The 72,089-nt window shown below is 43.3% G+C and overlaps 1 protein-coding gene across 1 annotated transcript; it reads left to right on the top strand.

Annotated features, from left to right (window-relative positions):
* Window positions 1-28,282: 28,282 nt before the first annotated feature.
* On the top strand, window positions 28,283-51,641 carry LOC308335360 (histone deacetylase 11-like; the record flags this gene model as incomplete). Its single annotated transcript, XM_080792379.1, has 7 exons — window positions 28,283-28,293; window positions 28,454-28,544; window positions 42,216-42,258; window positions 45,917-45,993; window positions 46,742-46,804; window positions 50,299-50,535; window positions 51,330-51,641. 7 exons carry the CDS (start codon window positions 28,283-28,285, stop codon window positions 51,576-51,578), a joined length of 771 nt encoding a protein of 256 aa, XP_080648505.1. The 3' UTR covers window positions 51,579-51,641.
* Between the last annotated feature and the right edge of the window lie 20,448 nt (window positions 51,642-72,089).

The raw sequence follows: 72,089 nt of genomic DNA, 5'->3' as shown, positions 1-72,089 counted from the left end.
GCGATTGTCAAATTGTCCAGATATTCGTCTTTTTTGCGATTCAAACTGTCATTAAACACTAAAAAAAAATCGCACATGGTTGTAATAAATACTAAAAAATTCTCCATAAAAAGATCTTTAAATAAACTTTGAGATCTGCTCTTTCTTGGACTTGTTATAAACAAAAGGGCACAGGGTTAATTATCATAGCCGATTTTTACATGTCTTCACTCTAACAATTTTAGCTCCCCAACCAAACGACGCACAGTAATGAAACCTGTATTATAAATTAACCAGACTTCCGTGGCTTTGCAATGGAACCACTTTTGCCGCGATTGGTGCCTCCAGGACCGAACGGCAGCCTATACAATTTAAAAACTAAAATTTTCAATATTGTAAACAATGGCGGATCGATTCTACAAAATGGCCGCTCGACACTCTAAGCATGCTGGGTAATGGCTTAAATAAACTAAATCAATTATTTTCACCCACTTCCACACATCGTACAGACAAAAGAATAATATATCTGTGATGGGATTTCAACCCACTATCAGCTCGGCACATAAAATCGACCCCCCCAAAAAAAATGTATAACCGTTACTCTGGGGGCTATTACCATAATAGGGGTTAGGACCCAAAAAATACATTATTTGTGAGAAAATACTATATGCTATTTCAAGCGAATGCTTTGCACAGTTTGAGTATCACTTCTTAACAGTCAATTCATTTAATTCAAGTACGTCCGTTGTTAAAATTGTTCATTGTTGTTCTGTTCTTTAAAGTACACCTAAGCTTTGTACTTTAAAGTATCAGTCTTAACATTCAATTGTTCAGTTAATTAAAGTACACATCCGTTGTTAAAATTGTTCATTGTTGTTCATTTCTGTTCTTTAAAGTACACCTAAGCTTTGTACTTTAAAGTATCAGTCTTAACATTCAATTGTTCAGTTAAATAAATATAAGCAAACAATAAAGTAAAATCACTCGACAATAATCTCACTTAACAAAACAAAATATATAATAAAACAGAGCAAATACAATAAACCAAAACACATCTAAAATTCCACCGGCTCACACATACGGCTGGGCATTGTCTTTTAACTGTGGGTTCCGTTTTCAATGTCCCATAGGCTGGTTGCTGCTCACTGTTCAGGCTGATCTCATCTACTCACCTCACTAGGTTCATTGTCACTGACATGGGGCAGCTGAGTAGGTTATTAACAGTGCGGCCTCTTACTACATAAGCTGTGAGTGGATATGCCTTCCCTTTGTAGGCTACAGTGGTCTGAAACTTCCCTAGACATTTTAATTCTCCTCCTGGGCTATCCAGTGGAATGTCTGGTGGCTCTAGGACACTCTCTGGGGTGTATGTGCAATATGTCTCCTCACTGACTACACTCACATCAGCCCCTGTGTCTATCTTGAACACTATTGGCTTCTTATCCAAAAGTAGCTCAACTGACCACTGTTCACTCTCCTTGCTTACTTTGCTTACTTTCGTCACAGCACCAAGAAAGTAAGATGGTGGCTCAGGCTGCTCTGCCTGCTCAGTAACCTCACTCACTTGCTTCTTAGCCCTACAGACTGTAGCCCAATGTCCAGCTTTTTTACAGATATGACAGGTGGATTGTTTAGCAGGGCAGTTTTCGTTTTTAGCATGTTGTGTTTTTCCACATTTAAAACATTTCCTTTCATTTCACCATTTTCTGTCTCCTGGCCCACTCTGTGGTTTAGACCTTGGGTACCTGTTGCTCTGCCTCTGCTGGCCGTGGTGAGTAACACAGCTCCCTGCATGTCGACGTGTGCAGCGACCTCTTCAGCCTGTCTGACCGTCTGTACAGTGTGCGCCAATGTCAGATCTTGCATCAATTGCAGCTTACATGAGACGTCTTTGTCCAGTATCCCGACGACGATCCGGTCCCGGATATTCTCGTCCCGGCTTGCACCGAAGTCACAATGTTCCGCCATGTCATACACAGCCCTTATGAAGGTCTCTGCCTTCTCTCCCGGCTTCTCAACACGCTGGTGAAAACATGTGCGTTCATGTATGACATATGTCCTCGGAACGAAGTACTCCCCACCATGATGGCATAATCATCTTTATATGCATCTTGAGCAAAAACGAAAGACCGGAATACATTTTCTGCCTCGCTTCCCATGGCGTAAATTAGGCAACTCACTTGTACGGCTCCATCGTCTTTGTTTAGTTTCGTAGCGATTCTGTACCTCTCGAACCGCTGTTTGTATTCGGTCCATTCAGCCGGCTTATCGAAGGCAAAGTTCACTGGTGGTGGACATTTAGACATCGTGAGTTCGTCTTCTCTCCTCCGTTACTTCTGACACCATGTAAAAGATGGACGGAGTCCTCTTTAAGCAATATGAACGTTTATTAGAAGACAAGGTTGGTGTGATACAAGCTCTGGTGTTTACGTCTCTCTGTCTCAGTATAGCTGTGCAAGGACGGACATCCTGTCTGGTTCGCGCCTGTCCTATATACCGTAGTACTGCGCAGGTACCATTGTGTAGTCACAATGTTACCGTATATGACAGCTGTGATATTGGTTTTGCAGCACAATTCATGTGGCTCACTCCGTCTGTGCGTTTGGTCAGACATACAGAACTGGTTGTGTTCTTGCTTTGAACTGTGACCTGAGAGGAGAGCGTCTCTTTGGGGAGATTATGCACATGTTTCCAAATAGTGAAAAGGAAGAGGTATTCATTTTTATTCAAATTTTAACTGTGAAATACTTTGATGATCATCTGTATTCTTATGTGGTGGAGCGGAATGCTGAGTATGAAATGATCAAAATAAAGGACATAGCAGACATCAGACCACTAGATTTACTGTCATCTTACAGTGGAGACCAACTCTATGTTAATCCAAGATACAAATTGATTGCCTAAATGTGCATTAAGTGCTTTACCTTTCAGATATGGAATAGAATATGAATAGAGGCGGCTAGAAAATGGTGCTGCCTGTAAGTGGCTGTGTCCACAGGGAATGTCTATTTGACCTGCCAGTGCCATTCTGCCATTCATTCTCTATGGTTAGAAAAATAATAACATTCCCTGTGGACACGTGGCCTTATGGTCCTGCATATTTATGATGGTGTGTCCTGATGCCCTATGCAGTGATCATTTGCAGGCACATTGTTTACTTCCCTCTGAATCCTTTTTTATTTTAATTTTAGATTTATTTTATTTTCCATTTTTTGTTACTATAGTTATTTAAATCGTGCTAGAGACTTTTACTGTGTTCAATGTCTGCCAAAAAAGTTTGCACTATGTCCGAGTTTGTTAAGAGTGTCAAATGTCAAATGTTTACTTTTATAAATATTGCACTTTTCTAAACCATTGTGTATTTAAATAGTTTGTTCAAAACTTAAACGTCTTAAAAGAGTTTGCACTGAGAGTTTGCACTGACTGTATTACCGTGTGAAATAAATATTACCGGTACCTGAATTTCAAGCATTTATTTCTTTTTCTTTTTGTGAGCATTTCAATTGCATGAAATAACAGTTTTGTATATAATTATTTATATATCGCAGCTGTGTAAAATTGCAAAAAATAACAGCCCTGTGTTATCTTTGTGTAAAGGTAACACAATCGGTGTGTTTACACATTTAACACACAACATGTGTAACATAACAGACCTGTGTTGTCTTTGTGTAGAAGTAACACAATCGGTGTGTTTACACATTTAACACACATGTGTTAAATCTGCCAACACAAAAGCATGTGTCAAAACAACACATCGCGTGTTGTCCTTACCTAGACACACAGATGTGTTAAGAAATAACACATCTGGCCAGGGAGGGAGGGGAGGTTTCCAGGAGCTCCCCTGTCGGGGGAGTGGGGGGGGGGGTTGGGGAGGTAGGGCTGTGCTCCCTCTTCTGGGGAGCCGGGAGGGAGGGGAGGTTTCCTGGAGCTCCCGGGGGGTTGGGGAGGTGGGGCTGTGCTCCCCTGTTGGGGAAGTGGGTGAGAGAGGGGAATTTGGCCGGGACTCCCCGGTCTCGGAAGCGGGGAGGGGGAGGATGCGGTCCTCCTCGGAAGTGAGGGGGGAGGATAACCTCAGCAGCCTCACGAAAGCCCTGCCCGACCGCAGCCTCAAATATGGTGAAGGCTTCTTCTCCGGAGATATGAAGGGGATCTTTTTCTTCGGAGAGAACTTCTCCAGAAGGGCGTTCTTAATTTTCTGATGGGCCCTCCTCCTGGAGTCGTTCTTTATCCTTTCCTAGTCAGCAAAAAGGAACAAACTGTTAACAAATGTGTAAATACTTGCACCCTGACTTCTGGTATTTAAGTGGTGGGAATGGGGCCAACCTAGAGGTTAGCGAGGTCAGAAGAAAGGCCTACATCCTCCCAAGATGGATGAACGACATTATTGCAATCCGGGGACCCTAGGTCTTTGTATACCTGCAGTGTGAAGAGATTGTGAAGAGATTTTACCTACCTTTGTTGTTGGGACAAGTTTCGGCCTTTTTCGCAACACCAGGGCCGTCGTCGCCTAAAGGAAGCAGGAAGAAAACTCAGTTAGTGTTGGGAATGTAGGTTTATAACACTTCACACAGTTGCTTTACTATTTATTTAACTTACAGATGTTGAGGGCTGGTTGTCAGGGGGTGTGGCCACCGCAACAGTCACCGCCTAAAGGAAGCAGGAAGAAAACTCCATTAGTGTTGGGAATGTAGGTTTATAACACTTCACACAGTTGCTTTACTATTTATTTAACTTACAGATGTTGAGGGCTGGTCAACAGGGGGTGTGGCCACCGCAACAGTCACCGCCTAAAGGTAGCAGGAAGAAAACTCCGTTAGTGTTGGGAATGTAGGTTTATAACACTTCACACAGTTGCCTCTACTATTTATTTAACTTACAGATGTTGAGGGCTGGGTTGGAGTGAGCTGGTGATCCCTCCTTGGGAGGAATTAAATCAAAGCATAAAGAGTTTAGTGGCTGGGATAGTTGAGAGGGAACTACAAGTTGCACTTGATTCAATCTTACCTTCCCCAGAGCTCTCCTCGTCAGAGTTCTGCTCCCTGAGGGGGGGAGTGGCGCCGCACTCCTCATCCGAAAAGAAAAGAGAGAAAGGATAGCAGCTCCTACCAGACTTCTCCTTGCTCACGTCCCACTCTGAGAAGGTAAGGTAAGGTAATTTTATTTATAGAGCGCCTTTCGAAAAAAATATTTGCAGTACAAATTAGTTTTTAAGAGCTTCTTAAAGTTCTCGGGTTAGGGTTAAGTTGCACTTGATACTTACCTTCTCCAGAGCTACAACTGCTAATGGACAGTACTCCTGGTGAGGAAGCCTCCACTTCACCCTCTCTCTCTGGCGTTCTCCAGGTTGTCCTCCGGGGGGGGAAGTGGGCCTCTAGGAGGGCAGCCAGGGGCTTACCCGAAAGCCTTTTCCCATGAACAGAGGCTCTGGTCATTGGGCGTTTGTGAGAGGTCTGAAAGAGGGAGTGAACCCACCAGAATAATGGTGTCAAGTAAGGTTGTTAAGACATTGTATGTACCATTACTTTATTGCTTCAGTTCATTCGACTACCTCCTCTCAACTTTGGGCACTCTTACACCATTACTTTTTTTCATTTGGCAAGATAAATTGTGTAATGTACACAATGTAGAGTTTAAAATACCGGTAGAGGCGAGTCATCCTCTGAGGACGAACAGACGATCGGGTCCTCGGCGGGTCTCTTCCTCTTCCGATCGGTCCCATTCCCCTCCTGGGGGTCCTCTTCCTCCTCCCCTTCGGGGATCTCCCACCCCTGCTCCTTCTGCCCCCAACAGAAAACTAAATTAGTTGCCATCTTCAATTAGTTGTAATATAACAAGTTATCAATTTTCACTAGCTGGCAAAGCACCAAGTTCAGTATTTTGACCACCTTCTTTAAAATTTGGGAACTTACACAAAATGATACAATCGGTTGCAATATCCTTCTCTGTAAACAATTGTACCAAAAGTCTGTACCTCTCTTTCTTGGAGTTTGGTGAGCTGCTTCCTCATCAAGTTGTTGACTCTGCGCAGGGTCTTGTTCTCCTGCCGGAGGAGAATGCAGGCGCGCTGGCGGCAGGTTGTTGGGGCATTTGGTTGGGGCAGGGACAGCTCACCCTCTTCGAAAAGCACATCCAGGTCGGTGACCATTCTTTCCTGACCGGATGATCTAAGGTCTTTCAGTTGCCCCATGGCCATTTTGTACCTGAGGGGCCGAAGGACCTTTATCATTTCGGACTCAGTACGCACTATGTCCTTGTGCCTGTTCTTCAGATGGTGCTTTGGATTGAGTATTTCTATACTGCAACCTGTCTTGGTGAACAGGCGACATCTAACAGATTTCCCCTCCACGGGGGTCCTGTCAGTGCCGAGGGAGCAGAGTATGCGCTGCTCACGAGTTCCTCCTTTAAGGTGGTGCATTTCTTTGAGATGTTTGTCCACATTCAGAATGGTCAGGTGGCACACGGGGCACCAATTCTCACTGCCTTCCGGGATGTAGTACGCCATTTTTAAGAGCTTCTTAAAGTTCTCGGGTTAGGGTTAAGTTGCACTTGATACTTACCTTCTCCAGAGCTACAACTGCTAATGGACAGTACTCCTGGTGAGGAAGCCTCCACTTCACCCTCTCTCTCTGGCGTTCTCCAGGTTGTCCTCCGGGGGGAAGTGGGCCTCTAGGAGGGCAGCCAGGGGCTTACCCGAAAGCCTTTTCCCATGAACAGAGGCTCTGGTCATTGGGCGTTTGTGAGAGGTCTGAAAGAGGGAGTGAACCCACCAGAATAATGGTGTCAAGTAAGGTTGTTAAGACATTGTATGTACCATTACTTTATTGCTTCAGTTCATTCGACTACCTCCTCTCAACTTCGGGCACTCTTACACCATTACTTTTTTTCATTTGGCAAGATAAATTGTGTAATGTACACAATGTAGAGTTTAAAATACCGGTAGAGGCGAGTCATCCTCTGAGGACGAACAGACGATCGGGTCCTCGGCGGGTCTCTTCCTCTTCCGATCGGTCCCATTCCCCTCCTGGGGGTCCTCTTCCTCCTCCCCTTCGGGGATCTCCCACCCCTGCTCCTTCTGCCCCCAACAGAAAACTAAATTAGTTGCCATCTTCAATTAGTTGTAATATAACAAGTTATCAATTTTCACTAGCTGGCAAAGCACCAAGTTCAGTATTTTGACCACCTTCTTTAAAATTTGGGAACTTACACAAAATGATACAATTGGTTGCAATATCCTTCTCTGTAAACAATTGTACCAAAAGTCTGTACCTCTCTTTCTTGGAGTTTGGTGAGCTGCTTCCTCATCAAGTTGTTGACTCTGCGCAGGGTCTTGTTCTCCTGCCGGAGGAGAATGCAGGCGCGCTGGCGGCAGGTTGTTGGGGCATTTGGTTGGGGCAGGGACAGCTCACCCTCTTCGAAATGCACATCCAGGTCGGTGACCATTCTTTCCTGACCGGATGATCTAAGGTCTTTCAGTTGCCCCATGGCCATTTTGTACCTGAGGGGCCGAAGGACCTTTATCATTTCGGACTCAGTACGCACTATGTCCTTGTGCCTGTTCTTCAGATGGTGCTTTGGATTGAGTATTTCTATACTGCAACCTGTCTTGGTGAACAGGGGACATCTAACAGATTTCCCCTCCACGGGGGTCCTGTCAGTGCCGAGGGAGCAGAGTATGCGCTGCTCACGGGATCCTCCTTTAAGGTGGTGCATTTCTTTGAGATGTTTGTCCACATTCAGAATGGTCAGGTGGCACACGGGGCACCATCTCTCACTGCCTTCCGGGATGTAGTACGCCATTTCAGTCAACTAAAAATACAAACATATATATCAGAATTAGCCATACATTTTCAATAGCTAAAGCATAACATGATGCTAACACCAAAATGGGTTCCCGTTCAGAATGGGTTAAACTGTAAGAAATTCAATCCCTTGCTACAAACAGTACACGTAAAGGGTTTTTCCCCTGTGTGAATCATCATGTGTAATTTTAGACTACCCCTTTGATTAAAGCCACTGTCACATACAGTACAAACAAATGGCGTTTCCCCTGAATTAATCATTGTGTGCTTCTTCAGATTTCCCTTATGATTAAACATTTTGCCACAATCTGCACAACTAAAATATGTCTTACTGGCGTGACTCATTGTGGAGTTACTTTGTTTTGGTTATTTGAGGTCATGGAGCAGCTTGTTGCTCAAAGACAAACTATTTCCTCCCGTGTGTTGTGTATTGTGTGATTTCAGCCGGTTTAAACCTGACTGGTCATCCCTGGTCTCACCCCACTCATCACTGTCTTCAGTGATGTCAGATTCAGAACAGCATGAAGACAGGAGCTGGTCATCACTAGTTGGTTGTGATGTTCCACAGTCCTCTACACCAGCTTGTGTTTCAATGTGTTTAGATGAGGTGCTGGCTACAGGTTCTGCTGGTATGTTTTCATCATCTTCATATTTCACTGACAGTAATGTCTCTGTTGATCCACCATCCTCCTCTGATCTTTGAAGTAACTCATCATGTTCCTCTTTAATCTGTAGAGACTCTGGTTGCTCCTGGACCAGACTGGAGGAACTCTCCTCTTGCTCCTCTTTAATCTGTAGAGACTCTGGTTCCTCTTTGATCACACTGGAGGTTCTCTCCTCCTGTTCATATTTAATCTGTGGAGACTCTGGTTCCTCTTTGACCAGACTGGATGTTCTCTCCTCTTGCTCCTCTTTAATCTGTGGAGACTCTGGTTCCTCTTTGACCAGACTGGATGTTCTCTCCTCTTGCTCCTCTTTAATCTGTGGAGACTCTGGTTCCTCTTTGACCAGACTGGAGGTTCTCTCCTCTTGCTCCTCTTTAATCTGTGGAGACTCTGGTTCCTCTTTGACCAGACTGGAGGTTCTCTCCTCTTGCTCCTCTTTAATCTGTGGAGACTCTGGTTCCTCTTTGACCAGACTGGATGTTCTCTCCTGCTGCTGCTCAGTAAATACCTCCTCTTTACACACCAGGAGGTATCTGGAGTCTAGACAGAAGATACAGAATAGAAACACATTATTATTACATGAAACTGCTGCTGTTATTTCCGTATCTGTCCCAATGTTGTTTTGATTCCAGTGTGAAGTGTCACAAAAGGATTGTTTCTTACCTCAATAATTTCTAAAACAAGCGTCTCCATGTTCCTCAAATATAATTTACCTTCTGCCCCCAACAGAAAACTAAATTAGTTGCCATCTTCCATTAGTTGTAATATAACAAGTTATCAATTTTCACTAGCTGGCAAAGCACCAAGTTCAGTATTTTGACCACCTTCTTTAAAATTTGGGAACTTACACAAAATGATACAATTGGTTGCAATATCCTTCTCTGTAAACAATTGTACCAAGCTGGTGTGGAGGGCTCCTGGGAGGGCTGGAGAGCTGGTGGGGAGGGCTTTCTGGCTGGCTGGCGAGCTGGTGGGGAGGGCTGGTGAGCTGGCAATACGTTATCATCTGACGAACTCAGTGGAGATGGCAGTGGCTCCCTCTTGTCCACCCACACTGGGAGAAATCAATTAAAGTATAAAGAGTTCAGTGGCTGGGATAGGTGAGAGGGAACTACAAGTTGTACTTGATTCAATCTTACCTTCCCCCGAGCTTGCGCCGCTCGACACGCTTATGATGTCGTCTTCCACCACCGTGTCCACATCTTTACCCAAATGGGTCCTTTTGAGCGCTAGAAAGGCACTGCGGGGTTTCCCTGTCAGCCCCTGTCCAAACCTCTGGTCCTGGGTTTGGGGGCGTTTGCAGGGGGGCTGAAAGAGGGAGGGAACACACCAGTATTTAGCTAGCAGTATTCCATTTGCCCCCAAAATACAAATACATAGTCATACACACTTTCAGTTCAATCTTTCAACGTTGACCACCTCTTTCAACTATGAGCACAAAAAAAGTAAGTGTTTTAGCCATTGCTTCAGCTTCAGTCCATTTCATCACTTTCCTTCAGCTTTGGGATCAATTACACCTTGATTTAGTTTCAGTACATTTCCATACTGGGGCAATCCAGGGGAGAATAGGCAAGATTCACAATAAAATAAGAGGCTCAGAGTCAGATTCAGCTTGTAACTTAAAGTGTCTCTTAATAAAATAATCCAGGACCTTGATCCTTCGGACATGGGACTTACAGCTTGTACAGTTGGATTTGATGGTTTGGGGTGATGGAGTGTCCTCGCTTTCCTCGTAAACAATGTCCGTTACCATGTTGGCCCCTTTGGTACGAAGTTTGCCAAGCTCCTGCATGGCCACCTTGTACCGCAAAGGCCTCAGGCATATCTTCATCTGGTGCTCTGTTAGGTCTTTGTGACACTGCTTTAAATGATGCTTCGGGTTGGAAATCACCGACCTGCAGCCGCTTTTCCTGAAGACCGGACAACAGTAGTTCCCCCCATCAATTTTTATCCTGTCTCTGCCCAGTCTGCAAAGTATCTTCTGTTCTGTGGTATCCTTTACTGTATTGTGCATTTTGAGAAGATGCCTGTCCACATTGTTGACATTCTTCCGGCACACCGGACAAAAGTTCTCCACATTCTCAGCCATGTCTGTCGAGGAATGGATCACAAAATTAAGCATTTGATACAGACATAGCAAGTAAGCATTGCTTCAGTTACAGCACCTCTTTCAACTATGGGCACAATTACACTATTGGTTCAGTTCCAGTGCATTTCACCACCTTTCAACTATGGGATCAATTACACCATTGGTTCAGTTTCATTGCATTTCATCAACCTTTCCAGTTTGCCTATAGGGCAAAGAGGGGGACAGAGGATGCCTTGGCAAACACAGAAATCAAATGCTTACTTTACGCAGATGACCTGCTGCTGCTGTCCCCAACCAAGGAAGGACTACAGCAGCAACTTGATCTCCTACACAAATTCTCCCAGACATGGGCCCTGACCGTGAACCTAACCAAGACTAAAATCATGATATTTCAAAAAAGGCCCAGCCGCCAAAACAACCAATTTTTCCTAAATACAATCCCACTAGAACAAACTAAAAACTATACCTACCTTGGCCTAAACATCAGCAGCACAGGGAACTACAACCAAGCTGTAAAGGACCTGAGAGACAAGGCAAGAAGGGCATTCTATGCCATCAAAAGAAACATCAAAATAGACATCCCAATTAAAACCTGGCTTAAAATACTGGACTGGTGATAGAACCAATTTCCCTCTATGGTTGCGAGATCTGGGGACCATTAGCAAACCATGACCTGGAAAAATGGGATAAACACCAAACCGAGACCCTACACACAGAATTCTGCAAATCCATTCTCCGTACCCATTGAAAAACACCAAATAATGCATGCAGGGCAGAATTAGGACGATACCCACTCATAATCAAGCCGAGCTACACTTCCTAACCATCTGTCCATTATACCAAGACATCAGAGACACATACTTCCCACAGATTACAACCACACACGGAGATTTTGAAAACATGACCAATGACAAAAAACTCCCATATCTGCTGGGCGAAGTACATCAATGTGCAAACACAGCAGCAAGATTTGTGAGTTGCTGTGATAGGAGAAGGATATCAAATGGAACACAACCACCCTAAAGACTAATCATTGCGTATATTCCTGCACTATACCTGCATCAAGTGATCTTGGTACACAGAAGTTGATCTATTGAAGATTCTGACCTTCAAAGTACATAATTTTTGTTCTGATTGTATTGCTGTATCGTTGTATTGTTCTTTCTGCTTTGGCAATGTAAACGTATGTTTTCTCATGCCAATAAAGCCCTTTGAATTGAATTGAATTGGATGCTGTGGCATGCCTCCTTCATTCCCTTCTCCAACATCTGGACTCATCTTCGGACAATTTTGACAATATTCTTTTCGTTGATTTCAGTTCTGCTTTCAACACTATTCAACGCCATCACATGATCAAGAAACTGCACCTCCTCAATATCCCTCCACTCCTCATACACTGGACTCACAGTTTCCTGAGTAACATACCACAAGCAGTTAAAGTAGGTACATCATTTTCATCAACTGTTATCACCAACACAGGGGCCCCCCAAGGCTGTGTCCTCAGTCCTTTCCTCTATACACTATACACAAATTACTGTACTAGCCCCTCACCCAGCAACATCACATATTTCAAATACTCTGATGATACTGATATTCTCAGACTGATCCATGACAATAACTCTATCACAATTTAGAGGGAGGGCAGAATCCGTTTTACCGGCCCGGCAGGCCGGCCGGTAAACAGAGCCGGCCGGTCCTTAAAAGGGCCGGCCGGTCCTTAAAAGGGCCGGCCGGTCTTAAAAGGGCCGGCCGGTTGTAAAAAGGGCCGGCCGGTCGTTAAAAGGGCCGGCCGGTCGTTTTAAGGGTCGGCCGGCCGGATTTTTTTTTTTTTTTTTTAAGTTAATTTTTTTTTTTTGGTAACTCTGTCATTTCTCAACCGTTTTGGATGGGGGTGGTCTCATTTGAATCGTGCCGCCCCCCCGGGGGCATCCTTGGGGGTCTCAAAGTTGGGGGACCCCCCGGGACCCCCAGGGACCCCCAAATGGTAACTCTGTCATTTCTCTACCGTTTTGGATGGGGGTGGTCTCATTTGAATCGTGTTGCGTTCCTGGGGGCGTCTTTGGGGGTCTCAAGGTTCGGGGACCCCCAGGGACCCCCAAATGGTAACTCTGTCATTTCTCTACCGTTTTGGATGGGGGTGGTCTCATTTGAATCGTGTTGCGTTCCCGGGGGCGTCTTTGGAGGTCTCAAGGTTCGGGGACCCCCCGGGGACCCCCAGGGACCCCCAAATGGTAACTCTGTCATTTCTCTACCGTTTTGGATGGGGGTGGTCTCATTTGAATCGTGCCGCCCCCCCGGGGGCATCCTTGGGGGTCTCAAAGTTGGGGGACCCCCCGGGACCCCCAGGGACCCCCAAATGGTAACTCTGTCATTTCTCTACCGTTTTGGATGGGCGTGGTCTCATTTGAATCGTGTCGCCCCCCCGGGGGCATCCTTGGGGGTCTCAAAGTTGGGGGACCCCCAGGGACCCCCAAATGGTAACTCTGTCATTTCTCTACCGTTTTGGATGGGGGTGGTCTCATTTGAATCGTGTCGCGTCCCCGGGGGAGTCTTTGGGAGTCTCAAGGTTGGGGGGCCCCCAGGGACCCCCAGGGACCCCCAAATGGTAACTCTGTCATTTCTCAACCGTTTTGGATGGGGGTGGTCTCATTTGAATCGTGTCGCCCCCCTGGGGGCATCCTTGGGGGTCTCAAAGTTGGGGGACCCCCAGGGACCCCCAAATGGTAACTCTGTCATTTCTCTACCGTTTTGGATGGGGGTGGTCTCATTTGAATCGTGTCGCGTCCCCGGGGGAGTCTTTGGGAGTCTCAAGGTTGGGGGGCCCCCAGGGACCCCCAGGGACCCCCAAATGGTAACTCTGTCATTTCTCAACCGTTTTGAATGGGGGTGGTCTCATTTGAATCGTGTCGCCCCCCCGGGGGCATCCTTGGGGGTCTCAAGTTTGGGGGACCCCCAAATGGTAACTCTGTCATTTCTCAACCGTTTTGGATGGGGGTGGTCTCATTTGAATCGTGTTGCGTCCCCGGGGGTGTCTTTGGGGGTCTCAAAGTGCGGGGACCCCCCCATGGTAACTATCAATTCTCAACTGTTTTGGACAGGGGTTGGTTGGAATCGTGTTGCCTCTATGGGCGCATTATCGGGGGGAGGTTCAGGGACCCCCACATGGTAAATCTTGACATTGTCATGATAGATATTTATTTATGGGAGGGAGACAGAGAGAACAATTTGCATATTATTCTTACTATAGCTCTCTCACACACACACTTTTCAGTAATGGACATTTAACCAATCTATTTCCCTCTGACAAGGCTCGCCGTTACCCGACAAAACTGTGCAATTAATTACTCAATTACTGTGCAATAAACAGTCAAGCCACAACGAAAATGTATTTTGTTGCTTTTATATAAAACTAGAAATAAACACATACACTAATGTAAACTGTGGTTACAATAAAATAGACCAGTCCGTACGATGTGTTAGCTAACTAGCATGGTTCTGTTGTTAGCATTCCTCATTGAAGCATGCAGTAGTGCAAAGCAGGTACATTTTACTGTAAAAACAAAAATAGACGAAACGCACCATTAACAGCAGATATACAAGCCACTAAAGTGTCTTCTTTTTCAAGTCATGATTGATTGGTTGGTTTATTAAGTTTGCAGAATTACAGTACATTTCAAGTACAACTCAATACAACTGTTAAAGGCGGTTGACGTAAGTCGCAACTATTAATTAATACGTTGTATGGCGGTTTATTATACGTTGTGGCGGTTTGATGAATACGTCGGCATATTAGAACTCCTCGTGGCGGTTTGATGACTCGTCGGGTCTATAGCTACCCATTTGCGACGTAAAAGGTTGACTTTGGTATTTTTATTTTGCCTGCCGCGGTGCAGGTTATTTATCCTAGTAGTACAAATCTCGAAATTAATGTAGTCCTTTGGTAGTGTAGCGGTCAGCGCTCTCGCCCCTGGAGTCACTGCTCCATGTAGGTGCGAGTTCGAAACTTGCACATGGCAACAGACAGACAGACAGACAGACAGGCAGGCAGGCAGACAGGCAGACAGACAGACAGACAGTGTGTGCGTGCGTATACAGTGTGTGTGCGTACATGCGCATACATTGTGCGTGCGTGTATGCGTGCGTGCGTGCGTACGTGCGTGCGTATACAGTCTGTGTGTGTGCGTGCGTGCGTATACAGTGTTTGTGTGTGTGTGCGTGCGTATACAGTGTGTGTGTGTGCGTGCATGCATATACAGTGTGTGTGTGTGCGTGCGTATACAGTGTGTGTGTGTGTGTGTGCGTGCGTGCGTATACAGTGTGTTTGTGTGTGTGTGTGCGTGTGTGCGTATACAGTGTGTGTGTGCGTGCTTCATCGTATTTATTATTATTAATATTTATATTTATACTTCATTGTATTTAACATTATTATTATTTATATTTATACTTCATCGTATTTATTATTATTAGTATTTTATGTCTTTTCCTACTTGAATCCGTAGCCACTGGCACTGCCTGGTTTGTCCATCTGTACCTGCATGCATAGATTGATTGCTCAGTAGGGCCAGTAGGGCCAAGTTAGGGCCCTAGGAAGGAGGGAGGAAGGAAGGAAGGAAGGAAGCAAGGAAGGAGTGTGAGTGTGAGTGTGTGTGTGTGTGTGTTTGTGTGTGTGTGTGTGTGTGTGTGTGTGTGTGCCACTCGACTCCTATACATCATTTAGCATACCAAGTACCCCAATTGCATTGCGCACACACACACACACACACACTCACACTCACACTCCTTCCTTCCTTGCTTCCTTCCTTCCTCCCTCCTTCCTAGGGCCCTAACTGGGCCCTATTGGGTCCTACTGGGTCCTACTGGGTTCTACTGGGCCCTACTGGGCTTCCTTGCTTCCTTCCTTTCTCCCTCCTTCCTAGGGCCCTAACTTGGCCCTACTGAGCAATCAATCTATGCATGCAGGTACAGATGGACAAACCAGGCAGTGCCAGTGGCTACGGATCCAAGTAGGAAAAGAGATAAAATAATAATAATAATAAAAATATGATGAAGTATAAATATAAATAATAATAATAATAATAATAATAATAATAATAAATACAATAAAGTATAAATATAAATATAAATAATAATAGTAATAGTAATAGTAATAATAATAATAATAATAATAATAATAATAATAATAATAATAATAATAATATTAAATACAATGAAGTATAAATATTATTATTATTAATAATAATAATAATAAATACGATGAAGCACGCACGCACGCACACACACTGTATACGCACACACTGTCTGTCTGTCTGCCTGCCTGCCTGCCTGTCAATCTATCTGTCTGTCTGTTTGTCTGTCTATTTTTTTTAAATATAATATACAATAATGATACAGTCTAAAATGTAGCTATTGTGTCCATACACAATATAGGCTAAAAAAGAACATTTAAAAAAAAAGTTTGCCATTAATGCACTTTAGCTGTTATCAATGTTAGCACTTAGCATCTCTAGTTCCCATTGATGTTAGACACAAATGAACAATGTTATCTCAACCATGTGTTTATATTCAAGTGTATGGAATATGCATTCAACAGGGTACTGTAGATGTGCGCATGCGCGAAGAGCGAAGACCCGTTTTTTTCTCATGCATTTTTTTTTACATTTTTATTTCATTTTTTAAAACATTACAATTATGCATGAGATAAAAGAAAGTATTTCATACATTCATTCATTAGCAACTACATTGGCGAATCAATTCATATCAAATTCACATAATAATATTAAGACAATGACAATTTCTTGAACGCAATGTAATTCAAAACATGTCACATTACATTTCATTTCAAACACATTTTACATAATGAAGCATACAGCACAAGTGAAACATCTTGTCATATTTGGAAAAAAAAATGTTTCAAAAAATAATCCACATTTTTTCAAAACATTTCACCAGTTTTAGGACTCCCTGTCACGAGTTGGCGGCCTCCCTGAAAAATCACAACGTCCGATGCGCCCTGTATAATTAATAATAATAATAACTGTATAATTCATCATAGAAAATGTATGAATAAATATTAACACAATTTTGCCTTGACATTTAGTCTAAATTAACTTTAAGAGGATTTGATTTTTAAAATGCTGTTATACAAATTAAATGCATCATGATTAAATAAATGACAATTTGAATTTAATGTCAATAAATCCATTACAATGAAAATGATGAGTGAGTAAGTGCAACAAGCTAACCCCCACGTCCAAAAAAGTAGATAAATGACAGAGTTACAATTTGGGGGTCCCTGAGACCTTGAGACCCCCAAAGACGCCCCCGGGGGGGCGAGACGATTCAAATGAGACCACCCCCGTCCAAAACGGTAGAGAAATGACATAGTTACCATTTGGGGGTCCCCGGGGGCCCCCCAACCTTGAGACCCCCAAAGACGCCCCCAGGGACGCGACACGATTCAAATGACACCACCCCCGTCCAAAACGGTAGAGAAATGACAGTTACCATTTGGGGGTCCCTGGGGGCCCCCCAACCTTGAGACCCCCAAAAACTCCCCCGGGGACGCGACACGATTCAAATGAGACCACCCCCATCCAAAACGGTAGAGAAATGACAGTTACCATTTGGGGGTCCCTGGGGGCCCCCCAACCTTGAGACCCCCAAATACTCCCCCGGGGACGCGACACGATTCAAATGAGACCACCCCCATCCAAAACGGTTGAGAAATGACAGAGTTACCATTTGGGGGTCCCTGGGGGCCCCCCAACCTTGAGACCCCCAAAGACTCCCCCGGGGACGCGACACGATTCAAATGAGACCACCCCCGTCCAAAACGGTTGAGAAATGACAGAGTTACCATTTGGGGGTCCCTGGGGGTCCCGGGGGGTCCCCCAACTTTGAGACCCCCAAATACTCCCCCGGGGACGCGACACGATTCAAATGAGACCACCCCCATCCAAAACGGTTGAGAAATGACAGAGTTACCATTTGGGGGTCCCTGGGGGTCCCGGGGGGTCCCCCAACTTTGAGACCCCCAAGGATGCCCCCGGGGGGGCGGCACGATTCAAATGAGACCACCCCCATCCAAAACGGTTGACAAATGACAGAGTTACCATTTGGGGGTCCCTGGGGGTCCCGGGGGGTCCCCCAACTTTGAGACCCCCAAGGATGCCCCCGGGGGGGCGGCACGATTCAAATGAGACCACCCCCATCCAAAACGGTTGAGAAATGACAGAGTTACAAAAAAATAAAAAATAACTTAAAAAAAAATAATAATAATAATAATCGTCCGGCCGACCCTTAAAACGACCGGCCGGCCCTTTTAACGACCGGCCGGCCCTTTTTACAACCGGCCGGCCCTTTTAAGACCGGCCGGCCCTTTTAAGACCGGCCGGCCCTTTTAAGGACCGGCCGGCCCTTTTAAGGACCGGCCGGCCCTTTTAAGACCGGCCGGCCCTTTTAAGGACCGGCCGGCCCTTTTAAGGACCGGCCGGCCCTGTTTACCGGCCAAACGGATTCTGCCCTTGCTGAGATTTATCAGAACACCATTTCTCATTTTACATAGTGGTGCACTGACAACTATTTAGTGTTGAATGTGGACAAAACAAAATAACTGGTCATTGAAACAACCCACACTGGACTTAACCCACTTTTCATTAATGGTAAGACAATAGAACAGGTTGCCAGTTTCACATACCCTGGAAAAAGGTTCGTTTCAGTAGGAGTTTTGTCCCCTCAGCCATCGCGACATTAAACAAACTGCCCCGCCGATAGGAGGGTTTCTGTACACAGTGGGGAACTCATGTTTTTGTATATTGTCTTGGTGTAATGTCTTTCTGTACTATGTGCTGCTTTTGTTGTTGGTGTTGAACAGACCTGTGAAGATGAATATCCTTCTGGACAATAAAGATTATTATTATTATCGCCTTCTTTCAACGTTGGGATCAATTACACCATTGGTTCAGTTTCAGTGCATTTCAACACCTTGTTTAACTTTTGGATCAATTTGTACATTTGTTCAGTTTCAATTATGACTACAGTTCACAATAAACTCCCTTACACTTTTCTTTTATTTTATTTAACCAGTAAAAAACACATAAAGACTGAAGTCTCTTTTACAAGTGTGAACTGGCCAAGACAAGAGGCAAAATAAGTGACACAGCTCTGCCAGTAACAAAACATACACAACAAAAAAACAGGACAGACAAACAATGCTCATAAATACAGTACTCACTACCAAGAAGCTCAAGAAGACCAATAAATAAAAACTAATAAATAAACACTGGCAACAGCATTACAACTTACCATGTGCTTTCCTAACAGAGTGATTCCAAACTCAACCCTGTGACAAACAAATATGGCCACCGGTGCAACCCAATTCACGGTCCCATCAGAAACAAAGATACATATTCCTACAAGTTCAATCTAATGAAAAAAAGTAACCATTGTTACAATGTCTTAAACTCTGTTTAATTTTAATTGATCACCTTTTTTCAGATTTAGACTTCAGATTTAGATATACTTAATTAGACTTAGGGGTCCCCAGGGTCAAAGCTTCAATGTTGACAGGCAAATTAGGAATGATATTCTTAAGGCCAAACTCAAATACAAATATAGCTGCAAGCAGCGATAAGGCGGGACCAAGGAGAGACAGAGAGAGAGAGGGGGTGGAGAGAGACAGAGAGAGAGAGGGGGTGGAGAGAGAGAGAGAGAGGGGGGGTGGAGAGAGAGAGAGAGAGAGAGGGGGGTGGAGAGACAGATAGAGAGAGAGAGAGAGAGAGAGAGAGAGAGAGGGGTGGAGAGAGAGAGAAGACAGAATACACTTATTACACTATTACACTATTACACTTATTACACTATTACACTTATTACACTATTGCACTTATTACACTATTACACTATTACACTTATTACACTACTACACTATTATTACACTATTACACTATTAGACTTATTACAATATTACACTATTACACTACTATTACACTATTACACATATTACACTATTACACTTATTACACTATTACACTACTATTACACTATTACTTATTACACCATTACATTCCTGTTACATTATTACACTACTATTACACTATTACACTATTACACTAAATAAACTTATTACAGTTTTTACAATAGTATCTCTATTATTGTGATGTCATGTCCGAGAGAGAGAGAGAGAGAGATAGATATGCACAAATAAGAATAAATATGAACAGGAGGAGAGAACCTCCAGTCTGGTCAAAGAGGAACCAGAGTCTCCACAGATTAAAGAGGAGCAAGAGGAGAGAACCTCCAGTCTGGTCCAGGAGGAACCAGAGTCTCTACAGATTAAATATGAACAGGAGGAGAGAACCTCCAGTCGGGTCAAAGAGGAACCAGAGTCTCCACAGATTAAAGAGGAGCAAGAGGAGAGTTCCTCCAGTCTGGTCCAGGAGCAACCAGAGTCTCTACAGATTAAAGAGGAACATGATGAGTTACTTCAAAGATCAGAGGAGGATGGTGGATCAACAGAGACATTACTGTCAGTGAAACATGAAGATGATGAAAACATACCAGCAGAACCTGTAGCCAGCACCTCATCTAAACACATGGAAACACAAGCTGGTGTAGAGGACTGTGGAACATCACAACCAACTAGTGATGACCAGCTCCTGTCTTCAGGCTGTTCTGAATCTGACATCACTGAAGACGGTGATGAGTGGGATGAGACCAGGAATGACCAGTCAGGTTTAAACCGGCTGAAATCACACAATACACAACACATGGGAGGAAATAGTTTATCTTTGAGCAACAAGCTGCTCCATGACCTCAAATCACCAAAACAAGGACACTCCACGAGGAGTCACGCCGGTAAGAAATATTTTAGTTGTGCAGATTGTGGCAAAATGTTTAATCGTAAGGGAAATCTGAAGATGCACACAATGACTCACACAGGGGAAAGGCCATTTGCTTGCACAGTCTGTGGACAAGGCTGTACTCATAATGGCAACTTAAAAATACACATGATGACTCATACAGGGGAAAAACCCTTTACGTGTACAGTTTGTGGCAAGGGCTTTAATTTAAAGACTGATCTAAAAAGACACATGATGACTCATTCAGGGGAAACTCCATTTGTTTGTACTGTGTGTGACAGTGGCTTTAATCAAATGGGTAGTCTAAAATTACACATGATGACTCATACAGGGGAAAAGCCCTTTACATGTACAGTTTGTGGCAAGGGCTTAGTTCGAAAGGCAGATCTAAAATTACACATGATGACTCATACTGGGGAAAAACCCTTTAAGTGTACAGTTTGTGGCAAGGGCTGTAATTTAAAGAATAATCTAAAAATACACATGATGACTCATACAGGGGAAAAGCCCTTTACGTGTACCGTTTGTGGCAAGGGCTGTATTCATAATGGCCACTTAAAAATACACATGATGACTCATACAAGGGAAAAAACATTTACGTGTACAGTTTGTGAAAAAGCTTTAGGCAAACATGTGATCTAACAAGACACATAAGGACTCATACAGGGGAAATGCCATTTGTTTGTACTCTGTGTGACAGTGGCTTTAATCAAATGGGTAGTCTAAAAATACACATGAGGACTCATACAGGGGAAAAACCATTTACGTGTACAGTTTGTGAAAAAGGCTTTAGGCAGAATTGCCATCTAAAAACACACATGAAGACCTGTCATAAAGAGGAAAAATCTGTTAAATGATGTTTTTTTCTAATCGATTTTCAACTTGTATAATGCTCACTTTTGTCATATTCATGAATATTCATGCACTAGTGGTACAATTGAAACTTATCTGTGGGTTGACATGTTGTTTGGACTAGTGTATGTGGACTGGTGTATTTCAATTACTTAGTTTGGCTGTGTTAAGATTTTCATAGCCTAGAATGCATTGTAACAGAACATATTTACTCTGTAAAAAACACTGTCCGTAATTTCTTCTTTTTCAAATAAAGGTTTGACAGCTACAGATCCTTTGTGTGTTCAATACAGAAAGCTCACCACAACACATGTGTTTCACCTCTTTTGAGTGTGGACATCTTGTACTGTGAACAATACAGTGACAACTGCTTAATTTGAATCATTTTACATCCTTCATACCAAACTATTACTATAAGGACCATGAGTATAATTGCACAGTCTACACGTATTTTACTTGAACTTGCTATACTGAACATGACATGAGTATGTCTTAATGTGTGCATACTGTCCATTGTACTTAGACTGTAACTACAAGTACATCTAGTAGAATAAGAACAGGGTGTTCCGTCCGTGAGCGGCGCATCCCCACACAGGCACAGGTGCTGGGAACAACAATGGCCAGGGCCGGCTGATGCTAATACCTGTTAGAAGACATGGGTTGTGAATGTTTAGGAGCATGTCTGTCCCATTGTTAACGGACAGGTGATAATGGGTTAGGGTGTGTAACCCTATTGCTGAATGGATCGACCAACCAATTGGCATGTGATCCTTTTAGTGGATATACTCTTACTGTAGTATAGTGTGAATGGAGTGGAACATGTATAGGATTGGGAATCAATCATTTGCATTTCAATTATTTAGACTGGAAGGTACTTAGCATCCCTGTGACAACATCTGAAAGGTGACAAAAGCAATTTGAGCAATTTGTCACCCCTTCGTTTGGACTTTACAAGGTTAAGCATTCCTAATCCTAAATTCACAGCACCCACTGCACACAGCAATGGTCATTCTATGAAGTCATTCTCTCATGGTCAAATAGACATTTCAAACACATGCATGTTTTAAGGGCCACTTCAGCCCTTTTGCAACCATATCTTTCCTGTGGGTTTTATGTGGTAATTTGTGTTTTTAGACATTTTTGTCTCATATTTTTCAATAGCTAAAGTATAACATAATGCTTACAACACCAAAATAACCAAATTCCTCCCGTTACATTCTGTGGTCCTTTTTTTCTGGTTTCCTCAACCCAAGTGGTCAGACCACTTGAGTGCTCAGACAGATGGGTGGACCGCATGCTTTTTCAGAACAAGTTTATTTTCATGATTTGATTAGATTTTGGTCAAAAAGTAAACACAATTTAACTTTAAACCCGTAATAAGCGTAATGGCTTATGTGGGTGCTTGCAGATCTACAAGCTCGTAGCGCTAATTTTCAATAGCTAAAGTACAACATAATGCTTAGGCCCGGCGCCAGGATGAAATGACTGAGGGGTCAATTACCCCAAAAAATAGTTTTTTTGTAATGTCAATAATATAGGCAGTATCAGTTGTATGACTCAGGCGGTCCTATGCAAGATTAGAACGATAGCGCTCCAGATTTTTTTGTTTTTTTGCAATGAAAATGCTTCAATCTGGTGCACTTTGAGATAAAAATGAAGAGGCTAGATCTATAAAGAACTACATCATATTGGACTATTATTATCTTTGCTGTGCTATTATTGCCATTTGCCAACATCAGCAGTAGGCTACAAAACAAAACATTTGATATGGATTTTTGCTATTTTTTAAATTGGAATCCGGGAAAGTAATCTTTTTTTATTTAATTTAAAATACATTAACTTTATGATTATGAACTGAAATGCAAATATTGGACATAAAATAAGACTAGTACTAGTCATTAAGCTATTAACACATTAGACTGAAGTAAGTAAAGCGGGTCATGTTCGCATGTTTGGAATTGCAATTGGAACATCTGAAATACCACATTAAGTGCGTCTGTGCTCAAAGAATACATTCTTCAGCGTGTCCACAATAGTCCACAGCCCACTTTGCCACTCTCTCTGATCCACTGCATCAATAGCACCCCTCCCCCCCAATGGCAGACAATCATGTCAGACACATACATTTAGTTGATCCCAATTAAAATGTGTTAAATCCCTGTGCCTCAGGAATGTCGTACTTCCTGTTCTTTCCAGATGGGAGATGGCCATGACGCATGTTAGATGTTCCTTGCATGCCTATACAATAGATTTTTGTTTGTTTGTAGCAGCATGTTTTGAGTTGTTATAACCAGTGCTGCTAGTGAATATCACTGCCAAATATAACTTCTTCTTTTTTTTTAGAGGTCGGGTTGAGGGGTCAAGTACCCCTTTGACCCATCGTGGCGCCGGGCCTGATAATGCTTAACACCAAAGTTACTCTCTATACTGCTGCATGTACAGAAAGATATTTCACCAGGACATGTTAAACTACATGTACAGAACAGCTACTAACGGTTTTACACATTTACAACGGCTATTTTCATCTTCTAATCTACACCTGCACACTGTGTATCTGCTCGACACAAGAGTATTGTCTTATTTAATGAAGCAACGTCTGGGTCCCTTCCTCAGGCAGGGAGGGACCGAAACGTTGCTTCATTAAATAAGACCCTTGTGTCGAGCAGATACACAGTGTGCGGGTGTACCTTATTGCTTTCATTGATGTCCACTGGCCTACGCACCTGTTCGAAAGTTTTCTCCTACAATCTTCTAATCTACAACGTACTATAAAAAATGTCTTGAGAGGTTCAATTAGTGAATTTAACATTTGCTTAATGTTTGATATACAACTCAATGAATTGCCTTGTTGTTGGGAGCAGTGATTGGCCAGTTTTGTTTCCCGCCCCCTACTCTGATTGGATGATCAGGGCCCTCTGTTAGTATTTAACAAGAGCTTGGTCTGCTTTGTGTCACTTTAATCTCTGCTAGTTGTTAAGAGCTGAACTTCTCCTTCTACACTAGTTTTAGTTTAGTTCTTTAGATTTTCGCTCTTTAAAAATAGATCTAGTATCAGTTTGTTTGGGCAGGTTTTTAGTTATGGCTTTACTACAAACATTGAAGTCCCTGGTCAACCAGAGACTATCTGCTGCTGTTGAAGAGATATTTGGGGTCGTTGGAAGAATTCTAAAAGAGTACGAGGATGAAGCTTCCCACATCAAGCAAGAAACTGACCGCCAACGCAGACTACTGGATATGGTTTTACAACCAATCGTCAAACTACACAGAGCCGGTTGGTAAAACCTTTACTATGTTTAATCTAACCGTTAATGTTTGAACACAGTTGGAAGAGCAACTGCTTGAAACTTTGCATCGATCCATTCATGTTAGGGTTAAACTTGCATTCAAAAACATTCTCTGTGGATATTATCTGATAGCAATAGGTTGTAGCTAATTATATAATTTATATTTGAGGAACAAGGAGACGCTTGTTTTAGAAATCAAAACATTAGGACAGATACGGAACTAACAGCAGAAGTTTTATGTAATAATGTGTTTCTATTCTGTATCTTCTGTCTAGACTCCATACACCTCCTGGTGTGTAAAGAGGAGGTATTTACTGAGCAGCAGCAGGAGAGAACCTCCAGTCTGGTCAAAGAGGAACCAGAGTCTCCACAGATTAAATATGAACAGGAGGAGAGAACCTCCAGTCTGATCAAAGAGGAACCAGAGTCTCTACAGATTAAATATGAACAGGAGGAGAGAACCTCCAGTCTGATCAAAGAGGAACCAGAGTCTCTACAGATTAAATATGAACAGGAGGAGAGAACCTCCAGTCTGGTCAAAGAGGAACCAGAGTCTCTACAGATTAAATATGAACAGGAGGAGAGAACCTCCAGTCTGATCAAAGAGGAACCAGAGTCTCTACAGATTAAATATGAACAGGAGGAGAGAACCTCCAGTCTGATCAAAGAGGAACCAGAGTCTCCACATATTAAAGAGGAGCAAGAGGAGAGAATCTCCAGTCTGGTCAAAGAGGAACCAGCGTCTCTACAGATTAAATATGAACAGGAGGAGAGAACCTCCAGTCTGATCAAAGAGGAACCAGAGTCTCCACAGATTAAAGAGGAGCAAGAGGAGAGAACATCCAGTCTGGTCCAGGAGGAACCAGAGTCTCTACAGATTAAAAATGAACAGGAGGAGAGAACCTCCAGTGTAATCAAAGAGGAACCAGAGTCTCTACAGATTAAAGAGGAACATGATGGATTACTTCAAAGATCAGAGGAGGATGGTGGATCAACAGAGACATTACTGTCAGTGAAACATGAAGATGATGAAAACATACCAGCAGAACCTGTAGCCAGCACCTCATCTAAACACATGGAAACACAAGCTGGTGTAGAGGACTGTGGAACATCACAACCAACTAGTTATGACCAGCTCCTGTCTTCAGGCTGTTCTGAATCTGACATCACTGAAGACAGTGATGAGTGGGATGAGACCAGGGATGACCAGTCAGGTTCAGTATCTTTGAGCAACAAGCTCCTCCATGACCTCAAACCACCAAAACAAAGTCACTCCACTTACACAGGGGAAAAGCCCTTTACATGTACAGTTTGTGGCAAGGGCTTAGTTCGAAAGGCAGATCTAAAAATACACATGATGACTCATACTGGGGAAAAACCCTTTACTTGTACAGTTTGTGGCAAGGGCTGTACTCATAATAGCCAATTAAAAATACACATGAGGACTCATACAAGGGAAAAGCCCTTTACGTGTACAGTTTGTAGCAAGGGCTGTACTTTCGAGAGTGAACTAAAAAGACACATGATGACTCATACAGGGGAAAAGCCCTTTACATGTACAGTTTGTGGCAAGGGCTTCGTTCGAAATGCAGATCTAAAATTACACATAATGACTCATACAGGGGAAAAGCCCTTTACATGTACAGTTTGTGGCAAGGGCTTCGTTCGAAAGGCAGATCTAAAAATACACATGAGGACTCATACAGGGGAAAAAACATTTATGTGTACAGTTTGTGGCAAGGGCTTTATTCGTAATGACCACTTCAAAACACACATGATGACGCATACAGGGAAAAAACCCTTTACTTGTACAGTTTGTGGCAAGGGCTGTAATTTAAAGACTGCTCTAAAAAGACACATGATGACTCATACAGGGGAAAAGCCCTTTACGTGTACCGTTTGTGGCATGGGCTGTACTCATAATAGCCAATTAAAAATACACATGATGACTCATACAGGGGAAAAACCCTTTACGTGTACCGTTTGTGAAAAAGGCTTTAGTCAGAATTTCCATCTAAAAACACACATGAAGACCTGTCATAAAGAGGAAAAAGCTGTTAAATGATTATTGTTTTTTTTTCATCATCATAGTGTATTTTCATTGACTTAGTTTGATTATATGTTTAGATTATCTGTATAATGTTATCTTCATAAAATTGTAACAGAAAATATTTACTGTAAAACACTGTCCGTAATTTCTTCTTTTTCAAATAAAGGGTTGACAGCTACACATGCTTTGTGTGTTCATTACAGAAAGCTCACCACAACACACGTTTCGGTCCTCAGACTTCCATCAGGCATCAGATGCCTAATGAAGGTCTGACGACCGAAACGTTGCTCAATAAAATCTAAACTCAAGTAAAGACAGTTTGCGGGATTATTTTCATCCACTTTGAAATACTGTACTAAAATATCTAAAACCACGTATTACACACAAAAAGTGTGTCTTGTTTCACCAACATCACATAAATAAGATATGGTTGCAAAAGGGGTGAAATGGCCATTTAAACGCAAGACATTTTGATGACATGTGGAACATTTACAATATGTTCTCAGCTTCTAGATCTTGAATAGTTTTCATTTGTTTTAGTCACATTTTAGTAGGAATGGAGCTCGTTAATTCTTATTGATAACGATCACCTTATCGATCAGGCTTACCGAGCCGGGTTCTTATCGAGTCCACTATCGAGCATTTTCTATTATTTTGTTGAAAGACGGGAGATGACAATACACTCGGAACCATTATCTTTTACTAGGGCCTTCAAATACAATACTTTTCTAACAGACAGAAGGCAATTGACCTTTTTACCAATAAAATATTATTTAATAAACTAGTTAACTGGTTAATATGTGTACCGTAACTTTATAAGTGTAATTTTGTTTACCCGAGCAGCACTGTTTGGCAGGTATCAATACACTTTTAGAGCGACATGTTTGTGCCAGCATGGATGATTACACTTATTTTTTTATCACCTCTTGTCTTGATTGTTTAATTAAACATGGCGTCATGGGCCATACTATGGTCGATAACAGGCTTGATAAGCCCAAAGCTTATTGATAACGGGTACTCAATAAGCTTGTTATGGGATGAAATTTATTTAGTTTTCGTCAGCGGGAAAAGGTAGTCGACGAACATTTTTCGTCTTAGTTTTAGTCGACGAAATCAACACTTCAACACTGCTCCAAAACGTCTGGGTTTCCGAGGCTACTCCTACAGTATTTGGTGAAGGGCCTTAGTTGTCTCTTCGCCAGCCCATCCCCGAGCCTCCTCTATAGTATTAAAAGGGTACTGAAAATGGACTTGTTCATTGCATTGAACTTTGGACTATGCATTGCTGAAATATTATGACTTTGCACTGTTACATTGCAGTAGCACTATTGCACTTTGGGTTATTGTACACAGTATGGTTGTTTATTTTTATGCCAGTGGTGAAGCTCTAAACTGAATATCTATCTATCTAAAGAGATGGTTTAAAATGTCCATCCATAACTCTACTGTGCTGGGAGGAGAGGAGATGGGCGGGCTGAAGGCCTATTCATAGTCTGGATTTTCGGTGGTGAGGTCACCACCGAAATGACGTGAAATAACGTTGAGTGGTGCTGAGTAAAAACAGAGAGAATGGCTGGAGCGGTGGCGGTGGTTTGCTCTTCACCGCGGCTCGTGACGTCATGTTGTAGTTCGGTGGTCACCTCACCACCGAAAATACAGACTATGTATGAGCCTTGAGGCGGAGACAGCGAGAGAGAACAATGGAAGATGAATGAATGGTACAGTGGAGAGAGTTGTGACGTGATGAATGACGTCCGTCGTCTCCACACAAAGACGTGACGGATCCGGTTCAGACTGGGGGATAATGTGTTTAGCTTAGCCTACTGTAAATCGCTCTGGATTAAGAGCGTCTGGTAAATTGTGTTTGTCTCCCCCCAGTGGTCAGTGGTGGTGGAGACCATCACAGAGATCCCTGGTCCAGAGGAAGGTGCTGAAGCCGCTGAGGACACAGACAGGAGGGACCATCATGGTAAGGGGCGGAGTTATTAATGACCATCATGGTAGGGGGGCGGAGTTATTAATGAACATCATGGTAGTGGGCGGAGTTAATAATGACCATCATGGTAGGGGCGGAGTTATTAATGACCATCATGGTAGGGGGGCGGAGTTATTAATGACCATCATGGTAGGGGGCGGAGTTAATAATGACCATCATGGTAGGGGGTGGAGTTATTAATGACCATCATGGTAGGGGGCAGAGTTAATAATGACCATCATGGTAGGGGGTGGAGTTATTAATGACCATCATGGTAGGGGGCGGAGTTATTAATGAACATCATGGTAGGGGGCGGAGTTAATAATGACCATCATGGTAGGGGGTGGAGTTATTAATGACCGTCATGGTAGGGGGCGGAGTTATTAATGACCATCATGGTAGGGGGCGGAGTTAATAATGACCATCATGGTAGGGGGCGGAGTTATTAATGACCATCATGGTAGGGGGTGGAGTTATTAATGACCGTCATGGTAGGGGGCGGAGTTAATAATGACCATCATGGTAGGGGGCGGAGTTATTAATGACCATCATGGTAGGGGGCGGAGTTATTAATGACCATCATGGTAGGGGGCAGAGTTAATAATGACCATCATGGTAGGGGGCAGAGTTAATAATGACCATCATGGTAGGGGGCGGAGTTATTAATGAACATCATGGTAGGGGGCAGAGTTATTAATGACCATCATGGTAGGGGGCAGAGTTAATAATGACCATCATGGTAGGGGGCGGAGTTATTAATGACCATCATGGTAGGGGGCAGAGTTATTAATGACCATCATGGTAGGGGGCAGAGTTAATAATGACCATCATGGTAGGGGGCAGAGTTAATAATGAACATCATGGTAGGGGGCAGAGTTATTAATGACCATCATGGTAGGGGCGGAGTTATTAATGACCATCATGGTAGGGGGCAGAGTTAATAATGACCATCATGGTAGGGGGCGGAGTTAATAATGACCATCATGGTAGGGGGCAGAGTTAATAATGACCATCATGGTAGGGGGCAGAGTTAATAATGACCATCATGGTAGGGGGCGGAGTTAATAATGACCATCATGGTAGGGGGTGGAGTTATTAATGACCATCATGGTAGGGGGTGGAGTTATTAATGAACATCATGGTAGGGGGCAGAGTTAATAATGACCATCATGGTAGGGGGCGGAGTTATTAATGACCATCATGGTAGGGGCGGAGTTATTAATGACCATCATGGTAGGGGTGGAGTTAATAATGACCATCATGGTAGGGGTGGAGTTATTAATGAACATCATGGTAGGGGGCAGAGTTAATAATGACCATCATGGTAGGGGGCAGAGTTAATAATGACCATCATGGTAGGGGGCAGAGTTAATAATGACCATCATGGTAGGGGGCGGAGTTAATAATGACTATCATGGTAGGGGGTGGAGTTATTAATGACCATCATGGTAGGGGCAGAGTTAATAATGACCATCATGGTAGGGGGCGGAGTTATTAATGACCATCATGGTAGGGGTGGAGTTATTAATGACCATCATGGTAGGGGTGGAGTTAATAATGACCATCATGGTAGGGGGTGGAGTTATTAATGACCATCATGGTAGGGGGCGGAGTTAATAATGACCATCATGGTAGGGGGCGGAGTTATTAATGACCATCATGGTAGGGGGCGGAGTTATTAATGACCATCATGGTAGGGGGTGGAGTTATTAATGACCGTCATGGTAGGGGGCGGAGTTATTAATGACCATCATGGTAAGGGGCGGAGTTATTAATGACCATCATGGTAGGGGGGCGGAGTTATTAATGACCATCATGGTAGGGGGGCAGAGTTATTAATGGCCATCATGGTAGGGGGCGGAGTTACTAATGACCGTCATGGTAGGGGGTGGAGTTATTAATGACCATCATGGTAGGGGGCGGAGTTATTAATGAACATCATGGTAGGGGGCGGAGTTAATAATGACCATCATGGTAGGGGGTGGAGTTATTAATGACCGTCATGGTAGGGGGCGGAGTTAATAATGACCATCATGGTAGGGGTGGAGTTATTAATGACCGTCATGGTAGGGGGCGGAGTTATTAATGACCATCATGGTAGGGGGCGGAGTTAATAATGACCATCATGGTAGGGGGCGGAGTTATTAATGACCATCATGGTAGGGGGCAGAGTTATTAATGACCATCATGGTAGGGGGGCGGAGTTATTAATGACCATCATGGTAGGGGGCGGAGTTAATAATGACCATCATGGTAGGGGGCAGAGTTAATAATGACCATCATGGTAGGGGGCGGAGTTATTAATGACCATCATGGTAGGGGGCGGAGTTATTAATGACCATCATGGTAGGGGGCGGAGTTATTAATGACCATCATGGTAGGGGGCGGAGTTATTAATGAACATCATGGTAGGGGGCGGAGTTAATAATGACCATCATGGTAGGGGGCGGAGTTATTAATGACCATCATGGTAGGGGGCGGAGTTATTAATGAACATCATGGTAGGGGGCGGAGTTATTAATGAACATCATGGTAGGGGGCAGAGTTAATAATGACCATCATGGTAGGGGGCGGAGTTATTAATGACCATCATGGTAGGGGCGGAGTTATTAATGACCATCATGGTAGGGGGCGGAGTTAATAATGACCATCATGGTAGGGGGCAGAGTTAATAATGACCATCATGGTAGGGGCGGAGTTATTAATGACCATCATGGTAGGGGGCGGAGTTATTAATGACCATCATGGTAGGGGGCAGAGTTATTAATGACCATCATGGTAGGGGGCGGAGTTATTAATGACCATCATGGTAGGGGGCGGAGTTATTAATGACCATCATGGTAGGGGGCGGAGTTATTAATGAACATCATGGTAGGGGGCAGAGTTAATAATGACCATCATGGTAGGGGGCGGAGTTATTAATGACCATCATGGTAGGGGGCGGAGTTATTAATGACCATCATGGTAGGGGGCGGAGTTATTAATGACCATCATGGTAGGGGGCGGAGTTATTAATGAACATCATGGTAGGGGGCGGAGTTAATAATGACCATCATGGTAGGGGGCGGAGTTATTAATGACCATCATGGTAGGGGGCGGAGTTATTAATGAACATCATGGTAGGGGGCGGAGTTATTAATGAACATCATGGTAGGGGGCAGAGTTAATAATGACCATCATGGTAGGGGGCGGAGTTATTAATGACCATCATGGTAGGGGCGGAGTTATTAATGACCATCATGGTAGGGGGCGGAGTTAATAATGACCATCATGGTAGGGGGCAGAGTTATTAATGACCATCATGGTAGGGGGCAGAGTTAATAATGACCATCATGGTAGGGTCGGAGTTATTAATGACCATCATGGTAGGGGGCGGAGTTATTAATGACCATCATGGTAGGGGGCAGAGTTATTAATGACCATCATGGTAGGGGGCGGAGTTATTAATGACCATCATGGTAGGGGGCGGAGTTATTAATGACCATCATGGTAGGGGGCAGAGTTATTAACACATAGAATGCTGAAAGCGTTTTTAAACGTTTTATTATAGCCACCCCTAAGAAGCGCATAACGTTTTTATACGTTTTATGGTCCAAAAAACGTTTTTTTATTGATTACTATAGTTCAACTATATTTGCGCCCGGACAGCAAAAAAAGCAGCACCGATCGGATCTACAACCCTCCGATGGCGTCATCCGACCGAAAGTTATAAAAAGGGCAGGATGCCCTGCTCCCCTTGTGGGAGTAGGTAGTATTTGTGGAGACACGTTGACATCGGTTTGGTTTTGAGCAGTGCAGTTTGAGTGAGTTTTTTGAGCAATCGTCCATTTAGTTTAGTACATTTAGATCACATAGTCGTCCATTTAGTATATATTATTAGATTAGTTTATTATTATATAGGTATAGTTTAGTCTTTAGTCCGTCCGTTTAGTCTTTAGTTGTCCGTTTAGTAGTCCGTCCGTTTAGAGTAGTATACGTCCTTTAGCATACGTCCATAGTATAGGCCACGTTAGTTAGTTTTTTCCAGTTAGGTTTTGTTTTTAGTTAGTAGTAATAGTAGGATTTAGGGATCAGTGTTCAGTGTTCAGTGTTTTGTTCGTTTTGTCAGTCTAGTGAAGTGTAGTAGTGTTAGTTTAGTGAACTGTTTGTCTGTGTCTCCCGTTTACCCTTTCCCCGCGTCTAGTCGTTGTCCGTCGCCATTTTGCGACATGCCACGCAGGCGCCCCCCATGTCCCGGTCCCGGTCAGCCCTCGATCGCCGAGTGGCTTATGGCCAACAAGGTGGAGGACGAGACCGACTCGGAACCAGAGGCCTCTGGTTTCGAGCAGGACACCCAGGCTGGCCCTAGCCTGCAGCAGCCTTTGGAGGCAGATGTGCCGGCGGCGGCGGTCCCCCTTCCACCACCACCACCACCACGTCGGTCGTCCCGCGTTGCAGCGGCTGCTGCGGTAGCTCCTCCGCCGTCTCCCGTCACTCTCTCCCCGGGAGAAAGTGATCAGGAGGACGAGGAGGACGTTGTCGATTTTGAGGACGACTGGAGCCCCACCAGGGAAGACCTGGACGAGTACGACCAGGAAGGCGGTAAGAAAGAACCTCCATTTTACAATTTTACTGTGGACCTATGCCACGTTAGTTTTTATTTTTTATCAATTGTTGTATGCCACGTTAGTTTACTGCTAAGCTAAATACTGAATCGCTAAATACTGAATCGCGTTTTGTTACTGTACTTTCTAATCTACTGTGAGTGAATCCCTGAGACCCTGTTGCATCTGAATCAAATAATTATAAGACGAAAATATCTAATGTATTGTTAGCGTGCGTCTGTCTGTGTGTCTGTCCCGCTGTTATCCCTGCATGACTCTGTAAACCTGTGATGTGACAATAAATCTGATTCTCAAAATAAGTCTCACCGAGCTCGCTGGCAACAGGCTCTGCAGAACTGGTTGATGGCCGTTCACCATCATCCAGAAACAGCGTGTCTGAAATGTAGATCAATTCAGGCATTTAGGTCCAAGCACATGTAGTTAGCCTTCATTTACTGTACTGTCATAAAGTAAAAGTACTGTCATAGTAAATTTACATTTATAATCAAATGTGGTGCATAGTAAACTAGGGTCACATGCAAAACTCACCCAAACCAGCAGCAGCATCATCAAAGGGTGATGGCCGGTCATCCCGAGTCATGCCGAGTCATCCCTCCATCATGGGATGGGATGCTAGCATGCGCATGTACTATTAGCATGCTAGCATCCAGTCATCCCTACATCACAATGATGGGATGCTAGCATGCGTGACATTATATTCAAGCTAACAATAGTTTAGAATCAGACTGCCGCTGGTGGGATGGGATGGGATGGATGAATGGGATGCATTTTTTTATATGTCGTGCAGATGTTACATAATGCAAATAATTTATTTCTATACAGTAACAGCGGGACAGACACACAGACAGACGCACGCTAACAATACATTAGATATTTTCGTCTTATAATTATTTGATTCAGATGCAACAGGGTCTCAGGGATTCACTCACAGTAGATTAGAAAGTACAGTAACAAAACGCGATTCAGTATTTAGCTAACAATAGTTTAGAATGTGATCATAGTTTACTACACACTACATCCAGTACAATGTAAATTCATTTTCACAATGCAAACGCATGTACTATTGTAGTGACATAGTCATCCCTCCATCTCAGACTGCCGCTGGTGGGATGGGATGGGATGGGATGCATGGATGATTTTTTTTATATTGTCGTGCAGATGTTACATAATCCAAATCATTTATTTCTATACAGTAACAGCGGGACAGACACACAGACAGACAGACATGATCTGCAGGGTCTCAGCTGCGAACGCAGCTCGTACACATGTCTATCTGTCTGTCTGTGTGTCTGTCCCGCTGTTACTGTATATGTGGACCTGGCCCCTTTTGTGCCCATATATGGAGCCGAGTGATTCACAAATCACTCGGCTCCATATATGGGCACAAAGGGGACACACACAGACAGACAGACAGACATGATCTGCTAGGTCTCATAGTAAGTGAATACATTGTAATATTGATTATGTTTTCAGGCATGTCAGACCACGAGTCAGACTCAGACAAGTGGCTTTCAGACTCAGACGAGGAGATGGGTGAGTCTGCCCAGGCACCCCATGGAGGTATGAGAACAAAATGTTCTACATTTTCATTCAAACACTTCGATTATAGCACTATATATGTACTATATGATATGCATGCGTGTTCCTGCTCATTCTGTCCGTACCTTATTGACTTAGTGTTATATTGGCCTCAGCTGCCTGACATTTTTCCTGACAGTTTTCTGTTTTCATGTCATGGTTATCAATATGGTTATGCAGAAAGGTTGTCACTGAGTCAGGTCAGGCAGCTGAGGCCATATAATAACACTAAGTCGATAAGATACAATAGATTTCATGTACACATTTTGATAATATTACTGTGATATAATTTCAGCCCTGTCTGATGATGACCACCACCAGCCTTCCAGAAGTGCTGCTGCCGTTCCACACGGATGGGGTGAGTTTAGAATGTGATCATAGTTTACTACACACTACATCCAGTACAATGTAAATTCAATTTCACAATGCAAACACATGTACTATTGTAGTGACATTATATTCAGGCTAACAATATCTGCATTTGATACCTGTGCTTATTGTAAGTCTCTTCAATAGAATTGATATGATGTACATATTTTGATATTTTACTGTGATTTTTATTTCAGCCATATCTGATTCTGATGACCCATTATCACAGCCATTGTCCAGGGCTGCTGCTGCCGTTTCACACGGACAGGGTGAGTTTAGCATGTGATACCAGTTTACTACGCACCACATTCAATTACAATGTCAATTCAATTTCACAATGCAAACACATGTACTCTTGTACTGACATTCTATGCAGGCTAACATGCTAACAATATCTGCATTTTATATCTGTGCTTATTGTAACTAAGTCACTTAGATAAAATTGATTTGATGTACATATTTTGATATGGGATTTCATTTCAGCAGATGACATTGACCGGCCATCACCCTTTGATGATGCTGCTGCTGGTTTGGGTGAGTTTTGCATGTGACCCTAGTTTACTATGCACCACATTTGATTATAAATGTAAATTTACTATGACAGTACTTTTACTTTATGACAGTACAGTAAATGAAGGCTAACTACATGTGCTTGGACCTAAATGCCTGAATTGATCTACATTTCAGACACGCTGTTTCTGGATGATGGTGAACGGCCATCAACCAGTTCTGCAGAGCCTGTTGCCAGCGAGCTCGGTGAGACTTATTTTGAGAATCAGATTTATTGTCACATCACAGGTTTACAGAGTAAAAAAAGTGTGAGCATAGCAGCAAATGTATACAGTACTACACAAATAAAAATGTATTTTATGGTAATTTTGTACATGTATATGTGTTTATAATGTAGCTGGTGACCGTCCAGCTGAGGCAGCCTCTGAGTGGTCTGATGTTGGCTGGAAACCCCACCACATCCCCTTCACCGCCGACCCGGGTGCCCACTATGATCCACTGACAGCAGACAGTGCCCCGTGGGAGTTCTTCCAGCTCTTCCTGACAGATGAGTTGCTGGCGGACATCGTGGTCCAAACCAACCTCTATGCGAAGTTGGTTTATGATAAGGTAAAATTATGTAATTTAGATGGCATATTATGTAGACATGGCATTCTATAGTGTATACTTACGGTACTAGAAAACCGAGCACCACTTTTTTTGAGTGGTGCAAGTATGTTACTTATTTATACCAGTAAGGGGCGCCAGAAACGGAGAGAGGGGTAGTGCTGTGTTTTTTTTAGCAACACTTTTTTTTTTTCTTTGAGTGGTGCAGTGATTCAACCACTCCTATAGGCAGCTATGTGTGTCCCTGGGTTTGTCTGTGCCACATGGTAACTCTGTCATTTCTCAACCATTTTGGACACGGGGCGGCTCGCCGGAACCGGGCCGGCCGCCTGGCCGCATTCCGGCACCACTCACTTCACGATGGTGTGATTTTTTTTTTTTTTTTTTTTAAATTTGATATTTCTTTTTTTTTTTTATATATATATATATATATATATATACACCTTTCCTTTTTTTTTTTTTTTTTTCTTTTTTTTTCTTTCCCCTTCCTTTTATCTATATACTAAATGTCAATTTTAAATTGTAGGTCCCTGTCGAGCAGGTCCACTCGAGAATGTGGCGGTGGAGAGAGGTCACCTTAACGGAGCTCAAGAACTTTCTGGCGCTCTACTTTCTGACCGGCATCATAAAGTTGCCCCGCCTGGAGCTGTACTGGAGCACCGACGAGGTTCTTTCAACCCCCTTCTTCAACCGGACCATGGCCCGTGACCGGTTCCAGTTGCTGCTAAGAGTGATTCATTTTTCAGACAATGCGGCAGGGGACCCGGCGGACAGGCTGCACAAGGTGAGGCCAGTGTTGGACTACTTGTTGGCCAAATTCAAGGACATGTTCACACCAGCACAGAACATCTCTATAGATGAGGGAATGATGCTCTGGAGAGGGAGGTTGGCCTTCAGGGTTTACAACCCCCTTAAGCCGATCAAGTATGGCCTGAAGTCGTACATGCTTTGTGACAGCAAGACAGGTTACTGCTATAGCCTTAAACCCTATGTAGGGCAAAAGTCGCCCTTGATTCCGACAGTTGAACACCTGATGGCTGACTTGGCACATCAGGGTTACATATTGTATATGGACAATTATTATAACAGTGTAAAAATGTGCAATAATCTTAGACGGTTGGGAACGCATGTCTGTGGGACTCTAAGGAAAAACCGGGGAGAACCTCCTGCCATTAGAGATGTTACCCTCAGCCAGCTGGCACCTGGAGAACGGATAATGCGCCATAAAGATAATGTAATGATAATTGCATGGCGGGACAAAAACATTGTCAAGGTTCTGTCAACTGTACATGACAACAAGATGGTCACGGTCCTGGAGAGGGAAAAGGGGAGGGCGGTCCGACGAGAGCTCATAAAGCCTCAATCCATTGCAGCGTACAACCAGTACATGAACGGGGTCGATAAATTAGACCAGATGATCTCATATTACCCGTTTACACGCAGAACATTCAAGTGGACTAAAAAGTTTATCATGTATTTGTTCAGCATTGCAATGTATAATTCTTTCTGTCTCTTCAAAGTCGCCACAAGGGGCACCCCCAAAAGAAAGACTCTGTTATCGTTCCTGGTCAGCATCATCAAGGAATGGGGCAACTTGCGGGAGGTTCAGGTGGGTGCAGAGGGGGAGGTGGGTGCAGAGGGGGGGGAGCAGATGGGAGAGCCGCTGGGTGCAGTGGGGGGGGAGGAAGCCCCTGGAGAGCCGCTGGGTGCAGTGGGGGGGGAGGAAGCCCCTGGAGAGCCGCTGGGTGCAGTGGGGGGGGGGGAGCCCCAAGAGCCCAAAGGTCAGCGAGGGTGGGTGCAGTGGGGGGATCCTCTAGGCCACCACGCAGAGACCCTGACAGCAGGCTGTCAGGGCTGCTTAGAAACCATGAGCTGATTAGAATCCCCAAAGCCCCAGGCAGCCGCAAAAAGACACCCCAAAGGCGGTGTCGGGTTTGCAGCGTTGCGGGTCAGCGGCATGAGACGAGCTTCATGTGCAAAGCCTGTGGGGTGCCCCTGCATAGTGGTACTTGTTACCACAAGTACCACACCAGTAGGTTGTACAAGGTTTAATTTTGTTGTGTTTTTTTATGTTTATTTTGACTGAACTTTATATTGTTGTGTTTTTTATGTTTATTTTGACTGAACTTTATATTGTGTATTTTGTACGATTATTGCAGTAAGCGACCCACTGATATATAGTGGGCATTTTGTATGATTATTGCAGTAAGGGACCCACTGATATAAAGTGGGCATTTGGTACGATACTGCAAATAAACGTACCAAACATACCAAACTGCAAATAAAAGGTTTACATGACTTTCTGCCTCAGTCCGTATATAGTGAACAGAGTTGCACCGCTCACTTCACATGGGTGTGATTTTTATTATTACAGTAGAAGTTCACAGACCAAACTAAATGGGTTTACATGACTTTCTGCCTCAGTCCGTGTATAGTGAACAGAGTTGCACCGCTCACTTCACAGGGGTGTGATTTTTATTATTACAGTAGAAGTTTACAGACAACTGTAAAAAGGTTTACATGACTTTCTGCCTCAATCCGTACATAGTGCAAAGAATATGGGACAAGACAGAGTTTCACCGCTCACTTCACAGGGGTGTGATTTTTATTATTACAGTAGAAGTTCACAGACCAAACTGTAAATGGGTTTACATGACTTTCTGCCTCAGTCCGTATATAGTGAACAGAGTTGCACCGCTCACTTCACAGGGGTGTGATTTTTATTATTACAGTAGAAGTTTACAGACAACTGTAAAAAGGTTTACATGACTTTCTGCCTCAATCCGTACATAGTGCAAAGAATATGGGACAAGACAGAGTTTCACCGCTCACTTCACAGGGGTGTGATTTTTATTATTACAGTAGAAGTTCACAGACCAAACTGTAAATGGGTTTACATGACTTTCTGCCTCAGTCCGTATATAGTGAACAGAGTTGCACCGCTCACTTCACAGGGGTGTGATTTTTATTATTACAGTAGAAGTTTACAGACAACTGTAAAAAGGTTTACATGACTTTCTGCCTCAATCCGTACATAGTGCAAAGAATATGGGACAAGACAGAGTTTCACCGCTCACTTCACAGGGGTGTGATTTTTATTATTACAGTAGAAGTTCACAGACCAAACTGTAAATGGGTTTACATGACTCAGTCCGTATATCCGTGTAGCGAGCTGTAGTGAATACGTAGAGAACAGAGTTGCACCGCTCACTTCACAGGGGTGTGATTTTTATTATTACAGTAGAAGTTCACAGACCAAACTGTAAATGGGTTTACATGACTCAGTCCGTATATCCGTGTAGCGAGCTGTAGTGAATACGTAGAGAACAGAGTTGCACCGCTCACTTCACAGGGGTGTGATTTTTATTATTACAGTAGAAGTTTACAGACAACTGTAAAAAGGTTTACATGACTTTCTGCCTCAATCCGTACATAGTGAAAAGAATATGGGACAAGACAGAGTTTCACCGCTCACTTCACAGGGGTGTGATTTTTATTATTACAGTAGAAGTTCACAGACCAAACTGTAAATGGGTTTACATGACTCAGTCCGTATATCCGTGTAGCGAGCTGTAGTGAATACGTAAAGAACAGAGTTGCACCGCTCACTTCACAGGGGTGTGATTTTTATTATTACAGTAGAAGTTCACAGACCAAACTGTAAATGGGTTTACATGACTCAGTCCGTATATCCGTGTAGCGAGCTGTAGTGAATACGTAGAGAACAGAGTTGCACCGCTCACTTCACAGGGGTGTGATTTTTATTATTACAGTAGAAGTTCACAGACCAAACTGTAAATGGGTTTACATGACTCATACTATATAGTATGTATATGTTGCTATAGGCCTTATTTTGTGAATATTGAGCAGTTCAGGTCCATGTCTTCTATGAAGTTATCTCTGGTGGGCACAAGCTGAATTCAATGACCAATTACTGTCAAAACTGTATATGTGTACAATGTGTACTGTTTTCCTCCTAAAAGTAGACATTCAGGGCTTTCATTCGGTATATGGTTTGTATAGGATATTATTTGTGCTCAATTTTATATCGGTCTTTTGAACTAAAAAAACTGAACTGAAATGTCTGTCAACTTCAGGCCTCCATATCTCTGTTGTTTTTTTTCACGAGCAGCGTGCAGGCAAAAGCAGGTGTTAGAAAAAGGTCAATATCTCCAGAATGGAAGATGGTAGAATCATAATTTTTTTTTTTTAAATTAGTGGACAAGTTGGGCTTTCTTTTGATTTATGCGGTGTGATTCTCGCTATAAGAGGCCCCTCGCTGTGGGCCCCCCAAAAAGCCCATGTTAAGCCTTCAGCACCAGTAAGCCAGGGTCCGCTAGAACCTGTAGCAGTTAAAGTGTTAATGACCATCATGGTAGGGGCGGAGTTATTAATGACCATCATGGTAGGGGGCGGAGTTATTAATGACCATCATGGTAGGGGGCGGAGTTATTAATGACCATCATGGTAGGGGGCAGAGTTATTAATGACCATCATGGTAGGGGGCGGAGTTATTAATGACCATCATGGTAGGGGGCAGAGTTATTAATGAACATCATGGTAGGGGGCAGAGTTAATAATGACCATCATGGTAGGGGGCGGAGTTATTAATGACCATCATGGTAGGGGGCGGAGTTATTAATGAACATCATGGTAGGGGGCGGAGTTAATAATGACCATCATGGTAGGGGGCGGAGTTATTAATGACCATCATGGTAGGGGGCAGAGTTATTAATGACCATCATGGTAGGGGGCGGAGTTATTAATGACCATCATGGTAGGGGGCGGAGTTATTAATGACCATCATGGTAGGGGGCGGAGTTATTAATGACCATCATGGTAGGGGGCAGAGTTAATAATGACCATCATGGTAGGGGCGGAGTTATTAATGACCATCATGGTAGGGGGCGGAGTTATTAATGACCATCATGGTAGGGGGCGGAGTTATTAATGACCATCATGGTAGGGGGCGGAGTTATTAATGACCATCATGGTAGGGGGCGGAGTTATTAATGACCAAACATGTTTCTGGAATACCTTTTTTCACTAACAAAAACTAAATTAACAACGTTTTTTGTTGTTGTTTGTTTTGTTTTAATAAACTAAATAAAAACTACACGATAATGACTAAATCTGTCGCGTCAACAATTTCGTCAACATATTAAAACCGTGACTAAAATGCTTGGCCGTGCTCGGGTGTATCGCACCGGAAATATCTGATCTACAAGCTCACGACGTGCCACAGAGCGACGCGTTGTTAGCTTGTAGATCGGATATTTCTGGCACTCTACTACTACAGTAGACGAAATGCACCCCGAACGCCCGGGGTTTTTTTTATCCATTAACTCATAGCTCCCCCTGCGATTTATAGCAGCGGAGCACATTTACCGACGGACTGTGGCTGAAGTAGCTAAATGTAGCCAAAACACTCTAGAGCCGATCGACAACAACGGGAGGTATGATTCATTCTACCGCGACTATAGCAACGGGACCGCGATGGGCCGTCTAACGGGAACTACCCATAGATCCGAAGTCCAGTTAGTCCGAACATGCACTGCTCCCGTGCTTGCGGTTAGGTCTAGCTTTGCTCCCGTGCTTGCGGTTAGGTTTAGGTTAGGGTTAGAGATAGGGATAGTAATTTCGGAACAATGAACCTTCTGACTAATGACACGGCACCCGTCTAACACGTAATCTTTTCATAGAATTGGACGGAATGATTTAGATCAAGAGTCATTCACGTTTTAAGATTGGGGGGGGGGGTCATTTTCGATGAAGTCCCACCGGAAAATAACATTGAATGTTGCGCAACAGACGCTCCCAGCCTGTGGAGCGATGCGATCGGTTTTGATTTAAACAATCTCCTTTTGATCAATCTCTGTCCTGAGCACTGGGCGTTACTAATTGATCGAACGGACTAACTCCGTCCTTGCCGCTCAGGGTTGTAAATTACTATCCACCTGTGCTGTTGTTGCTGATGTATTGAAGTCTTCCTCCTCAGGCAGGGAAGCTGGCCGTTGAGCGAGGATGGGCGATCAACGTAGGTGAGTCATTAGAGTCTTTATTGTTGTCTTCACAGTCTGTTCAACAACAACAACAGGAAACAACACAGAAACACATAACCATATAGCACAAAACAATATATCACACGACACATAGATGAGACCATAGATGAGATCCACATTATACACAGAAAACCATCCTATCGGTGAGGCAGATAATCAGTGTGATTTGTGTGTATACTGTATGTATGTATGTATATATATATATATATATATATATATATATATATATATATATATATATATATATTGTAGGGCAATAAAATGTGACTTTCACTTGAGCTTGAATGGAATCATGAACGAGCGCCATAGGCGGCGGGTGCATAAGGCTAGGGAAGGCTTAGCCTTCCCAAAAATTATGCTGGGTATTTTTTTAAATATATATAATATATGTGCGCAGCATTATAGAAGGCTATTGTGTGTGTGTGTGTGTGTGTGTGTGTGTGTTGTCGCTGCCCCCTGGTGATCACTGATCGGATAGGCTATACACTATACAGCATATGATTGACTACTATTGGTATGTCTGTAAACCTCGTCCTTCCAGTCGCTTTGTAGCAAAGAGTAGCGCGCGCTGGTTTGTTTTGGGAAACAGCGAAATGTCTTTTTCAATGCAAATATAAAGTAGCCTAATTCAGAAGAAGAAGCTGTGAGTCGGCTGTGTCAGAACTCTGCAGCACCAGTGCCTAGGCTGCACGGTTCACAGTTCACACCACTGCAGCAACACTGACACGTTCAGCGGAGTGACTGCTGTCTCTGTGCCGTCTGTAGAGCCATGAGCCGCGACTCCCGGAGGGGCAGCAAGACCGCCGGGTAATCTACACTGAGTACTGACTGACTCGAGACTTGAGAAAAAGACGTCCAAAAGTCGTTGTCTGTGTATAGGCTAATTCATTGGTAAAAGTATGCAAAATAACTCATTTTTAGACCATCTGGGAAATAAATAAATAAATAAATCTGCGGCGGCGGCCTCGCTTCGCTCGGCCGCGAGAATCCCCCCCAAACGCAATTCTATAGCCTACCCAAATGTAAAACTCACCCGCCGCCTATGACGAGCGCTCTGTGTTAAACCCCAGCTTTGTGCATGTATTTTACCTGCCTGCATTTCCAGCTTTGGCCACTAGGGCACCGTTTCCCAACAGCACTTCTGTCGGGCCCGTGTGAATCTGATATGTCCGTTAAGCATCTTTGGCTGTTGTGCTTGGTCTTTATCAGTGTTGTGACTAACGCCCTTACATGCGTTACGTTACATAACGTAACTACTATTTGCAGTAACTTGTAACCTAACGCTTTACATTTCCCCATTCCATAACGGCGCTATAGTTATTGTTGCAAGCGTTGCCCGCGTTATGGCGTTATGTGATCAGTGAAAAAAGTCTGGCCATGCAGCTCCGTGAGTCTATCATACAGGCGTCTCTGTGCTGCTGAAGTGAAGGGGCAAATAAAGTTGTGAATCGATATAATTCAACTAACCTGCGGGAAAAACACAGATGTACAAGCCCAACGTGCTGTGCATTGCGACGGGTAGATAACTTGTAGATCTGCTACTTCCAGCGCAGGAAGGGCGCATGCTTATGACGCTCAGCCAGTGACAGACTCACAAGAGTAACACAGAAGTTGACAGAACACACACGCACTGCAGCAGACGGAATGCACAGGCAGATCCGACAAAACTTTGCACACATCTGTGCTTTGCCTTTCATCCAAGCTTCCATAGCCTTTTAAATCTTATTTCCCATCCACGGGCACAAGCAACGTGATATCAGCAGCTTCCACCCGATCTGTGGTGTTGTTGTGTTGACGAGGGAAGCTACTAGCTAGCATGGGAGCTAACGTTAGTTTCACTATATGTACTTTGCATCCGTTCCCCAACCCCTCACACTCGCTGCTGCGTTACACGGGCAGACACAATGACGAATGGGAATATCATTTGGAGCTTTAACAATGAATGATAGACTGTATCGTTGCGTCTGCCCGTGTTTAAGGGTTTCACTGTCCACAGCAAGCAGACCTGTCAAAACGATGCACTTCCCAAAAATCACAGACATGCCACCACCTATAAATTCAAACCCACATCTGGAATATTGCTATCTCATTCCACTTTAATTTATTTTATTCCATAGTCTTAGTTTTTCTCTAATAAAGTTGTTTTTATTTGTTTTCTCATGTTCTCCTTGAAAAGTGTCTTTAAGTACTTAGAGAAGCTTTATATAAATAATATTATCACTATAATTATTACTACTTGTTTTATTGCCTATGCTTATGTACAAAAAAAGCTCACTGCTCAGGTCAAATATGCCTATTGATATGCGATTAAAATGTGATTAATTGAGATGAATTCATCACAAAGCCTCCAATTAATTAGATGTTTTTTAATGAAGTCCCAAGTCTCCCAACCCTATTCTTTATAGATCTAGCTTTAAAAAAAATCCCTATATTCGGTATTCGGTTTCGGCCGTTTTTTATATTATTATTTTCTAAAGTAAAGTAAAGTAAAGTAGTTACTTTCATAATTTCATGTAAAGTAAAGTAACAAATTACTTTTTTAGATAAGTAACGATAACTATAACGCCTTACTTTTTAAAAGTAACTTCCCCAACACTGGTCTTTATACACTCACAGATCCTTTAGATGTGAGATCTGAGATCTGATGCATGGAGCCTATTATCTCAGTCATTCCGTATTATAATGGCACTCGGACACATAGGACTCGCTTTTGTGCTGAGCCTGGGAGTCGATGTGCGCCGATGGGGCGCTTCTTTACACAGTATATAACTCTAGACTGGACCGCGATGGAGGCCCGCCGTCTCAAGCGAACTCGAGCCAAGGCAGAGCCGATAGGCAGAGAATAGTAAAATAATGTCCTGGCGAGGGCGTTTTCCCAATGACCCCGCCCTACTGGTAGTAGGCGGCGCTGTAAAACAAGCGTCCCAGGCAGTAGTCCCACGTGGACAGACACACGGGCAGTTCGACAGGTCTTCCAACGCCTCATCGACCGGCCAAGCCTCATTCCTGTAACGATGATCACATTGTTGCTGCCGCGGCGGGCCTGGGCTGGGTGAATGAGGGGGAATGAGGGGGAATGAGTGGCCATTCCTCCAACTAACAATGCACCCGATAATGGCCCTACTTAACCCATTTAGACCTTCAATTCTATACAAATCATGACAGTTTTCTGAAAAACCCCATGTTTCTACGTCAGTCGTTCTCAAACATTTTCATGTCAAGGACCACCCCCCCAAAAAAAAAAATGTAATTGGCCGCCGACCCCCATCTGAATATGTTGTTCCAGGCACCCCCCAGAAGCAAAGATTTGAGTTAAAAACGTTCACTCTGAAAGAATATATATTGCGCCACATTTGAATCATTTTTTTCAAAAATAGCAGATCTACAAGCTCATATAGCACAGAGTGCCGCGCTATGAGCTTGTATAGACCTGCTATTTTTCCAATAGCTAAAGCTATAACATAATGCTTTTTAAAAACACCAAAAGGGGTTCCCGCCCAGAATGGTTTAAAGGGGCCAATTATGGTCATTTTGAGTAATAGAGCTGTCGGACGGCGAGCGCGCGCTGCAGCAGCCATGGCTAATGGCTGTGACACTGAGCCGCCATCGACTTGTCTCCTGTGTGCCTCTCTCTCAGGGGGCGGATTCCATCACTGCTCCGGTGACAAGGGGGGAAGCTTCTGTGCTTACGCCGACATTACTCTGGCCATCAAGGTAAGACCGAGCCTGTCCACCTGTGCCAGCGTCTTGAAATGAGAACGCATTATGGCAATTATTATTATGCTTCCATTTCTACAGACTCACAGAGCTGGCTGTAGAGATCATTAAAATTGAATTTGTCCTTGAAAGCATATCTACATTTTTGTTCATTGTTTGACATTGTCACGCGAAAACCTCCGATGTACAAGCACACAGCTGCATGGCATCACGATGCGTTGTGAGTTTATAGATCTGCTATTGTTGCTTTTTTTTTTTTACACGCATCGCATTGTGATTTTGTAGATTTTTCTAAAATAGCAGACCTACAAGCTCGTAGCGCGTCACCGAGTGGCACATGAGTTCCCCACTGTGTACAGAAACCATCCTATCGGCGGGGCAGTTTGTTTAATGCCGCGATGGCTGAGGGGACAAAACTCCTACTGAAACGAACCTTTTTTCAGGGTAAGGTTCTGTATCTTTGGCCTTTATGGCAATTTGTAGTAAATGTATGTAGGAAATGTCCATACTGGCTCCACTGCGTGGTGTTGATAAGGGCTGATGATGACGGAGTTTAAATCATCTGATATCAAATCAAAGCCGCTATAAAACCTTCCGCGATGGATCGGAACCCCCGGCCGGACTCCACTCCACGGTGCTGGTCCGTTTGGACTGAGAACAGAGGGTGGTAATAATGCTGTCATCCGGAGGATGGAGGCTAATGAATGGCTTCTCTCTCTCTCCTCTCTCTCTCGTCTCGTCTCAGTTTCTGTTCGAGCGGGTGGAAGGGGTCTCCAGGGCGGCCATCATCGACCTGGATGCTCATCAGGTGAGTCGCCTCCCGCTCCCGGTCAGTGTGAGGGGTCAGTGTGAGGAGGCGAGCTGACACAACGGACGACACCACGCCGTCCGTCTTTTACCGTGCCAGTCGTCGATAAGGCTCAGGGAATCCGGAAGTAGAAGTACTCGCACGTTTTACTTAAAACCCATTTTGGCCTGAGATCAGATTCTAAAAATGTCTTCTTATCCTGACAGTTTTCTGAAAAAGCTATGTTTCTATTTCAGTCCTTCTTCGATTTGTCAAAAAAACCCTATACAAGCTCGTAGCGCACCACTCGGTGGCGCGCTATGAGCTTGTAGATCTGTTATTTTTCAATAGCTAAAGCATAACATCATGCTAACACCAAAAGGGGTTCCCGCTCAAAATGGGTTCTATTAAAAATATCAATACCGCAACGTAGAATTACTCTGTTACAAGTAGAAGTAGAAGTTCTGCATTCAAAATGTGCTTCAGTAAAAGTACGAAAAGTATCGTGAGATTTGTTTTTGCTCTTGCTTCCTTCCACTCTGAAACAACTTGTCGTGTTTTCAGCAAAAGTGGCACTTTTTTGTCATTTAAAAAGTTGTGTACTGTAAACTAAAGGGTCGTGAAGATGGTGTCACCTCCACAGTGTTCCTATTTATAAACTAAAGGGTCATGAAGACGGAGTCACCTCCACAGTGTTCCTATTTATAAACTAAAGGGTCGTGAAGACGGAGTCACCTCCACAGTGTTCCTATTTATAAACTAAAGGGTCATGAAGATGGAGTCACATCCACAGTGTTCCTATTTATAAACTAAAGGGTCGTGAAGATGGAGTCACCTCCATCCAGAGTGTTTCTCCATTGCAGTATCAATACTTTAACTTAAGTAAGTAAATAATGTGAGTACTTCTTCTACCACTGAACATGGGTGTATTTTCCTTGGTGTTGTGTAACATAATGAGTCATATCCAGCAGCCATTAAAGCCGGAACGCCGGGAACTTTGTTAACATTGACGATGTGTCACGGCCCCCTCCGGACCCTCCGGGGCCAATATCCATCCCACGCCTTTGTGTGATGCTCATGTAAGCCTTATCTTATTGATAGAGACAGCCAGCCGATCAATAGAGATGCCGTTTAAATAATTCATGAAGGCTGTTGTCTCGAAAACCCAAACAAAACATCACATCTGCATCGAGAGCGTTGAGGAGGAGGAGGAGGAGGAGGAGGAGGAGGAGGAGGAGGAGGAGGAAGAGGAAGAGGAAGAGGAGGAGGAGGAGGAGGAGGAGGAGGAGGAGGAAGAGGCACATTGTTTCTGTTAGGTGGGAAACCTTGTATGTCAGGACATGGATTTACAAGCTTTTGTATAAATGGCAAAATGGTGCATTTATAGAGCGCTTTTTATCCAAAGCCTTTAACCCATTTTGACCTGAGATCAGATTCTAAAAATGTCTTCTACATCCTGACAGTTTCCCATTCTGACCTGAGATCAGATTCTATAAATGTCTTCTACATCCTGAGAGTTTTCTGAAAAAGCTATGTTTCTATGTCAGTCGATTTTTCACAAAAGGGGTTCCCGCCCAAAATGGCTTAAGATTAGATTAGATTAGATTAGATTGTGCATAACATTCACCCATTCATACACATTTCACAGCAATTAGGGGTTCAGAGTCTTGCTCAAGGACACTTTAATTGACACTGACCACCTCAAACACCTCAAACAATATTTGGCTCTCCAAGTACCACCATTGTAACGGATGTTAAAATTCAGTACACCTACCCTGTCCCATCCTATTCAGCTATGCACAGTTCACACAAGAGGATGTTAAAATGCAGTACACCTACCCTGTCCCATCCTATTCAGCTATGCACAGTTGAACAGTTCACACAAGAGGCAAATGCATTCCTAAAAATATAAGAATATATATTGTTTCCACAGTTGTCTGCCAAAGTCATACTGTACAAAATGTAACAATAAAACTGGCACTTTAACTCATACAGTTCTCACACAACGAGACAGACACACACACACACACACACACACACACACACACACACACACACACACACACACACAGTGGGGTCACCGCAGTCTGGTCAGTTTGGTTTCAGGTCACTGTGTTCTCCGTCTGTGTCAGGTTGTAGTGACCGGTTGGGATACCAGTTTTCTTCCAGGAGAGGAGGACTTATACAGGACAGGATAAACGAGTATACCAGGGGGGCGGCTAGGTTCCGGCGAGCCTTCCCGCGTCCGAAACGGTGGAGACATGACAGAGTTACAGCGTTGCAGCTTTACGTGCTCGGACAGACACAGGGACATGTATAGGGACACACATAGCTCCATAATGGAGCGGAGGTATGTGATTGGGCGATGTCATGGTAACAGTGTGATGGTATAACACGTCGTCATGGTAACATGCATATAGGCACCTGAGCTCCAGCTGACCGGAATCCTCCGTCATTTCCCTCGCTGAACACCCAGAAAACGTATATGCAAACTTATATGTGATGTATTTTATTTTTTCTATTTTTGCTTATTATTTTTGCTTCTATTGTGTGAGAAGTGAACGTGATATTGTTTATTTATGTTGTTGGTGTCTTATAATCCCATATAATCTTAACGACAAGACACGGAAATAAAGATTCATTCATTCATTCATTCATTCATTCATTCATTCGTTCGTTTGTTCGTTCATTAATTCTCGGTAAATGCTTGCATTACATTCTACGCCACTATGCCACTATGGGGTGCCAAAAAGTCCCTGAGCGCCAGTTTCTATACATTTTTTTTTTTTTTTTGCCCAACGTTATACACGTCTGAAAAAGACGTTAAAGACGTCGTTGGCGCTGTGGGAGTTGCTAAAAAAGCAGTTAATTAAGTCCTTGGCAGACATCCTTTTGCCTAAACTGGCGTTGATCTAAAAGGTCATGATGAGCTCGTAGATCGGCGACTTATTTCAGCGACACTGTTGTGTGACAAAGTAGGGCATTAGTATACGATAAAAAAGGAAAACAAAACACATAAATAAGTTGAAACATTGCACTCAGGTGGATCTGACAGATGGGACAAAATGTACCCAACCGAAAAAAAATCCTACCAGAAAATGTCAGAAAGTCAAAGAGCAAAAAATAGCTTCACGCCCTTAAAAACAAACTTGTGTCAGAATAAAGAACAACGAACACACTGTACTGTATCTCACACTTTGACCTGCTCCTCCACTCTGCTGCTACTGTAAGTCACACTAACGTACTGGCGCCAGGAAACCGTGTATGTCCGAAACCATTACTTTATTTTTTTATGTCCACTATAGTACATACGTTACTCTAGTAAACATACTCTGTGTCCACTATAGTATATATGTTACTCTAGTAAACATACTCTGTGTCCACTATAGTATATACGTTACTCTAGTAAACGTACTCTGTGTCCACTATAGTATATACGTTACTCTAGTAAACATACTCTGTGTCCACTATAGTATATACGTTACTCTAGTAAACGTACTCTGTGTCCACTATAGTATATAGGTTACTCTAGTAAACGTAACTCTGTTACTGCATGCGCTGTGTCCACTATAGGGGCCATCCGGAGGAAAGTGGAGCTGGACTGGGGCACGGAAGACGCAGAGTATCTCCACAAGGTGGCGCTGCACACTGAGGGCGTGCTGAACGAGATGCGACCCGACGTCATCGTCTACAACGCCGGGACGGACATCCTGGACGGGGACCCTCTGGGGGGACTGTCCATCTCTCCTCAGGTATTAGGACCTCTGTCTGTCCCTCTGGGAGGACTGTCCATCTCACCTCAGGTATTAAGACCTCTGTCTGTCCCTCTGGGAGGACTGTCCATCTCACCTCAGGTATTATATTATTATCAGCTGAGGTGGTTCGGGCATCTGGTTAGGATGCCTCTCGGGCGCCTCCCTAGGGAGGTCCTCGACGCACGTCCCACTGGGAGGAGACCCCCGGGGCAGACCAAGGATCACGTCCCACTGGGAGGAGACCCCGGGGCAGACCAAGGCGCAGTTGGAGGAAACACATCGACTCACTGGCCTTGGAACGTCTCGGGATCCCCCCAGGAGGAAGTCACTAATGTTGCTCTGGAGAGGGAAGTCTGGAGCTCTCTGGTGGAGCTGTTGCCCCCGCGACCCGACTACGGATAAGCGGTTGAAGATGGATGGATGTCTGGACCCTCTGGGGGGACTGTCCATCTCACCTCAGGTATTATAGGACCTCTGTCTGTCCCTCTGGGGGACTGTCCATCTCACCTCTGGTATTATAGGACCTCTAGACCAAGGACCCCCAAATTGACACTCATTAGCCTGCATACCCCCCATTAGAAAATATACATATACGCCAAGGACCCCCATTTTTACGGCTCTAGCAGTGATTCTCAACCAGTTTAATTTAAAGTACCCCCAGTTTGACATGAATTAGGCTGCCATTTAATGGCATTTCTCTCCTCTCCTCTCCTCTCCTCTCCTCTCCTCTCCTCTCCTCCACCCCCCCCCCCCCTCCCCCCTCCCCCTCTCCCCTCCCCTCCCCTCCTCAGGGCATAGTGAAGAGAGACGAGGTGGTGTTCCGTGCGGCCCGGAGCCGGGCCATCCCCATCCTGATGGTGACGTCGGGGGGCTACCAGAAGAAGACCGCCCGCATCATCGCCGACTCCATCCTCAACCTGCATCGGCAGCGTCTGATTGGACCAGAGGCCCTGGAGCTGGAGGGGGAGGGGTCCTCCACTCTCGTCAGCAGCATGATGAGGGGCCCGGTGTCGGCGGGCTCCGCCCACTCCGCTGTGTGACGACCAGGAGGAGGACATTATGGACCCAGAACCACAGACGGCTCCGTTCTCCGTTCACCTCTCGTCGTCGTCCAGACCCGCGCTCCCCTCTAACACGTACGTCTTTTAACCCATTCTGACCTGAGATCAGATTCTAAAAATGTCTTCTACATCCTGACAGTTTTCCATTCTGACCTGAGATCAGATTCAAAAAATGTCTTCTACATCCTGACAGTTTTCTGAAAGATCCATGTTTCTATGTCAGTCGTTTTTTTTCAAAAATAGCAGACCTACAAGCTCGTAGCGCACCACTCAGTGGCGCGCTATGAGCTTGTAGATCTGCTATTTTTAAATAGCTAAAGCATAACGTAATGCTAACACCAAAAAGGGGTTCCGGCCTAAAATGGGTTAACCTTCGGTTTGAAAATGAGACATAATGAGTTGTATAATCCGATCCGGAAATCCATAATTATTGTCGCATAATTCTGTGTCAATGATGAGATTTCTCATCATCTATCACTTTGTCCACATTGCCAAAGATGAGAATCTCGTCTTTTTTAAAATTCAATTTCTATTGATTAAGTTACATTGCGCTTGTCGCTTCCGTCTGAATGACCCCTTGGTTGCTAGGCGATGCGTTGCGACTGAGACCATAGAATTGTTCCCATACCGATACCAGCATCACAGCTGTCCATACTGTCTCTAAAGTGCTGGTACCGATACCAGCATCACAGCTTTCCATACTGTCTCTAAAGTGCTGGTATCGGTATAGACGAGTAGGCCAGTCTCTGCCATTCCGATACCATGTAATTGTAACTCATCACATGTTGACATTTAATTTACACCCAGTATATGTTGAATTGACGTTGCACTATACTGTTTTATATTCTTACCGTGCAATTTACATTATTATTATTTTACTAGACTTCCGTGGCTTTGAAACGGGACCATGTGTGACGCGATTGGTGCTTCCTGTACCGAACAGCAGCCGAAAACGTTTCAAGAATTCAATTTTTTAACGGCTTTCTTGCACGGATTTGGACGTTAGAAGGCCATTTCACCCACTTCCAAGTGTCGTGGCCACTCCAGACTTGCACCAATCGACTCGGCGTCACCAAATTAGTTAAGAAGAACTATCTAAACAGGGCTAGGGTGAGGGTAAGGGTTAGAAAAAACCCTTAAAGTTTTTTGTTTTTTTCAAATTTCCGAAAAACGACATTGTTTACAAATTTCAGCCACCCCTAGTGGACGGACCAAAGGGCCCTAAGGGACACCGATGTATCCTATGGATTCACAAGCCTTTGAACTATACTCTCAGATGCGTTTGGTGTCTGTACGATGCTCATAGCCTGCGTTACAGGCCGATGAATGTGAAAATCTGCAAAATCGCGATTGTCAAATTGTCCAGATATTCGTCTTTTTCGCGATTCAAACTGTCATTAAACACTAAAAAAAAATCGCACATGGTTGTAATAAATACAAAAAAATTCTCCATAAAAATATCTTTAAATTGTTGCCATGCACTTTGAGATATGCTTTTTTTCAGGCCTTCCAATGACCAAAAACGCACACGATTAATTCTAAAAGCTAATTTTCACATGTACTCAGTCTAACAACTTTAGCTCCCCAACCAAACGTTGCACAGTAATGAACCATATATGGGAGTAAACTAGACTTCCGTGGCTTTGAAACGGGATCATGTGTGACGCGATTGGTGCTTCCTGTACCGAACAGCAGCCGAAAACGTTTCAAGAATTCAATTTCTTAACGGCTTTCTTGCACGGATTTGGACGTTAGAAGGCCATTTCACCCACTTTCAAGTGTCGTGGCCACTCCAGATCTGCACCAATCGACTCGGCGTCAACAAATTAGTTAAGAAGAACTATCTAAACAGGGCTAGGGTGAGGGTAAGGGTTAGAAAAAACCCTTAAAGTTTTTTGTTTTTTTCAAATTTCCGAAAAACGACATTCCCAGCTAACATTTCCCCGCTAGCTACCGCCTCCCGCTGTCGCCTTCACAGCGTAGCACGCCCGGGCTGGCTTGGACTTCCCCCCGCTGTCCCCGCGACAAACGGTCACGCCTCAGTTAGATTTTCATTCCTCTGCGCAACAGTGTGCATTTACAGCCCTCGTGGCGCTGTCCTGAGGCTTGCCCCCCCCACCCCTCTCTTCCTCTCTTCTCTCTTTCTTTTGCGCTCTCTCTCTCTCTCTCTCTCTCTCTCTCTCTCTCTCTCTCTCAGACAAGGATGTGCATCTTATGTATAAAATAAATCAATAATAATAATATTATATTTTGTAGGATTATTATGTTTTTTTTTTTTTTACTATTATTGAATATAAATAAGTGGATTCTTCTTCTACTTCTTCTTGCAGCTATATTTCGTTTTAATTTGTATTAATAGTAATATATACCTGCAGACTATAGTAATTGTAAGTTGTAACACTTTACTGTGGTCGTGCAGTAAATTCACCCGTGAAGCCCCCCCCCTCTCTATGGTGAAGCCTGGGACCAAGGCTTCACCCGGCATGCATTGCAGTGTTGTTGTTTTTGTTGACTCGACGCTAAGGTGGAGGCAGAAGACGGTGCGACTGCCCAACAAATGCTTATATTAGTTATACACAGTTTTTCTCCGGAGAAATTCAGTTGAAAGGTCAGTGTATTTTTATATCTGATATATACTGTGTGTCGTGTAATTGCACGTGTTAGAATCGTTTCGTTTCCTAACGCTAGCAGAGGGAATAGATTACCGGTGTATCCGATCCGGTAGCTATAGCTAGCTAGCTAGCTAATCTATTGTCTGGACGGTAAAATGGTTTAGTAGCGAACAATAATAATGTATCATGATGTTCTTTTCTAACGTCTTCTTATGTTGATAAAAGTCCACAATTATTCGAATTGGATAAGATTTGATACGTTGCTTGTGTATAGGCTACATAAACAGCATTTTTGCTGTAAATCACATTTTTTGTCATTCTTTGTTCCTGAACTTGCACCATGAAACGCATTTTCTAAAGTAAGTATAGGCCTACTGTGATGACTGTGGACTTAAATATCAATGCTAATTTGAATCTTTATTAAACTGCCCTGTCTCTGCTCTGTCTGAACAGTTATTTGGTGGGAACCACTGAATTAAGTAATTACTTTTTGAAACAACTGAACGTTTTTTACTGAAAACAAATTTCAATTTTGTATCTTTGTCTTTGTCTAAACTTCTCAGGACTGGAACCCTGCGTTCTCTACCACCCTGACCTGGTTTCTACTCCAGTTACATCATGGCAACAACAACAACAGCAGCTACATAACAAGGTTAAGCCATATATTTTGTGTAACGTCTGTATATATTGGCCTTTGGATCCTGCTGAAAATAGCCAATCTACAAGCTCTCTTGCCTCAAGTTTGAAATGTGTACCATTGTTAATTTGTTACCATCATGACATTTTAAATGACTGAGGTGTAGAAGGGAGATGAGCTTGTAGATCTGCTATTTTTCAACAGCTAACAGCTTTTAAAATAATGTTTAAAACCTATGAGGCGACACAGATGCGTCCTCAGGTCTAAATAGGTTAAGGAAGGTTGTTGTGAGCCCTATACAAATGCAATCCATATCAATTTTGTATTTGATTTTGTTCAAATTACAGATGAGGAGGTCACGTGGAGATGATGGTGATGGATAATAATAATGGTAAGAACATTTTCACATTTTGTCACATGTCACATTTTAGCACAGGAATAGAAATTAGAAAATGGCTGGGTTTTACCCACAGGGCAACTGTTAAGTCATGGATCACAAGCCAGAGAAATGATTAAGGTGAAAATAATTTATTTAATTAATTCTGTGATTTCAGACGAGCTTTCGCTGGAGGAAGACCTATCGACTTCAAATGCAACCTCTGCTCTACCACCAGTCGGGTTTCCCTGACCCTCTACTATATGCAACATCCAGACCTCAAGGAACGCACCCAGCTTTCCGTGCTCGGACATACAGACACGGGGACATACACACATTGCTACGCTCAGAAACTCCTGACTCCACTCAGAAGAGAATTGGTGTTTTAAAGACTTAAGCACTTAAACTTGAGAACTGATATGTCTTCTAAATCCTCACAGATTTTAGTTAAAAGGTTTGCAGCAAAAGAATATATATTTACAGATTTGTGCCACATTTTCACGATGTTTCAAAATTAGCAAACTCGTTTTCAACAGCTTACAGCTTTTTAAATAATGGTTAAAGTGGCTAAAACCACTGGATCTTGGACTTCAGTGACAGGGACCTGGGGTCTGAGAGCCGGAGACGTTGGACAGGGTGCATTTTGGAACTTCTGCTGGCGGCCACCACCAGTCAGGCTTCATAAAGGAAGGAAACGGACAGGCATGGCAGGCAGCTCATCAAACGGTGGTCCGTGGCTCAAATGCTGAATAACTTTGGCATGAAAAGGGTTCAAACCCACCGCTATAGGGTTTTCCAAATGGACTCTTGAATGTATGCTGCACTATTTCTTGCTCAAAAGGTGAATCTCGATTGTGTGTTCTGTTTATTGCTGTGTAACTGTTTTTGCAACATTACTGGGCCTACGCTACATAACTAACTCCACACAGAATAGACTTGGTGTTTTATAGAAATTAAACTTGAGAACTGATTCCACAAAATGTCTTCTAAATCCTTGCAGTTTTTAGTTAAAACGTTCACTGTGTTTGGGCCACATTTTCACGATTTTTCAAAAATAGCAAATCTACAAGCTCGTGAGCCAACAATGATGGTTAAAGTGTTTGAATGGTATGACTGTTTTCTTGTATTCTAAACTTGGTTGTTTACATATTTTTTCTATGTGCCTAAATTATTTCATTGTAACCTTTTTTTTCCTAATAAAGAAACAAAATTAAGTATACATTTGCTGCTTTATTATGTTTCTATAAATATGTGGGAGGGAGGTGAGCATGGGGGAGGAGGGGTGCGGGGTCGCAATATGGGAGGGGGGGGGGGGGGTGTCATAAGACAGCTCCACGCTGTCCTGCTGCTGCCTTCGGTAGCTGACGTTCGAGTCGCGGCAGAGAAGCGGGGCGCCGGCTACACGCGCGTCGGCGCGCACGGCACACGCTGATCAAGAACGACGCGGCCACATCGTGCGACGCGCCCGGCGGAGGACACGATCGGCGGCGCGCGGCGACCGCCTCCCGCAGGCGGCGCGCCATGACTTGCTAGCTGGGTTGTTTACAAATTTCAGCCACCCCTAGTGGACGAACCAAAGGGCCCTAAGGGACACCGATGTATCCTATGGATTCACAAGCCTTTGAACTATACTCTCAGATGCGTTTGGTTTCTGTACGATGCTCATAGCCTGCGTTACAGGCCGATGAATGCGAAAATCTGCAAAATCGCGATTGTCAAATTGTCCAGATATTCGTCTTTTTCGCGATTCAAACTGTTATTAAACACTAAAAAAAAATCGCACATGGTTGTAATAAATACAAAAAAATTCTCCATAAAAAATATCTTTAAATTGGTGCCATGCACTTTGAGATATGCTTTTTTTCAGGCCTTCCAATGACCAAAAACGCACACGATTAATTCTAAAAGCTAATTTTCACATGTACTCAGTCTAACAACTTTAGCTCCCCAACCAAACGTCGCACAGTAATGAACCATATATGGGAGTAAACTAGACTTCCGTGGCTTTGAAACGGGATCATGTGTGACGCGATTGGTGCTTCCTGTACCGAACAGCAGCCGAAAACGTTTCAAGAATTCAATTTCTTAACGGCTTTCTTGCACGGATTTGGACGTTAGAAGGCCATTTCACCCACTTCCAAGTGTCGTGGCCACTCCAGACCTGCACCAATCGACTCGGCGTCACCAAATTAGTTAAGAAGAACTATCTAAACAGGGCTAGGGTGAGGGTAAGGGTTAGAAAAAACCCTTAAAGTTTTTTGTTTTTTTCAAATTTCCGAAAAACGACATTGTTTACAAATTTCAGCCACCCCTAGTGGACGAACCAAAGGGCCCTAAGGGACACCGATGTATCCTATGGATTCACAAGCCTTTGAACTATACTCTCAGATGCGTTTGGTTTCTGTACGATGCTCATAGCCTGCGTTACAGGCCGATGAATGCGAAAATCTGCAAAATCGCGATTGTCAAATTGTCCAGATATTCGTCTTTTTCGCGATTCAAACTGTCATTAAACACTAAAAAAAAATCGCACATGGTTGTAATAAATACAAAAAAAATCTCCATAAAGATATCTTTAAATTGGTGCCATGCACTTTGAGATATGCTTTTTTTCAGGCCTTCCAATGACCAAAAACGCACACGATTAATTCTAAAAGCAAATTTTCACATGTACTCAGTCTAACAACTTTAGCTCCCCAACCAAACGTCGCACAGTAATGAACCATATATGGGAGTAAACTAGACTTCCGTGGCTTTGAAACGGGATCATGTGTGACGCGATTGGTGCTTCCTGTACCGAACAGCAGCCGAAAACGTTTTAAGAATTCAATTTCTTAACGGCTTTCTTGCACGGATTTGGACGTTAGAAGGCCATTTCACCCACTTCCAAGTGTCGTGGCCACTCCAGACCTGCACCAATCGACTCGGTGTCACCAAATTAGTTAAGAAGAACTATCTAAACAGGGCTAGGGTGAGGGTAAGGGTTAGAAAAAACCCTTCAAGTTTTTTGTTTTTTTTCAAATTTCCGAAAGACGACATTGTTTACAAATTTCAGCCACCCCTAGTGGACGAACCAAAGGGCCCTAAGGGACACCGATGTATCCTATGGATTCACAAGCCTTTGAACTATACTCTCAGATTCGTTTGGTTTCTGTACGATGCTCATAGCCTGCGTTACAGGCCGATGAATGCGAAAATCTGCAAAATCGCGATTGTCAAATTGTCCAGATATTCGTCTTTTTCGCGATTCAAACTGTCATTAAACACTAAAAAAAAATTGCACATGGTTGTAATAAATACAAAAAAATTCTCCATAAAAATATCTTTAAATTGGTGCCATGCACTTTGAGATATGCTTTTTTTCAGGCCTTCCAATGACCAAAAACGCACATGATTAATTCTAAAAGCTAATTTTCACATGTACTCAGTCTAACAACTTTAGCTCCCCAACCAAACGTCGCACAGTAATGAACCATATATGGGAGTAAACTAGACTTCCGTGGCTTTGAAACGGGATCATGTGTGACGCGATTGGTGCTTCCTGTACCGAACAGCAGCCGAAAACGTTTCAAGAATTCAATTTCTTAACGGCTTTCTTGCACGGATTTGGACGTTAGAAGGCCATTTCACCCACTTCCAAGTGTCGTGGCCACTCCAGACCTGCACCAATCGACTCGGCGTCACCAAATTAGTTAAGAAGAACTATCTAAACAGGGCTAGGGTGAGGGTAAGGGTTAGAAAAAACCCTTAAAGTTTTTTGTTTTTTTCAAATTTCCGAAAAACGACATTGTTTACAAATTTCAGCCACCCCTAGTGGACGAACCAAAGGGCCCTAAGGGACACCGATGTATCCTATGGATTCACAAGCCTTTGAACTATACTCTCAGATGCGTTTGGTTTCTGTACGATGCTCATAGCCTGCGTTACAGGCCGATGAATGCGAAAATCTGCAAAATCGCGATTGTCAAATTGTCCAGATATTCGTCTTTTTCGCGATTCAAACTGTCATTAAACACTAAAAAAAAATCGCACATGGTTGTAATAAATACAAAAAAATTCTCCATAAAAATATGTTTAAATTGGTGCCATGCGCTTTGAGATATGCTTTTTTTCAGGCCTTCCAATGACCAAAAACGCACATGATTAATTCTAAAAGCTAATTTTCACATGTACTCAGTCTAACAACTTTAGCTCCCCAACCAAACGTCGCACAGTAATGAACCATATATGGGAGTAAACTAGACTTCCGTGGCTTTGAAACGGGATCATGTGTGACGCGATTGGTGCTTCCTGTACCGAACAGCAGCCGAAAACGTTTCAAGAATTCAATTTCTTAACGGCTTTCTTGCACGGATTTGGACGTTAGAAGGCCATTTCACCCACTTCCAAGTGTCGTGGCCACTCCAGACCTGCACCAATCGACTCGGCGTCACCAAATTAGTTAAGAAGAACTATCTAAACAGGGCTAGGGTGAGGGTAAGGGTTAGAAAAAACCCTTAAAGTTTTTTGTTTTTTTCAAATTTCCGAAAAACGACATTGTTTACAAATTTCAGCCACCCCTAGTGGACGAACCAAAGGGCCCTAAGGGACACCGATGTATCCTATGGATTCACAAGCCTTTGAACTATACTCTCAGATGCGTTTGGTTTCTGTACGATGCTCATAGCCTGCGTTACAGGCCGATGAATGCGAAAATCTGCAAAATCGCGATTGTCAAATTGTCCAGATATTCGTCTTTTTCGCGATTCAAACTGTCATTAAACACTAAAAAAAAATCGCACATGGTTGTAATAAATACAAAAAAAATCTCCATAAAGATATCTTTAAATTGGTGCCATGCACTTTGAGATATGCTTTTTTTCAGGCCTTCCAACCCAGCTAGCAAGTCATGGCGCGCCGCCTGCGGGAGGCGGTCGCCGCGCGCCGCCGATCGTGTCCTCCGCCGGGCGCGTCGCACGATGTGGCCGCGTCGTTCTTGATCAGCGTGTGCCGTGCGCGCCGACGCGCGTGTAGCCGGCGCCCCGCTTCTCTGCCGCGACTCGAACGTCAGCTACCGAAGGCAGCAGCAGGACAGCGTGGAGCTGTCTTATGACACCCCCCCCCCTCCCATATTGCGACCCCGCACCCCTCCTCCCCCATGCTCACCTCCCTCCCACATATTTATAGAAACATAATAAAGCAGCAAATGTATACTTAATTTTGTTTCTTTATTAGGAAAAAAAAGGTTACAATGAAATAATTTAGGCACATAGAAAAAATATGTAAACAACCAAGTTTAGAATACAAGAAAACAGTCATACCATTCAAACACTTTAACCATCATTGTTGGCTCACAAGCTTGTAGATTTGCTATTTTTGAAAAATCGTGAAAATGTGGCCCAAACACAGTGAACGTTTTAACTAAAAACTGCAAGGATTTAGAAGACATTTTGTGGAATCAGTTCTCAAGTTTAATTTCTATAAAACACCAAGTCTATTCTGTGTGGAGTTAGTTATGTAGCGTAGGCCCAGTAATGTTGCAAAAACAGTTACACAGCAATAAACAGAACACACAATCGAGATTCACCTTTTGAGCAAGAAATAGTGCAGCATACATTCAAGAGTCCATTTGGAAAATTTTGAAACATCGTGAAAATGTGACACAAATCTGTAAATATATATTCTTTTGCTGCAAACGTTTTAACTAAAATCTGTGAGGATTTAGAAGACATATCAGTTCTCAAGTTTAAGTGCTTAAGTCTTTAAAACACCAATTCTCTTCTGAGTGGAGTCAGGAGTTTCTCAGCGTAGCAATGTGTGTATGTCCCCGTGTCTGTATGTCCGAGCACGGAAAGCTGGGTGCGTTCCTTGAGGTCTGGATGTTGCATATAGTAGAGGGTCAGGGAAACCCGACTGGTGGTAGAGCAGAGGTTGCATTTGAAGTCGATAGGTCTTCCTCCAGCGAAAGCTCGTCTGAAATCACAGAATTAATTAAATAAATTATTTTCACCTTAATCATTTCTCTGGCTTGTGATCCATGACTTAACAGTTGCCCTGTGGGTAAAACCCAGCCATTTTCTAATTTCTATTCCTGTGCTAAAATGTGACATGTGACAAAATGTGAAAATGTTCTTACCATTATTATTATCCATCACCATCATCTCCACGTGACCTCCTCATCTGTAATTTGAACAAAATCAAATACAAAATTGATATGGATTGCATTTGTATAGGGCTCACAACACGGGAGCTTGTAGATCGACTATTTTCACCATGCAATCAAGCTCATCTCCCTTCTACACCTCAGTCATTTAAAATGTCATGATGGTAACAAATTAACAATGGTACACATTTCAAACTTGAGGCAAGAGAGCTTGTAGATCGGCTATTTTCAGCAGGATCCAAAGGCCAATATATACAGACGTTACACAAAATATATGGCTTAACCTTGTTATGTAGCTGCTGTTGTTGTTGTTGTTGCCATGATGTAACTGGAGTAGAAACCAGGTCAGGGTGGTAGAGAACGCAGGGTTCCAGTCCTGAGAAGTTTAGACAAAGACAAAGATACAAAATTGAAATTTGTTTTCAGTAAAAAACGTTCAGTTGTTTCAAAAAGTAATTACTTAATTCAGTGGTTCCCACCAAATAACTGTTCAGACAGAGCAGAGACAGGGCAGTTTAATAAAGATTCAAATTAGCATTGATATTTAAGTCCACAGTCATCACAGTAGGCCTATACTTACTTTAGAAAATGCGTTTCATGGTGCAAGTTCAGGAACAAAGAATGACAAAAAATGTGATTTACAGCAAAAATGCTGTTTATGTAGCCTATACACAAGCAACGTATCAAATCTTATCCAATTCGAATAATTGTGGACTTTTATCAACATAAGAAGACGTTAGAAAAGAACATCATGATACATTATTATTGTTCGCTACTAAACCATTTTACTTCTGATGAGGTTGCTTTGTTTCCCCAGGCTCCACCAGCTAGCTAGCTAGCTATAGCTACCGGATCGGATACACCGGTAATCTATTCCCTCTGCTAGCGTTAGGAAACGAAACGATTCTAACACGTGCAATTACACGACACACAGTATATATCAGATATAAAAATACACTGACCTTTCAACTGAATTTCTCCGGAGAAAAACTGTGTATAACTAATATAAGCATTTGTTGGGCAGTCGCACCGTCTTCTGCCTCCACCTTAGCGTCGAGTCAACAAAAACAACAACACTGCAATGCATGCCGGGTGAAGCCTTGGTCCCAGGCTTCACCATAGAGAGGGGGGGGCTTCACGGGTGAATTTACTGCACGACCACAGTAAAGTGTTACAACTTACAATTACTATAGTCTGCAGGTACATAATTATTACTATTAATACAAATTAAAACGAAATATAGCTGCAAGAAGAAGTAGAAGAAGAATCCACTTATTTATATTCAATAATAGTTTAAAAAAAAAAACCATAATAATCCTACAAAATATAATATTATTATTATTGATTTATTTTATACATCGTCTGAGAGAGAGAGAGAGAGAGAGAGAGAGAGAGAGAGAGCGCAAAAGAAAGAGAGAAGAGAGGAAGAGAGGGGCGGGGGGGGCAAGCCTCAGGACAGCGCCACGAGGGCTGTAAATGCACACTGTTGCGCAGAGGAATGAAAATCTAACAGAGGCGTGACCGTTTGTCGCGGGGACAGCGGGGGGAAGTCCAAGCCAGCCCGGGCGTGCTACGCTGTGAAGGCGACAGCGGGAGGCGGTAGCTAGCGGGGAAATGTTAGCTGGGAATGACCAAAAACGCACACGATTAATTCTAAAAGCAAATTTTCACATGTACTCAGTCTAACAACTTTAGCTCCCCAACCAAACGTCGCACAGTAATGAACCATATATGGGAGTAAACTAGACTTCCGTGGCTTTGAAACGGGATCATGTGTGACGCGATTGGTGCTTCCTGTACCGAACAGCAGCCGAAAACGTTTTAAGAATTCAATTTCTTAACGGCTTTCTTGCACGGATTTGGACGTTAGAAGGCCATTTCACCCACTTCCAAGTGTCGTGGCCACTCCAGACCTGCACCAATCGACTCGGTGTCACCAAATTAGTTAAGAAGAACTATCTAAACAGGGCTAGGGTGAGGGTAAGGGTTAGAAAAAACCCTTCAAGTTTTTTGTTTTTTTTCAAATTTCCGAAAGACGACATTGTTTACAAATTTCAGCCACCCCTAGTGGACGAACCAAAGGGCCCTAAGGGACACCGATGTATCCTATGGATTCACAAGCCTTTGAACTATACTCTCAGATTCGTTTGGTTTCTGTACGATGCTCATAGCCTGCGTTACAGGCCGATGAATGCGAAAATCTGCAAAATCGCGATTGTCAAATTGTCCAGATATTCGTCTTTTTCGCGATTCAAACTGTCATTAAACACTAAAAAAAAATCGCACATGGTTGTAATAAATACAAAAAAATTCTCCATAAAAATATCTTTAAATTGGTGCCATGCACTTTGAGATATGCTTTTTTTCAGGCCTTCCAATGACCAAAAACGCACATGATTAATTCTAAAAGCTAATTTTCACATGTACTCAGTCTAACAACTTTAGCTCCCCAACCAAACGTTGCACAGTAATGAACCATATATGGGAGTAAACTAGACTTCCGTGGCTTTGAAACGGGATCATGTGTGACGCGATTGGTGCTTCCTGTACCGAACAGCAGCCGAAAACGTTTCAAGAATTCAATTTCTTAACGGCTTTCTTGCACGGATTTGGACGTTAGAAGGCCATTTCACCCACTTCCAAGTGTCGTGGCCACTCCAGACCTGCACCAATCGACTCGGCGTCACCAAATTAGTTAATAAGAACTATCTAAACAGGGCTAGGGTGAGGGTAAGGGTTAGAAAAAACCCTTAAAGTTTTTTGTTTTTTTCAAATTTCCGAAAAACGACATTGTTTACAAATTTCAGCCACCCCTAGTGGACGAACCAAAGGGCCCTAAGGGACACCGATGTATCCTATGGATTCACAAGCCTTTGAACTATACTCTCAGATGCGTTTGGTTTCTGTACGATGCTCATAGCCTGCGTTACAGGCCGATGAATGCGAAAATCTGCAAAATCGCGATTGTCAAATTGTCCAGATATTCGTCTTTTTCGCGATTCAAACTGTCATTAAACACTAAAAAAAAATCGCACATGGTTGTAATAAATACAAAAAAATTCTCCATAAAAATATGTTTAAATTGGTGCCATGCGCTTTGAGATATGCTTTTTTTCAGGCCTTCCAATGACCAAAAACGCACATGATTAATTCTAAAAGCTAATTTTCACATGTACTCAGTCTAACAACTTTAGCTCCCCAACCAAACGTCGCACAGTAATGAACCATATATGGGAGTAAACTAGACTTCCGTGGCTTTGAAACGGGATCATGTGTGACGCGATTGGTGCTTCCTGTACCGAACAGCAGCCGAAAACGTTTCAAGAATTCAATTTCTTAACGGCTTTCTTGCACGGATTTGGACGTTAGAAGGCCATTTCACCCACTTCCAAGTGTCGTGGCCACTCCAGACCTGCACCAATCGACTCGGCGTCACCAAATGAGTTAAGAAGAACTATCTAAACAGGGCTAGGGTGAGGGTAAGGGTTAGAAAAAACCCTTAAAGTTTTTTGTTTTTTTCAAATTTCCGAAAAACGACATTGTTTACAAATTTCAGCCACCCCTAGTGGACGAACCAAAGGGCCCTAAGGGACACCGATGTATCCTATGGATTCACAAGCCTTTGAACTATACTCTCAGATTCGTTTGGTTTCTGTACGATGCTCATAGCCTGCGTTACAGGCCGATGAATGCGAAAATCTGCAAAATCGCGATTGTCAAATTGTCCAGATATTCGTCTTTTTCGCGATTCAAACTGTCATTAAACACTAAAAAAAAATCGCACATGGTTGTAATAAATACAAAAAAATTCTCCATAAAAATATCTTTAAATTGGTGCCATGCACTTTGAGATATGCTTTTTTTCAGGCCTTCCAATGACCAAAAACGCACATGATTAATTCTAAAAGCTAATTTTCACATGTACTCAGTCTAACAACTTTAGCTCCCCAACCAAACGTCGCACAGTAATGAACCATATATGGGAGTAAACTAGACTTCCGTGGCTTTGAAACGGGATCATGTGTGACGCGATTGGTGCTTCCTGTACCGAACAGCAGCCGAAAACGTTTCAAGAATTCAATTTCTTAACGGCTTTCTTGCACGGATTTGGACGTTAGAAGGCCATTTCACCCACTTCCAAGTGTCGTGGCCACTCCAGACCTGCACCAATCGACTCGGCGTCACCAAATTAGTTAAGAAGAACTATCTAAACAGGGCTAGGGTGAGGGTAAGGGTTAGAAAAAACCCTTAAAGTTTTTTGTTTTTTTTTAATTTCCGAAAAACGACATTGTTTACAAATTTCAGCCACCCCTAGTGGACGAACCAAAGGGCCCTAAGGGACACCGATGTATCCTATGGATTCACAAGCCTTTGAACTATACTCTCAGATGCGTTTGGTTTCTGTACGATGCTCATAGCCTGCGTTACAGGCCGATGAATGCGAAAATCTGCAAAATCGCGATTGTCAAATTGTCCAGATATTCGTCTTTTTCGCGATTCAAACTGTCATTAAACACTAAAAAAAAATCGCACATGGTTGTAATAAATACAAAAAAAATCTCCATAAAAATATGTTTAAATTGGTGCCATGCGCTTTGAGATATGCTTTTTTTCAGGCCTTCCAATGACCAAAAACGCACATGATTAATTCTAAAAGCTAATTTTCACATGTACTCAGTCTAACAACTTTAGCTCCCCAACCAAACGTCGCACAGTAATGAACCATATATGGGAGTAAACTAGACTTCCGTGGCTTTGAAACGGGATCATGTGTGACGCGATTGGTGCTTCCTGTACCGAACAGCAGCCGAAAACGTTTCAAGAATTCAATTTCTTAACGGCTTTCTTGCACGGATTTGGACGTTAGAAGGCCATTTCACCCACTTCCAAGTGTCGTGGCCACTCCAGACCTGCACCAATCGACTCGGCGTCACCAAATTAGTTAAGAAGAACTATCTAAACAGGGCTAGGGTGAGGGTAAGGGTTAGAAAAAACCCTTAAAGTTTTTTGTTTTTTTCAAATTTCCGAAAAACGACATTGTTTACAAATTTCAGCCACCCCTAGTGGACGAACCAAAGGGCCCTAAGGGACACCGATGTATCCTATGGATTCACAAGCCTTTGAACTATACTCTCAGATGCGTTTGGTTTCTGTACGATGCTCATAGCCTGCGTTACAGGCCGATGAATGCGAAAATCTGCAAAATCGCGATTGTCAAATTGTCCAGATATTCGTCTTTTTCGCGATTCAAACTGTCATTAAACACTCAAAAAAATCGCACATGGTTGTAATAAATACTAAAAAATTCACCATAAAAATATCTTTAAATTGGTGCCATGCACTTTGAGATCTGCTCTTTCTTGGAGTTGTTATAAACAAAAGGGCACAGGGTTAATTATCATAGCCGATTTTTACATGTCTTCACTCTAACAATTTTAGCTCCCTAACCAAACGACGCACAGTAATGAAACCTGTATTATAAATTAACCAGACTTCCGTGGCTTTGCAATGGAACCACTTTTGCCGCGATTGGTGCCTCCAGGACCGAACGGCAGCCTATACAATTTCAAAACTAAAATCTTCAATATTGTAAACAATGGCGGATCGACTCTACAAAATGGCCGCTCGACACTCTAAGCATGCTGGGTAATGGCTTAAATAAACTAAATCAATGAATTTCACCCACTTCCACACATCGTACAGACAAAAGAATAATATATCTGTGATGGGATTTCAACCCTCTATCAGCTCGGCACATAAAATCGACCCCCCCCCCAAAAAAAATGTATAACCGTTAATCTGGGGGCTATTACCATAATAGGTGTTAGGACCCAAAAGATACATTATTTGTGTGAAAATACTATATGCTATTTCAAGCGAATGCTTTACACAGTTTGAGTATCACTTCTTAACAGTCAATTCATTTAATTCAAGTACGTCCGTTGTTAAAATTGTTCATTGTTGTTAATTTCTGTTCTTTAAAGTACACCTAAGCTTTGTACTTTAAAGTATCAGTCTTAACATTCAATTGTTCAGTTAAATAAATATAAGCAAACAATAAAGTAAAATCACTCGACAATAATCTCACTTAACAAAACAAAATATATAATAAAACAGAGAAAATACAATAAACCAAAACACATCCATCCAAAATTCCACCGGCTCACACATACGGCTAGGCATTGTCTTTTAACTGAATCTTCACAGGTTCCGTTTTCAATGTCCCATAGGCTGGTTGCTGCTCACTGTTCAGGCTGATCTCATCTACTCACCTCACTAGGTTCATTGTCACTGACATGGGGCGGCTGAGTAGGTTATTAACAGTGCGGCCTCTTACTACATAAGCTGTGAGTGGATATGCCTTCCCTTTGTAGGCTACAGTGGTCTGAAACTTCCCTAGACATTTTAATTCTACTCCTGGGCTATCCAGTGGAATGTCTGGTGGCTCTAGGACACTCTCTGGGGTGTATGTGCAATATGTCTCCTCACTGACTACACTCACATCAGCCCCTGTGTCTATCTTGAACACTATTGGCTTCTTATCCAAAAGTAGCTCAACTGACCACTGTTCACTCTCCTTGCTTACTTTGCTTACTTTCGTCACAGCACCAAGAAAGTAAGATGGTGGCTCAGGCTGCTCTGCTTGCTCAGTAACCTCACTCACTTGCTTCTTAGCCCTACAGACTCTAGCCCAATGTCCAGCTTTTTTACAGATATGACAGGTGGATTGTTTAGCAGGGCAGTTTTCGTTTTTAGCATGTTGTGTTTTTACACATTTAAAACATTTCCTTTCATTTCACCATTTTCTGTCTCCTGGCCCACTCTGTGGTTTAGACCTTGGGTACCTGTTGCTCTGCCTCTGCTGGCCGTGGTGAGTAACTTCATGCACTGCCCCCCCCACAGCTCCCTGCATGTCGACGTGTGCAGCGACCTCTTCAGCCTGTCTGACCGTCTGTACAGTGTGCGCCAACGTCAGATCTTGCATCAATTGCAGCTTACATGAGACGTCTTTGTCCAGTATCCCGACGACGATCCGGTCCCGGATATTCTCGTCCCGGCTTGCACCGAAGTCACAATGTTCCGCCATGTCATACACAGCCCTTATGAAGGTCTCTGCCTTCTCTCCCGGCTTCTGAACACGCTGGTGAAAACATGTGCGTTCATGTATGAATAATCTCCTCGGAACGAAGTACTCGTCAAACTTCCCCACCACGATGGCATAATCATCTTTATCTGCATCTTGAGCAAAAACGAAAGACCGGAATACATTTTCTGCCTCGCTTCCCATGGCGTAAATTAGGCAACTCACTTGTACGGCTCCATCGTCTTTGTTTAGTTTCGTAGCGATTCTGTACCTCTCGAACCGCTGTTTGTATTCGGTCCATTCAGCCGGCTTATCGAAGGCAAAGTTCACTGGTGGTGGACATTTAGACATCGTGAGTTCGTCTTCTCTCCTCCGTTACTTCTGACACCATGTAAAAGATGGACGGAGACCTCTTTAAGCAATATGAACGTTTATTAGAAGACAAGGTTGGTGTGATACAAGCTCTGGTGTTTACGTCTCTCTGTCTCAGTATAGCTGTGCAAGGACGGACATCCTGTCTGGTTCGCGCCTGTCCTATATACCGTAGTACTGCGCAGTGCTGCGCAGGTACCATTGTGTAGTCACAATGTTACCGTATATATGACAGCTGTGATATTGGTTTTGCAGCACAATTCATGTGGCTCACTCCGTCTGTGCGTTTGGTCAGACATACAGAACTGGTTGTGTTCTTGCTTTGAACTGTGACCTGAGAGGAGAGCGTCTCTTTGGGGAGATTATGCACATGTTTCCAAATAGTGAAAAGGAAGAGGTATTCATTTTTATTCAAATTTTAACTGTGAAATACTTTGATGATCATCTGTATTCTTATGTGGTGGAGCGGAATGCTGAGTATGAAATGATCAAAATAAAGGACATAGCAGACATCAGACCACTAGATTTACTGTCATCTTACAGTGGAGACCAACTCTATGTTAATCCAAGATACAAATTGATTGCCTAAATGTGCATTAAGTGCTTTACCTTTCAGATATGGAATAGAATATGAATAGAGGCGGCTAGAAAATGGTGCTGCCTGTAAGTGGCTGTGTCCACAGGGAATGTCTATTTGACCTGCCAGTGCTATTCTGCAATTCATTCTCTATGGATAGAAAAATAATAACATTCCCTGTGGACACGTGGCCTTATGGTCCTGCATATTTATGATGGTGTGTCCTGATGCCCTATGCAGTGATCATTTGCAGGCACATTGTTTACTTCCCTCTGAATCCTTTTTTATTTTAATTTTAGATTTATTTTATTTTCCATTTTTTGTTACTATAGTTATTTAAATCGTGCTATAGACTTTTACTGTGTTCAATGTCTGCCAAAAAAGTTTGCACTATGTCCGAGTTTGTTAAGAGTGTCAAATGTCAAATGTTTACTTTTATAAATATTGCACTTTTCTAAACCATTGTGTATTTAAATAGTTTGTTCAAAACTTAAACGTCTTAAAAGAGTTTGCACTGAGAGTTTGCACTGACTGTATTACCGTGTGAAATAAATATTACCGGTACCTGAATTTCAAGCATTTCTTTATTTTTCTTTTTGTGAGCATTTTAATTCAGCTGTGTACAATTGCATGAAATAACAGTTTTGTATATAATTATTTATATATCGCAGCTGTGTAAAATTGCAAAAAATAACAGCCCTGTGTTATCTTTGTGTAAAATTAACACAATCGATGTGTTTACACATTTAACACACATGTGTAACTTAACACAGCCCTGTGTTATCTTTGTGTAAAATTAACACAATCGGTGTGTTTACACATTTAACACACATGTGTAACATAACAGACCTGTGTTGTCTTTGTGTAGAAGTAACACAATCGGTGTGTTTACACATTTAACACACATGTGTTAAATCTGCCAACACAAAAGCATGTGTCAAAACAACACATCGCGTGTTGTCCTTAACTAGACACACAGATGTGTTAAGAAATAACACATCTGGCCGGGGAGGGAGGGGAGGTTTCCAGGAGCTCCCCTGTCGGGGGAGTGGGGGGGGTTGGGGAGGTAGGGCTGTGCTCCCTCTTCTGGGGAGCCGGGAGGGAGGGGAGGTTTCCTGGAGCTCCCGGGGGGTTGGGGAGGTGGGGCTGTGCTCCCCTGTTGGGGAAGTGCGTGAGAGAGGGGAATTTGGCCGGGAATCCCCGGTCTGGGAAGCGGGGAGGGTGCGGTCCTCCTCGGAAGTGAGGGGGGAGGATAACCTCAGCAGCCTCACGAAAGCCCTGCCCGACCGCAGCCTCAAATATGGTGAAGGCTTCTTCTCCGGAGATATGAAGGGGATCTTTTTCTTCGGAGAGAACTTCTCCAGAAGGGCGTTCTTAATTTTCTGATGGGCCCTCCTCCTGGAGTCGTTCTTTATCCTTTCCTAGTCAGCAAAAAGGAACAAACTGTTAACAAATGTGTAAATACTTGCACCCTGACTTCTGGTATTTAAGTGGTGGGAATGGGGCCAACCTAGAGGTTAGCGAGGTCAGAAGAAAGGCCTACATCCTCTAAAGATGGATGAACGACATTATTGCAATCCGGGGACCCTAGGTCTTTGTATGCCTGCAGTGTGAAGAGATTGTGAAGAGATTTTACCTACCTTTGTTGTTGGGACAAGTTTCGGCCTTTTTCGCAACACCAGGGCCGTCGTCGCCTAAAGGAAGCAGGAAGAAAACTCAGTTAGTGTTGGGAATGTAGGTTTATAACACTTCACACAGTTGCTTTACTATTTATTTAACTTACAGATGTTGAGGGCTGGTTGTCAGGGGGTGTGGCCACCGCAACAGTCACCGCCTAAAGGAAGCAGGAAGAAAACTCCATTAGTGTTGGGAATGTAGGTTTATAACACTTCACACAGTTGCTTTACTATTTATTTAACTTACAGATGTTGAGGGCTGGTCAACAGGGGGTGTGGCCACCGCAACAGTCACCGCCTAAAGGTAGCAGGAAGAAAACTCCGTTAGTGTTGGGAATGTAGGTTTATAACACTTCACACAGTTGCCTCTACTATTTATTTAACTTACAGATGTTGAGGGCTGGGTTGGAGTGAGCTGGTGATCCCTCCCTGGGAGGAATTAAATCAAAGCATAAAGAGTTTAGTGGCTGGGATAGTTGAGAGGGAACTACAAGTTGCACTTGCTTCAATCTTACCTTCCCCAGAGCTCTCCCGTCAGAGTTCTGCTCCCTGAGGGGGGGAGTGGCGCTGCACTCCTCATCCGAAAAGAGAAGAGAGAAAGGATAGCAGCTCCTACCAGACTTCTCCTTGCTCACGTCCCACTCTGAGAAGGTAAGGTAAGGTAATTTTATTTATAGAGCGCCTTTCGAAAAAAATATTTGCAGTACAAATTAGTTTTTAAGAGCTTCTTAAAGTTCTCGGGTTAGGGTTAAGTTGCACTTGATACAATCTTACCTTCTCCAGAGCTACCACTGCTAATGGACAGTACTCCTGGTGAGGAAGCCTCCACTTCACCCTCTCTCTCTGGCGTTCTCCAGGTTGTCCTCCGGGGGGGGGGAGTGGGCCTCTAGGAGGACAGCCAGGGGCTTACCCGAAAGCCTTTGCCCATGAACAGAGGCTCTGGTCATTGGGCGTTTGTGAGAGGTCTGAAAGAGGGAGTGAACCCACCAGAATAATGGTGTCAAGTAAGGTTGT

The sequence above is a fragment of the Protomyctophum bolini genome (assembly GCF_963924005.1).
Source record: "Protomyctophum bolini genome assembly, chromosome: 20".
In the NCBI taxonomy this organism is placed as follows: Eukaryota; Metazoa; Chordata; class Actinopteri; order Myctophiformes; family Myctophidae; genus Protomyctophum; species Protomyctophum bolini.
The sequence above is the reverse complement of the archived record's forward strand: the minus strand, read 5'-3'. Positions and strand labels throughout refer to the sequence as shown.